Source organism: Capra hircus, assembly GCF_001704415.2.
Source record: "Capra hircus breed San Clemente chromosome X unlocalized genomic scaffold, ASM170441v1, whole genome shotgun sequence".
NCBI classification, from domain to species: domain Eukaryota; kingdom Metazoa; phylum Chordata; class Mammalia; order Artiodactyla; family Bovidae; genus Capra; species Capra hircus.
The window spans coordinates 60,170,571-60,242,659 of record NW_017189516.1 but is presented as its reverse complement, the minus strand read 5'-3'; positions in this window follow the sequence as shown (position 1 = coordinate 60,242,659).

The window sequence follows — 72,089 nt, the reverse complement described above, 5'->3', positions numbered from 1 at the left end:
CCGTGTTCTGGAGCTGAGAGAGTCTGTGTGCCACACAGAAGATACACAGTTGCAACAAAGATGCCCCAGTGATGACTCCTGTGTCCATGGGATGCTCCAGGCAAGAACACTGCAGCGGGTTGCCACGCCCTCCTCCAGGGGATCTTCCCGACCCAGGGATGCCTTTAAGATGGCTTCACCACATCTCCTGCAGTATAGGTGGGTTCTTTCCAGTGGTGTGAGCCACCAGAGAAAGCCTTAAGACCCAAAGCCCCCAAATAAACAATTTTTTTTTAAAAAAGAAGCAAAATGAGAGAGAACTCAAGGACACAGCACCCAGAGTACCGGCAAATATCCGGCAATCTAGAGATCACATCACTCAGTACATGCAGCGCTAACCCCTGGAGCACATGTGACTTAAAAAAGATGTTTGAAAACAGACAGCCTGTTGAAGTCAAGAGTAATTCTCCAAGCGCAGCAAACCATGAGAAAATGGCTCATTTGTATTTGATATTGTGATGTCAAAACATCATGCCTGTCGGATCTGGCCAAAAGTTAACACTCTTCCCCTGGAAAAAAATAAATAAAAATTATCAAGAAGACTGTATGGTTTTATGTCCAGGTTTGATAACGATAGATGTTTCCCTATGTACGTATTTGTGTCGTGAGATATTCCCGACTGATGTTACTATCTTCTGATCTTTGTTAATGTGTAGTTTACATCTGAACATATCCATTTTAACGTTTTAGTTTGAGATTTGACAAACGCTTACAACCCTGTAATCAATACAGTATTGTTCTTTCACCCTCGAAATGTCCTCTCTTGTCCCTTTGTGGTCAACGCCTCCCGCATCCCAGCTTCTGGCAACCACCTATCTTATCTCTGTCCACAGTGTGGCCTCTTCCAAAATCTCATGTAAAATAAATCATACAGAAGGAGGCTTCGGGATCTGGCTTCTTTCCCTTGGCTTAAGATCTCAGAGGGTCGTCCAACTGGTTGAGAGCATCAGTAGTGCTTGTTTTCCATTGCTGAATTTGTCGCTTGTATGGGTTTACGTACTGGAGTTTGCTTATCCACCCATCAGGAGAGGGGCATTGGGTGATTTCCAGGCTTGAGTGACTCTGAATAAGGTCACTGCACACATTTGCACCCATGACTTGGCGTGTACACGGGATTTCATTTCCCTTGTAACCCAGGATTGTGACTGCGGCCTTGTGTGTGTTCCACTGTTTAAAAAGTCCGCCAAAGTGTTTTTCAAAGTTGCGGTGCTGTTTTATTTTCCTACCAGCAATGCATGAGAGGCCCCATTGCTCCACATCCTTGAGAGTACTGGGTATGATCAGTTAAAAAATTATTCATTTAATGGTTCAGTTCAGTTCAGTCGCTCAGTCATGTGCGACTCTTTGCGACCCCGTGAACCGCAGCATGCCAGGCCTCCCTGTCCATCACCAACTCATGGTATTTCATTGTTATTTTAATTTGGACTTTCCTACTGCCTAAAATGGCAGCCCACTCCAGTACTCTTGCCTGGAAAATCCCATGGGCAGAGGAGCCTGGTAGGCTGCAGACAGGACTGAGAGACTTCACTTTCACTTTTCCCTTTCATGCATTGGAGAAGGAAATGGCAACCCACTCCAGCGTTCTTGCCTGGAGAGTCCCAGGGATGGGGGAGCCTGTTGGGCTGCTGTCTATGGGGTTGCACAGAGTTGGACACGACTGAAGCAACTTAGCAGCAACTGCCTAAAGACCCTGATGCTGGGGAAGACTGAGGGCAAGAGGAGAAGGGGATGACAGAGGATGAGATGGTTGGATGGCATCACTGACTCGGTGGACATGAGTCTGAGCAAGCTCTGGGAGATAGTGAAGGACAGTTGGCTTGCTGCAGTTCATGGTGTCGCAAAGCGTCAGGCATGACTTAGTAATCGAACAAGAACAGGCATGACTAAAGATGCTGAACGTTGTCTCTTGTGATTATATGCCATTCTTATCTGTTCTTGAGTGAAGTGCACTTGTACTTGTTGAGTGACTATATTTATACTTGTAGAATGACATGTGTGTTGATAGGAATTTTTTAGTGTGAAGTGAAATAATCATGTGAATTTTTTCCTTTTTTTTTTTTAAAGCCCATGCCTGATAGATTAGCTATTCCTCAGCTACAGCTGTGCTTGCTTGTTTGTTTTAAAAAAAATGAATGATGGGACTTCCTTGGTGGTCCAGTGGCTAAGGCTCCAAACTCCCAATGCAGGAGGCTGGGGTTTGATCCCTGGTCAGGGGAAAATATCCCACACGCCACAGCTAAAGTTTCTGCATGCTGCCACTAAAAACTCCCCATTCTACAATGAAGGTAGGAGAGCCTGCTTGCTGCAGCCAAAGAAAGAGATAAATATTAACAAAATGAAATAAACGGCTGGTTACTGGACCAAGAGCGACTTAGGGGTTATGAGAACATGACCAACTGAAGGAAGCTCTTGTCTCGGTTTTTCCTGAAGGTGGACCTGGAGCCCCAGGTCCAAAGATCTGGGGGAGATGGGAAGGGGGGGTGATGAAACCTTGAATATGGAAATGGCTGGCCGGAGAATGTTCCAAAGAGGTGAGCAATTTTGCCACACAAAGAAATCAGCCTGTAGCTTGTGGGGAACGAGGAGTCACCGAGGGAGTGCAGGTGAGAATCTATACATTGTTAGATCTGAATTTCAGAAATGCATATTGGACAGGAAACGGGGGGTTCGCTCCCAGCGTCAGGAAGATTCCCCTGGAGGAGGGCACGGCAACCCACTCCAGTCTTCTTGCCTGGAGAATCCCATGGACAGAGGAGCCTCGGGGGGGGCTATGGTCCATGGGGTCGCAAAGAGTTGGACACGACTGAAGCGACTCAGCATTCACTTCCATTTAACCTGTTTTCCCCGAAAGCTTTGAGAAGTGTCCATATAAGCAGCCTGCTGTCAAGTCAAGACAGCTGTCATCTCAAAACCTACAGAGAATGAGGAGTCCACTCTGTAGACTGCTACAAAAATGATCATCACTCCGGGCACAGTCACCTCTACGGGGCTGATGAAACTCCATGCAGAAGACCCACATATCTTCTGCATGAACGCAGCCAAAGACCTGAGAATCCCACCATGTGTCCTTGACACCCGACCTTGATCATCTTCGCTTTCTTGCCCATCATTCTGTTAGATGGGTGTTGCTTGGTCAGTCGTGTCCGACTCTTTCCGACCCCGTGGACTGTAGCCCACCGGGCTCCTCTGTTCACGGGATTCCATAGGGAATAACATATGATCTCAATTGTTTTCGTAGGCTCTTTATTTCTTCTATTTCCCTTTTTATTTTGGCAACTCTAACTCTCATAATTCCTCATGGGGGCATAAATATAGCTGGTTACAAGCCAATACTGCTAAAAAAAAAAATCTGTGCACTAAAAATGGAAAGTCTCAACACATTTAACACATATTGTGGAATTACTCTTGATTCAACACATATTGATGGAGCACCTATTGCCAGGAATTCCCAGGCACTGCACTTACATTTGGGAGAATAAATGCATCAGTGTATGGAAACATACACAGACACCCAAGGATCACAGGTCTGTATGCCAGTGGAGGGAGGGAGACCGTGCAAGATCGTGACAGATGACAGCATGATACGCTGTGTCTAAGACTCTAAGCGCTCTGCAAAGCTCTTTAAAACGCTTCTGTGGAGGCTGGGAGGAGTTGTTGCTGTTCAGTTGCCAAGTCGTGTCCAACTCTTTGCGACCTCATGGGCTGCAGCATGCCAGCCTCCTCTGTCTTCCGCTTTTTCCCAGAGTTTGCCCAAACTCATGCCCACTGATGCAATGATTCCATACAACCATCTCGTTCTCGGTCGTCCCCTTCTCCTCCTGCTCTCAATCTTTCCCAGCATCAGGGTCTTTTCTGATGAGTTGGCTCTTTGCCTCAGGTGGCCAAAGCACTGGAGCTTCAGCATCAGTCCTTCCAATGAATATTCAGGACTAATTTTCATTAGGTTTGACTGGTTGGATCTCCTTGCAGTCCAAGGGACTCTCAAGAGTCTTCTCCAACACCACAGTTTGGAAGCATCGATTCTTCAGTGCTGAGCCTACATTATGGTCCAACTCTCATGTGCATACATGACTACTGGAAATACCATAAGTTTCACTAGATGGACCTTTGTGAGCAAAGTGATGACGTTTTTACCCTTGATAAACCTCTGGCGTGCTCTTCCGTGGCCAGGCCCATTGATACCACAGCTGGGTTTTGGTCCTTACGGGATGGAGCAGAGAGCTGTGAAGCTGTAGTGTTGAGAAAGCATCAGAGGCACGAAGCCAGGGATAGGCATGAAGATAGAGAGCTTGGGAACCGTCTGCTACAGGATGTCAGAGATAGGACAGCGCCATTGTCAATAGGAGAAGGAGCCCCCTGCCTTCTGCTGGGAAAGCTACTTGTGTTTTCCTGATTTCAGGTTAATTTCACACCGCAGTTTCTGGGGGATGGGAGCAAGGCATGGGGAAGACAAAACAGAGCTCTCAGACGTAAATACTGTCCGTCATGAAGTCTGATTGCTGTGGCTGTGAGCACCGATTGATACCTTCCACAACAGAAGAACTGAAATGGCCCCAGACGAACCTCAGGCATATGTCGGTCTTTTTGTTGTGTTGCTTTTAATTCCACCTACAGATGAGAGTTTCCTGACATGTTGCTTTTGGATCTTTCACTGTTCAGTTTGATTATGCAGAATATTCTTCTGCTTTTCCTCTCTTTTTTGGTGATAAAACATGCCTGGCTGTTTTCTCAGGGATAGCAGTACCTCCGTCCTGCTGCTATGTAACTTGGGCTCTGAATATTATTGAACAGAGAGGGCTCGCTTGGCAGACAGTCATCACGACCTGGGTGGAAAAAGGACTGCTCCCCCACAGGCAGGCTGGGTCATATACTTTTCATCCGACACATAAAACACACCAACAAAAAAATTCCTTTTTCTCTTTTACAAGCAGGATAGAATCTTGTAATGCCATAAGCCATCATCAGACACTTGTGCTTTCAAAGTTTGAAATGCAACGCCTTTATCTCTTGAAGCTAACGATTTTAGTAGGATGAAGGTTTTCTGCGTGTAATGGATTTCTTTGCTCTTCTGCAGAGTTTGAGTGGTGTGTAATTGAGCCTTTAGGTAATTCGCTTCAGTTCAGTCACTCAGTTGTGTCTGACTCTCTGCAACCCCATGAACTACAGTACCTCCAGGCTTTCCTGTCCATCACCAACTCCCAGAGTTTACCCAAACTCATGTCCATTGAGTTGGTGATGCCATCCAACCATTTCATCCTCTGTCGTCCCCTTCTCCTCCCACCTTTAGTCTTTCCCAGCATCAGGGTCTTTTGTACTGAGTCAGTTCTTTGTACCAGGTGGCCGAAGTACTGGAGCTTCAGCTTCAGCTTCAGCAATGAAAATTCAGGACTGATGTCCTTTAGGATGGACTGGTTGGATCTCCTTGCAGTCCAAGGGATTCTCAAGAGTCTTCTCCAATGCCACAGTTCAAAAGCATCAATTGAGCCGTGGCTGACAGGCTAGGTGCTTTGAGGATCAGATGCAATTCTGCCCCCCTCATTAATATTGTGTGCACTGGCCCATAGGCAGGCGTTTGCCAGCCTTTGGGGAAGATGATGATGTCAGTTAGAAGCCAGAACTTCAGGATCAGATACACCTGGGTTTGTGTCCCCATCTTTCCCCCATAATTTTTTCTCTGGTCTTGGGCAGGGAATTAGCCTTTTTCCCTCTGTTTCTTTGTGTCTGGTCTTAGTTGTGGCACATGGCCTTCTTGCTCTAGCTGTTGGCAGACTGGGCTCAGTAGTTGTGAACCGTGAGCTTAGTTGTCCCACAGCATGTGGGATCTTAGTCCCCGGACCAGGGATTGAACCTGCGTCCCCTGCATTGAAAGGCAGATACTTAACCAGTGGCTGCCAGGAAAGTCCTGATTTTTTTGCACTTCACTTTTGGGTTCACTCATCTTTTAAGACAGGAAGAACCTGATTCCACCAGGTTCTGTAAGGATTAATTATAATATACATAAAGCGTTCATCCCGGTTCCTGGCATATTATAAATGATCTCGTTGGTAGAAAATAATTATGTTCGATTATTTAGAGCTTTATATTTTAAACGGGCTTCAGGTGGCTCAGCGGTAAAGAATCTGCAAAAACCATAGAAGATGCATGTTCGATCCTTGGGTTAGGAAGATCCCCTGGAGGAGGGCAGGGCAAGTCTCTCCAGTACTCTTGCCTGGAGGATCCCATGGACAGAGGAGCCTGGTGGGCTACAGTCCATAGGCTCACAAAGAGTCAGACATGACTCAGTAACTTAGCACACGCATGCATGCCTGCAGACAGTTATAAAAGTCCACAGCTGAGTCTGTGCTGTGCTTTACTTTCAGAAGCATCACAAGACACAGCTTTGCGAAGTTTTGTTGTGTCAATTGGAATCTTGGTGTTATTCACAAATGGAAATATTTTCTCCCAGATCCTATGTTAGTCCTAATTTTTCCAGAAAAAAACGTAGAAACTTCAGCCTTTGTCTCAGACTGTAGCTCTTTCATTGGTATGCGTCTGTTCCACTCGTGTTTAAGAAAAGCAGTTCATTTCAAATATGTAGCTGACAAAAACAGAGTGTAAACCCTTCTGTCCAATACACCATTGACGTCTCAAAATAAAAAACAGAAAAAAGACCTCAAGAGCAGCAGAGCAAATGGTTAACTAGTTTTTATTTATTTAACTATTTTAACTAATTTTTAATTTAATTATTAAATTAAAATAATTAATATTTTAACTAATATTTGTTTAACTATTAATATTTATAATATTTATAAAATTTATTTATATAAAACATACAAATATATATTATTTATATAAATATATTTATATAAATTACATATATTATATATTATATATCATGCATATATTATATATATGCATATATAATACATCATATATTATAATATTACAATGTAATATGTAAGTTTATATTATATAAATTTATAATAAATTTATAATATTTATTAATATTTATTTAGCTATTATTAATATTAACTATTAATTAATAGCTATTAATTAACATCAACTGTTATTAACTATTAGTAGTTGAGTAATATTAAGTATTATTAATAGCACCACACTGCAGTTGCTGAGCCCTTATCATGGACAGAAATTGCTTTCTCTCTCATAGAGTATGTCTTTGAAGCTTCCATCAGAACTGTCATTGTCTCTGGTGGCAACCATATGAAAGGATTCCTTTATCATGATGCAGTAATCTGTGAAACGTCTTGTTTAATACTCTAAGGGCTCGTGAAGAATCTTGCTTTAAAGGGACCTAAAAGGCTAAACAATTGACCACATGTCAGATGAGGTGCCGGGTGGGCACTGTTTTCCCTGAGAATGGCTGTGCTCCAGGGCCTGGGTGGGAATGACAAGCATGCGTGCTGAGGTGCCTGGGTCGTGTCCAACTCTTTGCCACCCCAGGGACCGAATCCTGCCAGGCTCCTGTGTCCATGGGATTCTCCAGGCAAGAATACTGGAGTGGGTTGCCATACCCTCCCCCAGGGGATCTTCCTGACCCAGGGATCAAACCCGCATCTCCTGTGTCTCCTGCTTTGCAGGCAGATTCTTTACCCGCTGAGCCACCAGGGAAGCCCAAGAAGACTGGAGTGGGTAGCATATCCCTTCTCCAGGGGGTCTTTCCAAGCCGGGAATCGAACGTGGGTCGCCTGCATTGCAGGCGACTTCTTTCCCAGCCGAGCCACAAGCTGAGCCATGGGGGAAATTCCCAATGATGGGCATCTCTCCCCATCTCCACATTGCCCAGGGAGCTCACCTCTCCACCATAAGTTTCCTTGTCAGTTATTGCCTCTCTTTTAGGACAGTCCCAACCCAGGAGCTTTTCATATGAAAAATTTGACCTCCTGGAAGGTTTGTGGTGGCGGGGCTGGGGGTATCCTCAGCGCTCTTGCAGTCATCGTCGGAGAGTCCTCTTAGCAGCTCCTTGCTGGCCAGCAGACTGTGTTAAGGTCACTTTCCCCGTTTGGCTAAGATCAAGTGTATTATGATGGGACCTTTCCAGGTGGCACAGTGGTAAAGAACCCACCTGCCAGTGCACGAGACACAAGAGACGTGGCTTCAATTCCCTGGGTCGGAAAGATCACCCGGAGGAGGAGATGGCAACCTACTCAAGTATTCTTGCCTGGAGAATCCCATGGACAGAGGCGCCTGGAGGATTATAGTCCATTGGGTTGCAAAGAGCTGGATATGGCTTAGCAACTAAAGCGCCATCAATAATGGGCAGTTAGTCTTCATGTTACAAAGACTGTACCCACACACGCACACATCTCAAAAGAACACTGGAAGAACATATGTCTAACATTTTCCTATAACTTTAGTTAAAGCAGTCATCAGGAAGAAACTGTTTATGGCGTCAGATGCAGATGACTTATTTTTAGAACAAACACCTTGCACTTTCAATAGGAAAAAAATAAATGATTCTATGCGTTGGAGGTGTGACATAAAATTAACATGAGGCGGACAGGAACAATGCAGATTGTGTGGGTAGGAATTTATTTCCTGTTTGGCTTCCAAGAATCAATGCTATCAGACTAAAAATTGGTCCTCTTCAAGAGACGAGGTTTCCTGCCAGCTTTGTTTTATTATTATTCTTCATGCTATTATTTTTGGCTTGCACACAAGCCACCTTTCTGCAGCAAGGATTGGAAAACAGTTCTCCACGTCTGACATAAATGTAGAGTCTGTCCGTTCCTGAGCCTGCATGTTTTGCAAAAATATTATGCACCAGCATCTTCGTTCTAGTTTGGAACAGATTCAGGAAAAATGTCCTTGGCTCCAGAATGGCTTTAAACACGGTCTGGACGCTCTGGGGGGCTGGGCTGGGTTTCAGCACGTTTCCCTTCGCCCCTTGCAGTAAGGCTGCAACACCCGGGGGCATCACTGAGACCGGGGCCTAGAAATAGACACAGCTCCGTTTCTCCTAGTTACCTGGCCCCTGGCACATTTTACACAGAGATGCATCATCTGAAAGGAACATAAGACAGTCACACTCGAAAGGCCAGGAAAAACAGAGCGAGAAAGAAATGCCTAACTGAGAACTCCTCGCTCACCTCGCCAAGGTTTACAGCCTGTGCGCGCCTGATTCAGGTTGCCCTGGGTTTCAGGAACCTGTGCACGCCAGAGATAAGAACAGGAGGCTGGCTTCCCGTGGGGTTTTGCAAGTTCCTCTGCCGTCCTGAAGGCTGTTAGCTGAGTCTTCCAGTGGTGATAGGCGTGTGGACCCCAAGGGTGACGTCTGTGGCATCCAACGGCCTATTTGACCCGGAGCCCCGGGGGTGCCGACTCCCTCTCTTCAACTGCCGTCTCCCTGTGTTTCGATGTGCAAGTAGGGGACAGTTCTCTGGGTTCCTCCAGCCTGCCTCGTTCAGTCCCGTGCTGGGGCATTTGCACAGGCAGCAATCTTGATTTGCAGCCCTTTCCCCCAGCGGGGGCGCTAGCGGCAAAGAACCCGCCTGGCTACGCAGGAGACAAGAGACGCAGGTTCAATCCCTGAGTTGGGAAGATCCCCTGGAGGAGGGCACTGCATCCTACTCCAGTATCCTTGCCTGGACAATCCCCATGGACAGAGGAGCCTGGGGAGCTATGGTCCATGGCGTTGCAAAGGGTCAGAAACGACTGAAGTCATTGAGCGCGCGTGCGTGTGCGTGCGTGTGCGCACACACACACACACAAATATGTACATAACTCTTCATTTCCCCAAGAGGCCTTTTGTGACCATTCATGCTCAGGTACCCCTCCAACCCCTAAATCTTTCGCTGCTTACTATGCTAGAGTATATAAATGATATGTTGAGTAAATAAATTCATCCATTAATGTGTTTCTAATATAGGAGATTTGATTTGGGTGGTGTATCGTACATTACCTGACTTCAGTCCCAGAGTCAGGAAGATCCCCTTGGAGAAGGGCACGGCAACCTACTCCACCCAGTATTCTTGGACAGAGGAGCCTGGTGGGCTACGGTCTGTGGGGTCACAAGAGTCAGACATGACTTAGCGACTAAACCTCCACCAACATCATATGTTTGTTGCATATCAATCTACTCAAGAATTTTATCTGACTTTTCTAGCAATGATATACACGCATAAATCCTCAAGGTGATCTATCTGTCTTTCATGGATTCATCCATCCATCCAGTCATCTACCTATCCACCATTCTACTAGACTACTAGTCTAGTTTCTAACCCGTATCTGTCTATCTGTGTATCTATCTGTCTGTGTATCCTCCTGAAGTAGGGTCTGCACTCACCTGGGTAGGGTGACTCTGGTTTTCCATGGATAGTATTAGCTAAGAGGTTAGAGTTGAGATGACCTCAGTTGCCCTGCAGTACGTGGGATCTTCCAGGACCAGGGACTGAACCCATGTCTGCTGTGTTTGCAGGATTCTTAACCAACGGACGACCACAGACGTCCCATGGGCTCTTCTGTTTGTTCAGCACTACGTTTAATTCACGTTGGTGTGCTCTGATACAGGCACAGTAAGGATCAAAAACTTGATCTTCTTCTGTTATCCTGCAGCAAGATTGACGTAGGAGAACAGCTTGCAGGTTGTTATAGCTTTGTGCTCCTGGCTTTGCAGGAGATTACATCTTGCGAAAAAGACATACTCCGTAAGAGATTAAAAAAAAAAAAACAACTGGATCAAACTCAGGGTTTTTACATGGAAACCAACTTGAAAGAGAATTCTGCCAAACAACTTGAAAACAAGTCACGGCCAATTGGTTTAAAATAATATTTGTGCACTTGATCTGTTTCTATACATAACTTGGAGTAGAATCTATGAAATTCTACTGAAATGTGTGTTCCATGAAGCAAGGATGTTGGTCACTTTATCACCATATAATCACCTAGAACAAGGGTTTTCCAGGTGGCTCAGACAGTAAAGAATCCGCCTGAAATGCGGGAGACCTGGGTTCAATCCCTGGGTCGGGAAGATCCCCTTGGGAAGGGAAAACTATCCACTCCAGTATTCTCGCCTGGAGAATCTCCATGGACAGAGGAGCCTGGCAGGTTACCGTTCATGTGGTTGCAAACTGTTGGATATGGCTGAGAGACTAGAACATAGTTAATGATGTTGTCACAGGCGGTTTTATATTTTTTATTCTCAACCCTGCTGAACAGAAACAAGCCAAAGCCCAAGATTCTGCTTTGTATTTTATTATTTTTTAAAATGAATTTCTTTTAATTGGAGAACAATGACTTTACAATATTGTGAGTTCTTTTTTCTATACATCAACATGAATCAGCCACAGGTATACATATTTTTAAAAGTCTAGACAGGATTTTATTAAAAAAAGTAAAAATTAAAAAAATTTTGCTTTGTATAGAAATGTAGCCAATTAGCATTGTTGTGATAGTTTCAAGTGAACAGCAAAGGGGACTCAGCCATATACACACATGTATTCATTTTCCCCCAAACTCCCCTCCCATATATATGTATGTAAATATATAATATATATTATATATAATAAGGGCTTCCCTGGTGGCTCAGCTGGTAAAGAATCCGCCTGCAATGTGGGAGACCTGGGTTTGATCCCTGGGTTGGGAAGATCCCCTGGAGAAGGGAAAGGCTACCCACTCCAGTATACTGGCCTGGGTAATTCCATGGACTGTATAGTAATTTTCAAAAATTAATTATTTACTATATATGTAATAAATATATTTATTTATGTTATATAACATGAACATTTACGGTATTCCTCTTTCTCTGTCTGATGTACTTCACTCAGCATGACAATCTCTAGGTCCAAGACCGTGAGAAAGAAAAAACCGCCAAGATTCTTATTCGTCTTTTAAACTCTTCTCTTTGGTAGCCAGAATCACTTGCTGAAGGAGATTCCATAGCTCAGTGGGGATCATCTCCTACAGGCAATTTAAACTAATTAGGGGAGAAATGTCCTAATTTACAAGGGAAAAGACAGTTGTCTTGAGTGAAATTAATTTCTGCCATGAAAAATGCATATATTAGGATGTTACCTTCAAGAATTAATTAGTTTGCCTTTGACTATGTCTTTTCCAGAGTGCTGCTTACTTCAGAATGTAATTAAAATATTTAACACGTAACAAATCAAAAATCATCGCCGTTGCTGTTTCAAAGCCAGCATGCAAGAAAGGAAATTCTGGTTTGTAAACGAACTGCACGTCTCATCTGAATTTCTCTGGACAAAGACGTCGGGCCTATGTTCTGAGATAATGTCTGCTTCCATGCTAAATTTTGGGATTGAACAGCCTTGTGCCTTTCCTGTGGGTAGATAAAGAAACAGTAAGTGACTTTTCCTGCTCCTGTGGCTGACTGGTGTGTACTGAGCACTGGATGAAGCTTCTGTCTCTTTGGATGGCCCCACAATCATCTGCAAGTGCTTGTGTTTCCAAGACACTCAGTAGAATGTCAGGGACAGCCACCCTGTTAAGTTGACAAAGTGGAGACCGTGGATTCTAGCAAACTCGCTGATCCCGTATGCTCTTCTAGAAACTTGCTGTTCTTTTTTTTTTTTTTTTTCTCTTTTTAAATTAATTATTTTGATCGCACTGGATCTTTTTTGCTGGCTTCTCTAGTTGCAGAGCGTGGGGCTACTCTTCGTGGCTTCTTGTGTTGCAGAGCACAAGTTCTAAGATGCGAGGCCTTCAATAGTTGCAGGTACACAGGCTCAATTAGTTACGGCTCTAGGGCGCGGGCTCGGGAGTTGGGCCCAGGCTTAGTTGCTCCGAAGCGTGTGGATCTTCCCAGATCGGGGACCAGACCCATGTCCCCTTCATCAGCGGGTGGATTCTTATCCACTGTGCCACCCGGGAAGTCCAACTCGCGGTTCTTTATCAGAAAAACAGTGAAAGTTGCTCAGTTGTGTCAGACTCTTTGCGACCCCATGGAATTCTCCAGGCCAGAATACTGGAGTGGGTAGCCATTTCCCTTCTCCAAGGGGATCTTCCCAACCCAGGGATCGAACCCAGGTCTCCTGCATTGCAGGCGGATTCTTTACCAGGAAAATCCTCTTTTATCAAGAGGTAGACTTGATTTCCTTTCTCCTTAAACCTGAGTGGGGCTCTATGACCACCAGAAAAGGTGGAATGTGGTGGAAGTATGGTTCCTAGGCGAGGTCATACAATTCAGCATATTTCCACCTCATTTCCCGAATATTCACACTCTCGGAATCCCACCATGGTGTGAGGAATCCCAGGGCACTTGAAGAGGCCCTGTGTAGGCTGCTCAACCAATAGCTCCTGCTGCGATAAGACAGCCAGCGTCAGCTTCCAAACATGTGAATGTGTAATGCTGGGGCTTCCCTGGTGGCTTGGATGGTAAAGTGTCTGCCGGCAATGTGGGAGACCAGGGTTCGATCCCTGGGTTGGGAAGATCCCCTGGAGAGAGGAATGGCAACCCACTCCAGTATTCTTGCCTGGAAAATTCCATGGATGGAGGAAGCTGGTGGGCTACAGTCCCCTGGGTTGCAGAGAGTGGACACAACTGAGTAACTTCACTTCCTTTTCTTTCTTCTAAAATCATCTCTTCAGATGATTCCAGCCGCAGCCTTTGAGATGCCGCCATGAAGACCAACAGGGGCAGAAATGAGGCGCCTCCACAATGCCTACCCCCAGCAGACTGTGAACAAAATCTGAGATAACTTGCTGTGCTACAGTAGCAACCAGAGTGCAAAATAAGACTTAACGAACTGTGTAATTTTTGAGGAAAATTCATTTGTAGCATCCATGTCTGTGGGGGGAAAAAAACTTCTTCTGAAATAAAGATAAATTAGTGTACAGCAGAATAAGTTTCAATGGCTTCCCCTCCCGCCCACATCACATGTGAGTGAGTGAAAGTTGCTCAGTTGTGTCCGAGTGTTTGCAATCCCGTGGACTGTAGCCCACCAGGCTTTTCTGTCCATGAGATTCTTCAGGCAAGAGTTCTGGAGTGAGTTGCCATTCCCTTCTCCAGGGCATCTTCCTGACCCAGGGACTGAACTCCTGTCTCTTGCATTGCAGGCAAATGTTCTACCACGTGAGCCACCAGGAAGACCCCTCATCTGAGTTTATATCAACCTTACGCTCTGCCTCTGGCTATAATGCAGTGCCCTTTAACCTTCTTAGATTACTGATGGCTCTTGTCTAGACCCAATGAACACAGGGAAATCTTGATTTTTGCCTTCTTTCTCACAAGCGTTTTTCTTCAAAGGCATCAAGCATGTTTGTGATTTTCCCCCTTGCCTTGCTTTCGAGGTATACTGGGGCCAGGTCTTCAGAAACTGCCAGCCTGCTCACTCACCCTTCTTCTGGGGACTATAAAATGCCATCTGTGTGACTTGAATTCTCACGAATCCAAAGAATGAGGAGAGGAGCATTGAATGGAAAAGTTTTCAGTTCTAGCTCCCCTCCTTCCATCACTAGAGAATGGCACTGTGGCAACTCTGTGACTTCAAAAATAGAACACACGTCAACCCTTTACACCCTCACAGGCTTTAGAGAGCCGTAAAACAGGGAAAATAACAATTTTCCTCCCACCCACCTCACAGCAGAATTATGAGCTCGTGCTTGTAAAGTGCTTTGCCATGTGAGGGGCAAGGCTGTGTAGAGCATCCTGCTGACAGTGTCAGCTAATTTGGAAATGCAGCCAGAGTTTCCCACCCAAATGGGTGCTTCAACCTTTGTGTCAATTCAGAAAAGTTCCCCTGATGCGAAAGCACTCCTCTCTCTCAAGCAACAGGAATGGCCTTCGGAATTGTGTGGAAGCAGTGGGCAGTGCAGGGTTCCTTCCTGACCGCTTCCATCGTTAGCGTTAGGAATCTCATTTGTACCATAGTCAGTGGCTCTCACTGATGGGAACGTATGTTAACTCTGGGGATGGCCCTGTGCCTCTCAGTTCAGTTCAGTTCAGTTGCTCAGTCGTGTCTGACTCTGTGTGACCCCATGAACCGCAGCACGTCAGGCCTCCCTGTCCATCGCCAACTCCCGGAGTCCATCCAAACTCATGTCCATTGAGTCGGTGATGCCATCCAACCACTTTTCCAATGAGAATGGAACCCCTGTCTTCTGCACTGGCAGGCTGTTTCTTTACTACTGAGCCACCAGGGAAGCCCGTTTGGCCTTTCCTAAAGTGCCACCTGATGTGAAGAGCTGACTCACTGGAAAAGTCCCTGATGCTGGCAAAGCTTGAAGGCGGGAGGAGAAGGGGGCGAGAGAGGATGAGATGGTTGGATGGCATCACCGACTCGATGGACATGAGTTTGAGTAAGCTCCGGGAGTTGATGATGGACAAGGAGGCCTGGTGTGCTGCAGTCCATGAGATCGCAAAGAATCAGACACGACTGAGCAACTGAGCTTAACTGAATGTGCCACATAAAAGGAAGGATATTGAAGAAGGCTTTCGTATCTGGCTTCTTTCACTTTGCGTAATGGTTTTGAGGTTCCTCCACATAGTTGCATGTGTTTGCGATCCTTCCCTTTTGATCCCTGAAGAACTTTCAGTTTTATGGATGAGTCATCCTTTGTTTATCTGCCTGTTGAATGATGTTTGTCCTGTTTCCACTGGTTTGGGATCGTGAACAAAGTGACTGGGATGATTCCCATTCAGGTCTTTGTGGGAACGTATGTTTTCCCTTCCCTTAAGGAGATGCCGAGGAGGGGAATGGTTGGGTGATACGGTAAGTGAGTGTTTACCTTTGTGGGAACCATTGTGCAGTTCCCCCAGTAACGTATGAGGGCCCCACCAGCTCTGTATTTTTATCTGCTTGCTATCCTAGGTCTCTTTAACTTCAGCAGTACGAGTAGGTGTGCAGGAATTTTTAATTTGGCTTTCCCTGATGACTAATGATTTTGAGCAACTTTTTCGTATGCATACCGACTCTTTATCTCTTCTCTTTCGAGGTGTCCATTCCAGACTTCTGGCAATTAAAAAATCGAGTTGTGTCTTCATGACTGACTATTGTCGGTGTGCCCGTGCAGATAGTCCGGGATGATCTGCAACCCCACGGACTGTAGCCCTCCAGGCTCCTCGGTCCATGGGACTTGACAGGCAAGAATACTGGAGTGGGTAGCCATTTCCTTCTTCAGGGGATTTTCCTGACCAAGAGATTGAACTCGGGTCTCCTGCCTTGGCAGGCAGATTCTTTACCTCTGAGCCACCGAGGAAGCCCATTGATTCTAAGAGTTACCTGTATATTCTGGAAATGAGCCCTCTGTCAGCTGTGCTTTGCAAGAATTTCCCAGATTGTGGATTTCCTTTGGGATTCCTTTACTGTCTTTTGAAGAGGAAATATTCTGAATCCTGATGATGTTGATTTTCATCAAATTAGAAAAACAATGGTTGTGTACCCCAGTTCTTGGTGATGGACAGGGAAGGCTGGCATGCCGCAGTCCATGGGATCACAAAGAGTCGGATACAACTGAGCGACTGAACTGAAATGAACTTCCAGAACTCTAAGAGAAGGAACTGGTGTTGCTTTAGGTCACTCCATTGGTGGTAATTTGTTACAGAAGCAAGAGGACACGCATACAGTATCATCTGGAAACTGTGTTATTTCTGAGTACTTAACAATTGCTACTTATGGCCTCTATCTGCAGCTGCTGAAACAGGGGAAAGAAACAGTAAACTGTTAATGTCCAAGAGTCAGCCATCATGGGCACTAACAACATTGAAAAGGTGAACAAAGAAATTGTAGGTCAAGTTATAACCACAGTTCCAAAATCCTCCACCAATGGGCTGCATAGGGTGTTTACAAGGAATGATCCTGCAGCATCTTGACGTTTAATGGAAAATTCCATCTCCTTCTGTGTCCACTAGGAAAAAAAAAAAAAAAAGCCCAACCTAAAACTTGAGTGTTGTGTTTTATTTGGCAGATATTCTTAGGACTTCAAGCCTGGGAGACAGCATCTCAGATAACGCTGAGAAAACTGTTCCAAAGAGGCATGTCAGAGAGCCAGGATATATAGTTTTCTTTTTTTTTAAACAAAAGTCCAGGTAGTCTAAACATTAAAAGATGACAGTTAATAAAAGAAACCAGACATCTTGAGTTAAGGAATTTAGCGCTTTTTCTGTGTATTGGAAGAAAGCAGGAGTCTGGGCTCACTGATGTCATCCCTTGGTTATGCACCCCAGCTACCTGGAACCAGTATCCTCTGTTTTCTCACATCCGGAGCTTTCTCTGGGTGCACTGTCAGGGTGGTTCTAGTGGCTGACTGCTAGATGGACTTGGCAGTTCCCTTGGTCTGCATCTTGAGTCCTTCCAGGGCTCACTGGCTGGAGGCTGTAACGTGATGGCTTGATGTCTGAGGCATCCTTTCTTACGTGACAAGGTGCTATTGTGCGTCTCATCTCACTGGAAATGAACAGCACATCGTAATAGGAAAGCTGTGTTTGTTGTGGTTTTGCTGGTGGGGTTGCCATGTTCATCGAGGCAGTGAAACTCAATGAGGTATAAAAAATATATTTTAAATTTATTTAATTTTTATTTTACATTGGAGCACAGTTGGCTGGCAGTGTTGTGTTAGTTTTAGGGGTAACAGCAAGGTGAGTCACTTACACGTATACATATACTCATTCTTTCCAGAGTCTTTTCCCATCGAGTTTACTACAGGATACAGGGTAGCGTTCCCTGTGCTATGCAGTAGTGGGTCCTTGGTGATTATCTGTTCTATAGATAGCAGTGTGTATATGCTAATCTCAACCTCCCACGTTATCCCTCTCCCCTCGCCTCCTGCCGGGAGCCGCCACGGGAGATCCCCCCCATGACAAGGTCGTGTGGAAGAGAACTGTTAAGCAAGGCTTCAGGACTCAACGGGCTCCCTAGGCTTTCTCGGGCATCTGCCCCCAAACCAGAATCTGTCTGTTTTACTATATCATGACTTTCACCGACTCCTCTGACATTAACAGGGGGTCTATTCCTGACCACCTTTCTCTGGAGAAAATCAACTTAGGGCTCTAGCTAATAAGTCTCTTGGACATGAGAGGAATATTTCAAATCAAACCCCCTCTGTTAGCATTCTAGCTTGCTTGGCAGGTATATGCAGACTCTTACAGCTACGCATATGATTATTTACAGCCTCCCAACTGTGAGAGGCATGAGAAGCCTAAAACATAGAGCCTTTGAAAGAGTTAAGTTAGTAGAGTAGTGCTGGTGTAGGATTTCATTATTGGGCCAATGTTTGTTGCTAAGTTCCCGTATCTCTTATCCACTGTGCACCTGGGAGTGTATTAGTTAACATAGTTGAAAAGCAAGAAAAATAAGTGTAGCCTTAAAATTAACCACATCAGACTTTTGAGCTAATTGGTTCTTTCTTGTAACTCACTGCACCTTTGCTCCATGAGAAGTGTAACTTGCTTAATACTTTCTGAGGCCGAGTTGATTAGGAATATAAAGAAAAAAACATTTCAAGGGAAAATAAGTTTTCTGGTTGAGAAGCCTTTATCAAAAGAGCGTCATAAAATGTCCACAGGCCTCCAAGGCCAGAAGATAGTGTACACAACATTGTCTATGGGAAAGGTTTGCAGAAAAAATCCTGGTTTCGATAAAGACAAAACAGATGTAATGTTTGGGCTGACTCTGTATGACTTTGCATCTTTCATTTCCCTCTATGTATAAGACAAGGTATAAAAGTACCTTTTAAAATAAAGCTATTGGGCCTTGCTCGAAGAAACTTGGTCACCCTGTGTTTTTCTTTTTTCTCTTTTTTTCTCTTACTTTCTTTTTCAGGCTGATCCCTTGGACACCAAGTCTCCCTGTGTTCACTTTCCTGGGCTTCTAAGACTTTATTAGCTTTCTATGTAAACCAAGGAATATCAGCCTCTCTCTTCTATTTTCTTATCTACAATATTCTTTCCTTATCTCTCTCTAAATCATCTGCTGACGCTGTTTTTCCTTCAGGTTCCCCTGGATCCTGCGGGGGCTGGACCCCTTGCACCCTTCCCCTTTGGTAACCATAAGTTTGCTTTCAAAGCCTGTGACTCTGTTTTATAAATAAGTTTATTTGTATCATTATTTTTTACATTCCACATTTAAGTGAGAACATGATATTTGCCTTTCCCTGTGTGACTTACTTCACATAGTATGATAATCTCCAGGCTGCTGCAAATGGCATCATTTCATTCTTTTCCATGGCTCAGTAATATTCCATTGTATATACGTACCACGCCTTCTTTATCCATCCCCCTATACGTGGACATTTAGGTTGCTGCATGTCTCAGCTATTCTAAATTGCGCTGCAGTGAACACTGGGGTACATGCACCTTTTGGATTATGGTTTTATCCAGATATATATGCCCAGGAGTGGGACTGCAGGATCATATGGTATTTCTAGTTTTTGTTTCTTAGGAAACTTCCATGCTGTTTTCCACAGTGATTGTGCCAATTTACTTTCCCGCCAGCAGTGCAAGAGGTTCTCTTTTCCCCACACCCTCTCTAGCATTTATTGTTTGTACCTTCTTGATGATGGCCAGTCTGACCGGTGTGAGGTGATACCTCATGGTAGTTTTGATTTGCCTTTCTCTAGTAATGTGTGATACTGAGCATGTTTTCATGTGTATTTTCACCATCTCTATGTCTTCTTTGCGGAGAAGGCAATGGTAACCCACTCCAGTACTCTTGTCTGGAAAATCCCATGGACGGAGGAGCCTGGTGGGCTGCTGTCTTGGTGGGCTGCAGTCCATGGGGTCGCTAAGAGTCGGACACGACTGAGCGACTTCCCTTTCACTTTTCACTTTCATGCATTGGAGAAGGAAATGGCAACCCACTCCAGTGTTCTTGCCTAGAGAATCCCAGGGACTGGGTAGCCTGGTGGGCTGCCGTCTAGGGGGGTTGTACAGAGTCGGACATGACTGAAGAGACTTAGCAGCAGCAGCATGTCTTCTTTGGAGAAATGTCTGTTTAGATTTTCTGCCCCTTTTCTGATTGGGTTGTTTATTTTTATGAGGTAGCTGCATGGGCTGTTTGAATATCTCAGGGATTAATCCCGTGTTGCTTGCTTTGGTTGCAACTATTTTCTCCCATTCCATGGGCTATCTTTTCCTTCTGTTTACTGCTTCCTTTGCTGTGCAAAAGCTTTTAAGTTTAACTAGTTCCTATTTGTTTATTTTTGTTTTCATTTTCATTACTCTTGGAGGTTGTTCTAAAAAGATGTTGCTGTGATTTATGTCAAAGAGTGTTCAGCATATGTTTTCTTCTAAGAGTTTTATAGTGTCCAGCCTTAAATTTAGGTAGTTAATCCATTTTGAATTTACTTTTGCGTACGCTGTTAGAGAATGTTCTAATTTCATTCTTTTACATATAGCTGTCCAGTTTTCCCAGTGCCACTCATTGAAGACACTTCAGTGTCTTCTCTCCGTTGTATATTATTGCCTCCTTTTTTGTAGATAAATTGACCATAGTTGTGTGGGTTTATTTTGGGGCATTCTATCCTGTTCCACTGATCTATGTTTCTATTTTTGGCCAGTAACCATACTGTTTTGATCACTATTGCTTTGTAGTACAGTCTGAAGTCAGGTAGCCTGATTCTTCCAGCTCCATTTTCCTTTCTCGGAATCCTGAAATATTTCTGGGTATTTTTTTATTTTTGAAGAAAACAATTCAGTCATGCAAGTGAAACTTGGTACATGGAATCTGGTACCAATTCCAGTGTGTGTGTGGGGTGACCTGCACAAACACCAAGCAATTTTTGGATACCAGCAGGGTGTCCTTTCAATTCTGACACTGTATGTGGAGATAGCATCAGATTGCACAGATTATCCATCCTACTTGACGGCAGGCCGTCCCCTGCCCTTTCAGACACTGCATTGCAAGTCCAGGTACTTCTGATCAACTGGCTATCCATCGAAGGTTCCTACGACCTCCTTGTTGGGTCCAATGCATTTGCTAGAGTGGCTCACAGAACTCAGAGAAACATGTCGCTTACCAGACTGCCAGTTTGGTGTAAAAGGGTGTGATTCAGGAAGGAGTAGAATGAAAGAGATGGGCCAGGGTGTGGGCAAAGGACGCAGGGTGTCCGTGCCCTCCTCAGGAAGGAGTCGAATGAAAGAGATGGGCCAGGGTGTGGGCAAAGGACGCAGGGTGTCTGTGCCCTCCTCAGGAAGGAGTCGAATGAAAGAGATGGGCCAGGGTGTGGGCAAAGGACACAGGGTGTCCGTGCCCTCCTCAGGAAGGAGTCAAATGAAAGAGATGGGCCAGGGTGTGGGCAAAGGACGCAGGGTGTCCGTGCCCTCCTCAGGAAGGAGTCAAATGAAAGAGATGGGCCAGGGTGTGGGCAAAGGACGCAGGGTGTCCGTGCCCTCCTCAGGAAGGAGTCAAATGAAAGAGATGGGCCAGGGTGTGGGCAAAGGACGCAGGGTGTCCGTGCCCTCCCCAGCCAGTGCTGCTATCCCCAGTCATGACATACACACCACACCAGACATGCTCCAAACCCTATCTTCTTGGTTTTAATGGGACTTCATTACACAAGTGAAATTGATTAAATCATTGACCATGGGGGTGGTTTAGTTGCTAAGTCACGTTCGACTCTTGTAGCCCTGTGAACTTCAGCCCACCAGGCTCCTCTGTCCACAGGATTTCTAAGGCAAGAATACTGGAGCGGGTTGCCATTTTCCTTCTCTGGTGGGAGGCGGGGGGAGGGTGGTGTCTTCCCAACCCAGAGGATTGAACCTACATCTCCTACGTCTCCTGCGCTGGCAAGCAGGGTCTTGACTACTAAGCCACCAGAGAAGTCAAATCATTGACCACAGGTGATTTTTTTTCATCTTTAAAAAAAATTGGGATATGGTTGCTTACAAGTTTGTGTTAGTTTCTGCTGTGCAACAGAGTGAATCTGCTATATGTTTACATATATCTCCTCCCTCTTGGATCTACCTCTAACCCCCTCCCTTGTCCCACCTCTCTGGAGTCTTCTCCAACACCACAGTTCAAAAGCATCAATTCTTCGGTGCTCAGCATTCTTTATAGTTCAACTCTCACATCCATACATGACCACTGGAAAAACCATAGCCTTGACTAGACTGACCTTTGTTGGTAAAGTAATGTCTCTGCTTTTCAATATGCTGAGCTTCCTACTAGCTCTCTGTTTTACACATGCCCATGTATATATGTATACACACATGAGAGTGTATATACGTCTACACACATGGTCATGCATATGTATGAGTAAGTAAGTGAAGTTGCACAGTCGTGTCTGACTCTTTGTGACCCTGTGGACTGTAGCCCACCTGGCTTCTCCATCCATGGGATTCTCCAGGCAAGAACACTGGAGTGGGTTGCCATTTCCTACACACATGGTAGTATGCTGCTGCTGCTGCTAAGTTGCTTCAGTCGTGTCTGACTCTGTGTGACCCCAGAGACGGCAGCCCACTAGGCTCCCCTGTCCCTGGGATTCTCCAGGCAAGAACACTGGAGTGGGTTGCCATTCCCTACACACATGGCAGTGTATGTACATATATACCCATGATAGTCTATACATGTATCTGCATAGGGTAGTGTATATATGCATAAACATCAACCCCAATCTCCCTTCACTTCTACCTTCCCCACCACCCCGAGTCCAGAAGAACATCCTCTACAGATGCATCTAAACCTATTCCTGCCCTGCAAATATGTTCAACAATGTACTATTACTCGGCCATAAGAAGGCATGAAATTGGGTCATTTGTAGAGACATGAATGGACCTAGTCATAAGGGATTTGATTTAGGTCATACCTGAACGGTCTCCACTTTCTTCAATTTCAGTCTGAATTTGGCAATAAGGAGTTCATGATCTGAGCCACAGTCAGCTCCCGGTCTTGTTTTTGCTGATTGTATAGAGCTTCTCCATCTATGGCTGCAAAGAATACAATCAATCTGATTTCGGTGTTGACCATCTGGTGATGTCCATGTGTAGCCTCTTCTCTTTTGTTGTTGGAAGAGGGTGTTTGCTATGACCAGTGCATTCTCTTGGCAGAACTCTATTAGCCTTTGCCCTGCTTCATTCTGTACTCCAAGGCCAAATTTGCCTGTTACTTCAGGTGTTTCTTGACTTCCTACATTTGCATTCCAGTCCCCTTCCAGTGGTCATGTACGGATGTGAGAGTTGGACTATAAAGAAAGCTGAGCACCGAAGAATTGATGCTTTGGAACTGTGGTGTTGGAGAAGACTCTTGAGAGTCCCTTGGAGTGCAAGGAGATCCAACCCAGTCCATCCTAAGGAGATCAGTCCTGAATATTCATTGGAAGGACTGATGCTGAAGCTGAAACTCTAATCCTTTGGCCACCTGATGCAAAGAGCTGACTCATTGGAAATGACCCTGATGCTGGGAAAGATTGAGGGCAGGAGGAGAAGGGGACGACAGAGAATGAGATGGTTGGATGGCATCACTGACTCAACGGACATGAGTTTGAGTGGACTCCAGGAGTTGGTGATGGACAGGGAGGCCTGGCATGCTGTGTGTGGTTCATGGGGTCGCAAAGAGTTGGACACAACTGAGCTACTGAACTGAACTAACTGAATGAACCTAGAGTGTGTCATACGTAGTGAAGTCAGTCAGAAAGAGACAAACAAATATCGTACTAGAGCATATATGTGGAATCTAGAAAAATGACTCTCCTTGCTCCTCTGTTCCCTTACTTTTCTCAGCAGGAAAATGCTTTGGGCACTGTGTTCCCATCAGATGAATACCAGTCACGTTTAAGCAAGCGATAAATCCTTTCCAATGAATGTAATCACCCCTTGAGGCTTTTTTTTTTTTTCACATAATTTCACTTTTTTTCTTTTTAGATTTTGTACTTCACTATGGATTGAAAAATGAAATCTTCCACAATTTTTTTCCCTGCTACCAAAGGTGCAGGTAAGCAGAGTCCTGTGCCCACAGCACCAGCGTCTGTTACTGAGCAGGGCTATTTCTAATGGGGAGAATCAAGCAAAACTTTCATTTTGCAGAGAAGGATAGAATTCCCCAGGGCTTTCCCTCCACTGGTCCATTGGTGATGTGTGTACCTGAACTCTCAGAGAAATTCAATTAAATTCCCTGGATTCGGGGGGTTTTAATACACCTCAAAGTGAGCCACATAAAACTGCCTGGAAATAAATAACATCAAGGACCATCATGAAACATTTACTGAGTCCCTGTGGGCTGCGCACAAAATCCTGCTGAGTTTATGATGTCTCATCTTCTCCAGGGCAGAATACCCACTTATTTCACCTCCTGGAAGACAGTATTATAGGTACCTTCATAACATTCAGCAAGGAATTCTTGGCGTAGGAGCCCCAGTGCCTCGGGCCTGTGAAAATGGTTTGTTTTCTTTTGAAATCAAGAGAAAAGGCACGATGTCAATCCAGCCTGGATTAGATGCATCTTTACACAAAGGGTCGTAAAAACATGAAAATCTTCACATTTAAATTAAGGTAAACACGTGACTTCCCTGGTGGTTCAGACAGTAAAAGTGTCTGCCTACAAATACAGGAGACCTGGGTTCTATCCCTGGGTCGGGAAGATTCCCTGGAGAAGGAAATGGCAACCCACTCCAGTATTCTTTCCTGGATAACCCAATGGATGGAGGAGCCTGATGGGTTACAATCTAGGGGGTGGCAAAGAGTCAGACACGACTGAATGACTTCACTTTCTTTCTTTCTTTCTAAACATATAAACTTTTATAGAATTGCACATAAATTCCCTCAAATAATTTATGCACTAAATCCCCGACCTAAGAGCCTTCAAGTTGCAGACTTTCAAAGGTGTGAATGTGGGTTCTGTCCAGATCAGGCATGAGTGACATTGCAGCTTGCCCTCTGTGCCCTGTAGCTCTACCATCTCCCACCTCCTGTGCCTTCCGTAGGCAGCAGTGCAGTCGTCTTGCCCTTTCGATCAATGCCAGCGCCTGGATGCCAGCTGTTTAGTACTCCCGTAGTTTTCAAGGTCCTCTCCTGTAAGATTTAAGATGCTTTCTTTATTTCTTGTGTTTGTTTCTCATGCATTGAATTTGTGTGAGAGGTATCATAAACGTGTTACAGTGCCGTATGATACAGTGGTCTGTGTTAGTCGAGCAGCTAGGCTGACTTTGTCGGGGTGCATGCCAAGTCACTTGGGTCATGCCCAACTCTTTGTGACCCTATGGACCGTAGCCCGACAGGCTGCACTGTCCACAGGACTTAGGAACAATGTGGACTTGCAAATGCACTCTCAGAAGGGAACTCGTTTGTATGTGGGACTTATTGTATATTAAAATATAAATAGCGCTCGCTTTGGCAGCACATATACTAAAATTGGAATGATACAGAGAAGATTAACATGGCCCCTGCACAAGGATGATACGCAAATTCGTGAAGCGTTCCATATTTTTTCAAAACTATTCTTAAAAATACTAAAGCAGGTAACTTTTTCTTCCATTATTTTTTCCTCTTCCCACTGAGTTGTATAATGTATTCCTTGTGTACACAGGCAATAAAAGTAAAGGACAGTTTGTAAAATATATATATATATATATATATATATAAATAGGCATGAATTTTAGATATAAATTTATATACATCATGAGAAACGCTGGGCTGGAAGAAGCACAAGCTGGAATCAAGATTGCCGGGAGAAATATCAATAGCCTCAGATATGCAGATGACACCACCCTTATGGCAGAAAGTGAAGAGGAACTAAAAAGCCTCTTGATGAAAGTGAAAGAGGAGAGTGAAAACGTTGGCTTAAAGCTCAACATTCAGAAAATGAGGATCATGGCATCCGGTCCCATCACTTCATGGGAAAGACATGGGGAAACAGTGGAAACAGCGTCAGACTTAATTTTTGGGGGGGCTCCAAAATCACTGCAGATGGTGACTCCAGCCATGAAATTAAAAGACGCTTACTCGAACCCGGGTCTCTTATATCTCACTGCATTGGCCGGGCAGGTTCTTTACCGCGAGTGCCACCGGGGAAGCCCAGAAGAATACAGTCGACCTGAAAAGCACTGCCAAACTGATTCACCATAATCAGGACCAAAGGCACCTTCTGCTGCTGCTGCGGCTGCTGCGGCTGCTGCTGTTAAGTCGCTTCAGTCGTGTCCCACTCTATGCGACCCCATAGACGGCCTCCTACCAGGCTCCCCCGTCCCTGGGATTCTCCAGGCAAGAACACTGGAGTGGGTTGCCATTTCCTTCTCCAATGCATGAAAGTGAGAAGTGAAAGGGAAGTCGCTTAGTCGTGTCCGACTCTTAGCAACCCCATGGACTGCAGCCCACCAGGCTCCTCCGTCCATGGGATTTTCCAGGCAAGAGCACTGGAGTGGGGTGCCATTGCCTTCTCCAATGCACCTTCTAGTGGACAGTAATTTCCTCCAGAGGCGTCTTACTGGCGGGAAGCTGGGAGGCCCTGCGTGTTCCCAGCCGGATTTCAGCACCACAGCTCCCTGCCTCCCCCACAGAAGCCACGGGCTAGGTTCACGGCCTGGCTCTTAGCACTGCTGTTTAAGACTGTGTTCCACGCTGCTCCCCAGGCATTTCTCTCACTGAGAAATACCCACCAAGTTAGCAGATCAGCTGCCAGGATTGCCCGTCACAAGCCCGAGACGATGGGGCACTCAGCAAGCTTTTCCCCCCACCACAGGACAGGCTGTGAAAATGGCAAAGGACAGGGTCCCTGTCTCACTCATCCATACATGGAGCACCTCTCCCCTCTCGCTGTAGAGACCCCTCTGCTCCCCTTCTTTCTCCTCCTACACAGCTGTCAGCAAAGCTAAAAGGGCCTGCTGCGTATCTCAAAGAGAAGACGCACTCATGGCAGACGCTAGAACGGATGCTCCAAAGAGTAATAAACCTACCAGGACAGCCTTTTCTCTCAAGCCCCACGTGCTGCGGAACCCTAGGAGTTGGGAGGGGGGTGATCTCAGCTCCAGAATCATAAAACCTCTACTTCCTCCCCTTTCTGGTTCGAGAATCCCTCGGGGAGATTTGTTACAAGTGGCTCAGTGGTAAAGAATCTGCCTGCCCGAAGCAGGAGCCGCAGGAGACGCAGGTTCGATACCCAAGTTGGGAAGATCGCCTCTGAGGAGGAAATGGCAATCCCACTCCAGTATTCTTGCCTGGAGGATCCCAAGGACAGAGGATCCTGGCAGGCTACAGTCGATGGGGTTGCAAAGAGTTGGACATGACTGAGTACACACACACACACACACACCCCCCACCTGGATTCAGCAGGTCTGGGATAACACCCAGAAATCCCACCAGCATAACCAGCTCCCTGGGTTTTCTTGTGACTGGTGGTCCTGCTTCCTTGAGCCACTGAGACACACTGTCCTAAACAAATCTGGATCTTCGGCCAGCTTCTCCAGGCAACCTGGGATTGCCCTCTTTATTTAATTTAAACTTGCTCTTTTCTATTGCGGTATAGTCAATTAACAATGTTGTGATAACTTCAGGTGGACAGTGAAGGGACTCAGCCACACATAGACATGTATCCATTCTCTCCCAAACTCCCCTCCCATCCAGCCTGCCACATGACGTCCAGAAGAGTTCCCTGTGCTGTCCAGCAGGTCCTTGTTCATTCTCCATGTTAAACACAGCAGTGTGTCCATGTCTATCCCAGACTCCCTGACTATCCCTTCCCCCATCCTTCCCCCTGGGAACCATAAGGTTATTACAGAGGATTGAGCAGAGTTCCCTGTGCTGGACAGCAGGTCCTTGTTGGTTCTCCATGTTAAATATAGCAGTGTGCCTATGTCCAGGGGATTGCCCTCTTCAAGAGAAAAAAAAGGCAGCCCATCTCCAATCATAAAAATGAAGAAAACTGATTTGTTAGGCAAAGAGAAGGAATAGCATGATGTTACAAATGTCTGTGTCCCAGGTTTATTTTGTGCTCAGGTAGACAAAACCACCTCAGGTGGTGCCATTCCAGATAATTGAAGAGGAGGACGTATTCGAAAAGTGTTATTTCCTGAATGTGGCATTGTTTCTCCCGGGACCATGCAAACCCTTTTTTTTTTTATTAAACGCCGAAACTTGGCAGCCACCTCTCTGAGGTCTGCCCAGCACGTCCCTCACGGTCTTCGTCCAAATAATTAAAGAGACAGACGGCACTCTAGGGGCCCTACCCACAATGAAGCACTTGTCCATGGCTCTCACGGGTTGCTTTGGGGACATGTCTTCCAGTCTCGGAAATGTGATGAGAGGCAGAGGTAATTTCTTCCTTTTTCTTGTTCTCTGAAGTCCTAGTGTAGGGTCAGCAGGATGGTCTGTGTGCCAGAGCAGGGACTAGTTTTGCGTTTCACTGCTGATGCTTAAAAAAAAAACAAAAAAAACTTCCCGGGCTTGTTAATGAAACCACATAGTGTTTCAGAACCGAGTTGCGAAATCATGGTGATAGGTGAGAGGCTGAAGGGATTCACAAACAGTACCTGGTGGCAGGGAGTGCGAAGGAAAGGGAAAATAGAAGGATGCCATTGGGAAAGGTAGGTGTATCTGCTGAGGAAAGGGCTCGCTTAAGTGACGGAGATCATGGATGCTGGAGCAGCGAGGCAGTGGTCCTGCTTTAAGCTGGGTGGGCAGACAGAGTACCCCCCCCCAACCACCTTTGAGAGTCAGGAGGGGCAGCAAATGAACCAGCTAAGCAAGCAGAGCCAGAGTACAGACTAGAGCATCCTGACCCAATTGTCTTAACCTGTGTGCACCTCGCTTCTCCTCTCTATAGTGGAGTGATATTGTGAATGTTTCAGGAAATCTTTGCCAAGTATTTATTTGGGGGGTGGGGTGGGGAAGTGCTTCCCAGGTATGGAGAAGGCAATGGCACCCCACTCCAGCACTCTTGCCTGGAAAATCCCATGGACAGAGGAGCCTGGTGGGCTGCAGTCCATGGGGTCGCGAAGAGTCGGACACGACTAAGCAACTTCCCTTTCACTTCTCACTTTCATGCATTGGAGAAGGAAATGGCAACCCACTCCAGTGTTCTTGCCTGGAAAATCCCAGGGACAGGGGAAGCTGGTGGGCTGCCGTCTATGGGGTCTCACAGAGTCGGACACGACTGAAGCGACTTAGCAGCAGCAGCAGCAGCTTCCCAGGTGGCCCCAGTGGTGAAGAATCCACCTGCCAGTTCAGGAGATGCGGGTTTGATCCCTGGGTCAGGAAGAGCCCCTGGAGTAGGAAATAGAAGTGAAGTGAAGTGAAAGCCGCTCAGTCGTGTCCAACTGTTTGCTACCCCATGGACTTGTCCATGGAATTCTCCAGACCACAGTACTGGAGTAGGTAGCCTTTCCCTTCTCCAGGGGATCTTCCCAACCCAGGGATCGAACCCAGGTCTCCTGCATTGCAGGTGGATTCTTTACTGTCTGAGCCGCCAGGGAAGCCCAAGAATGCTGGAGTGGGTAGCCTATCCCTTCTCCAGGGGATCTTCCCCACCCAGGGATCGAACCCAGGTCTCCTGCATTGCAGGTGGATTCTTTACTGTCTGAGCCGCCAGGGAAGCCCAAGAATACTGGAGTGAGTAGCCTATCCCTTCTCCAGGGGATCTTCCCAACCCAAGAATCAAACCGGAGTCCCCCATATTGCAGGCCGATTCTTTACCAACTGAGCTGTCAAGGAAGAGACATAAACCCGCTCCAGGATTCTTGCCTGGGAAATCCCATGGACAAGGGAGCCGGAGGGTGTCAGTTCATGGGGTCACAAAGAGTCAGCCAGGACTGAGCAGATAAACAACAGTGACAACATGTATATTAAAACAAGAGCTCCCGTTTATGGTACCTCCTTATCAAGAAGTGAATTTCAGATTCTCGTGGGTCTACCGCAGACACGCCTCCCTCCAGTGACCCGGCTCCTCCAGGTGTGGTCTATGGGCAGCCTCTTCGTCAGGGCAGACACTTTAGCCCTGCCCATGTCTGCAGAGTCAGAGCCTGCGTGATAGGAATGCTCCCGGGGGAGGTGGGGGGAGGGTGTTGGTGTGCTTGTTAAAATGCATCACAGTTGCAATGAGCTCTCAGCGTGGTGAAACATCTATATGTGAACTCCGTGTTTACGTTTAGGAAACGCTTGCTGGTCACGCGTCTGGAACGCGCTGGGTTATTGTGTCTTATCAAGAATAGTCCCCCACCTTCCAACTGTTATATTTGGTTGTTTGCGTTCCATGACATTGACCTTTTGGCAGGTCAGCCCAGTTTTCTTGTATTGGTGGCTCTTAAACAGGTGGAAGGCATGAGTGAGGGATGCAGATAAGTCCCCAGCTTCCCCCTCCCCCTTCTTTCCCACCCCAGGGGACACTTGTCAGTGTCTGGAGACATTTTCGGTTGTCACACCTGAGGGTGCTGTTCACCTCTGTTTGGCATAGCTCATTTGCTAAAGAATCCGCCTGCAATTCCGGAGACCCTGGTGCAATTCCTGGGTTGGGAAGCTCCCCTGGAGAAAGGATAGGCTAGCCACTCCAGTGTTCTTGGGTTTCCCTGATAGCTCAGCTGGTAAAGAGTCCACCTGCAATGGGTTCAATCCCTGGGTTGGGAAAATCCCCTGGAGAAGGGAATGGCTACCTACTCCAGTATTCTAGCTGGGAGAATCTGGCCTGTATAGTCCATGGGGTCACCAAGAGTCGGACATGACTGAGTGACTTTCACTTTATCAATTTGGCAGAGGCCAAGGATGATCAAGTCTGACAAGGCACAGACCCGTCCCCTCCCTGCTGCAACAGCAATAATAGGATCTTTTGGCTTTTACAGATATTTGCAATAAATGCCCCTGTATAACCTTTTTTATTCTGTTTCTCTGTGCTGTCTCTAGTCGAAAAGTAGATGTTGGCTCCACCACTATCATGATGATCAGATTCATTCGATTGCTTGCTAATCTAAGCCAAATGCTCTGTCTGCATTTTCCCTACTAACTTAGTACACCACAATGTCATGAACCTCCATCCATAGTTCTTCACACATTCTGTCTACCAGATCTAATCCCTTGAATCTATTCATCACTTCCACTGTATAATCATATCACCAATCAGGTTATATCTGAATGGCCTGGTGGTTTTCCCTACTTTCTTCAACTTAAGTCTGAATTTTGCAATAAGGAGCAGTAGTCATGTACAGATGGGAGAGTTGGACCATAAAGATGGCTGAGCACTGAGGAATTGATGGTTTTGAACTGTGGTGTTGGAGAAGACTCTTGAGAGTCCCTTGGATGGAAAGGAGAGCCAACCAGCCCATCCTAAAGGAAATCAACTCTGAATATTCACTGGAAGAAGTGATGCTCAAGCTGAAGCTCCAATACTTTGGCCACCTGATGTGAAGAACTGACTCATTGGAAAAGACTCTGATGCTGGGAAAGATTGAAGGTGGGAGGAGAAGGGGACAGCAGAGGGTGAGATGGTTGGATGGCATCACCGACTCGATGGACATGAGTTTGAGTGAGCTCTGGGAGTTGGTGACGCAAGGAGGCCTGGTGTGCTGCAGTCCACGGGGTCTCAAACAGTGGGACACAATTTATCATCTGAACAACAACGAACAACTTCGTACGCAGAGGTGCAGTACCCTTCCCACTGCTTTCTGTTAAGGCCCATGAGGTGCTCAGGAGTGGACGCTAGTGGGTGACTGGTGATGCCGACCTCTGCCGCTTGTTTAGGGCAGTGCTGGCTGGCCAGGCGGTCTCTGCTGTAGTTACCGTTTGCTTTCGACTTCCACACTCTGTCTTTGGACTCAAGGCACTCCGTCCAGGGTGACCATTACTTTTACAGGCTTCTTTCGGCTGCATACACAGCCCTGAGTGAGCACCTGTAAATTACAATTCTGGTGCAGTATGCTTACAGCTCATAGCCACCACTTTAATGATGAAATAGCGTTTATAGAAGAAAAGAGGCATTTAAAAATAGTAAAAGAAATCTTTAAAAACATACAAGCAGCTCATGCAGCTCAATATATTAAAAAAAAAAAGTCAGAAAGTGGGCAGAAGAGCTAAACAGACGTTTCTCCAAAGAAGACATGCAGATGCCAACAAACACATGAAAAGAAGCTCAACTTCGCTCGTTATTAGAGAAACGCAGATCAAAGCTACTGAGGTATCACCTGGCACCGGTCAGAAGGGCCGTCTTCAAAAATCTAGAAACAGTGAATGCTGGAGAGGGTGTGGAGAAAAGGGACCCCTCCCACAGCATTGCCAGGAATGTAAATTGAATAACCATTATGGAAAACAGTAAGGAAAAGTGAAAGTGAAAATTGCTCAGTCATATCCAACTCTTTGAGACCCTCCCCCTGCCGTTGACTCCACAGTCCAGCGAATTCTCCAGGCCAGAATACTGGAGTGGGTAGCCGTTCCATTTTCCAGGGAATCTTCCCAACACAGGGATCGAACCCAGGTCTCCTGCACTGCAGGCAGATTCTTCACCAACTCAGCCACCAGGGAAGCCCAAGAAGACTGGAGTGGGTAGCCTATCCCTTCTCCAGGAGATCTTCCTGACCCAGGAATGGAAGTGGAATCTCCTGCATTGCAGGTGGATTCTTTACCAACTCAGCTCTCAGGCAAGCCTATTTCTTTAAAAAAACTAAAAATATACTACTATATGACCCAGCAATCCCACTCCTGGGCACGTACCCTGAGAAATTCATAGAAGGGCACGGGTACCGCACTGCTCACTGCAGCATGCTACGCAATAGTCAGGACACAGAAGCAGCCGGAAGGTCCATTGACAGAATGAGGAAAGAAGATGTGGTCTATATACACAATGGACAACAGTCACGTGTATATGGTCCGTATATACAGTATAGACCTACAGTACGTGGTCCGCATATACAGTGTGGACCGCCAGCATGTGGTCCGCATATACATTGTACAAGTCGCAAAAGGAACTAAACTGGGTCATTCGTAGTGATGTGAACGAACCTAGGGTCTGTCATACAGAGCTAAGTGAGTCAGAAAGAGGAAAACAAATGCGATATATGAATGCATATTTATGGAATCTTGAAAAATGGTGCTGACGCACCCACACAGGGCAAGAACGGAGACGGAGACAGAGGTAGAGAACAGACGTGTGGGCACAGGGGAAGGAGAGGGTGGGACGGATTTAGAGAGCGCTGACCTGTGCACACCACCCTGTGTAAAACAGCCAGCTAGCGGGAAAGCCACTGTATAGCCCAGGGAGCTCCGGTTGGTGCTCTGTGATGACCTCGAGGGGTAGGATGGATGCTTGGGGGGGAGGCTCACCAAGGAGGGGATATGTATATGCTTACGGCCGATTCACACTGTTGTACCCAGAAACTAGCACAATACTGTCAACCGGTTATACTCTAATTTAAAAAAAAAACAACAACAGAAGAGCATTTTCCTTAGTAGTTCAGATATTGACATTTGCTTTGAGCTGGGATCAAATCCTTACATGTGTTCAGTAAGATGTGACTCGGTAGGGGGAAATGTAGATGAGTTTTTTGTCTTTGAATAGAATGAAGGCAGCTCTCTGTAATATGCTGTCCAAGCCATACTACAAGGTGTTGTTTCCATTTCACAGGTAAGGAAACTGAGGCTTGCAGAAGTTAGGTAGTTTGTGTCACATAGATGCTGAGCAATAGAAGTGGGCTTTATAAATAGGCCACTCAGCTCCATGCCCTCATTCCGTCCACTGTATCTTACACTCTTCATGGAAGAAGGAAGGGTAAATAGCATAGGATGCTTTGAAATAACCCTTCATTCCCCTCGAACCCATTTGCAATCGAGCTAATTATGGACATTCCAGGAAACCAACTTCCATGTGACTTCTGCATCCCTGACCTTTCAGCCTTTGCACATGCTGGGTCCCGTGTGTTTGGAATGTACTTTCATTTCTGTGCAAAACCAGATTCTTGCTCACTACACTGTATACTTGTAACTTATACAATACTGTACACCATCTGTATTTCAGTAATTATTTTTTACAAAAGCAACATAGGTTCTTTGTCTCCTGCAAATTGGTGCTCAAGACTCCTCCTTGTCTAATTTTAGATAAGCCCCACCTTTCCTTATCTAATGCTGGGGCTTTGGGACTAGGTGATCCCAAACCTAGTCTAATCTGTCCCACAGATGCCAAAGCTTGGTTGGGTCTGTGGGGCTGGGTGCCCATCTTACACACAAGCACACGCCCACACCTGCAGGTTGTGTGTGAATGCGTTCATGCCACACGCAGTTACTCTTAGGGGCTTATTTTGTGCAATGCAGTCAGGTCAGCTGTGTGGAAATTTGGAGTGGAATGAGGCCCAGGCTTCACCCTAAAGGAGGAAAACAGGCAAATAAACACCAGATCCCAGATACTGAAGCCGAGGCAAGAGAATGCAAAGGCAGGGAGCCTTCGGGCTGACTTTTTGGAAAAAAAAAAAAAAAAAAGGTGGAGTCTGAAGTCATCTAAGAAAGCTGAGAGAGCACTTTGCCCATTTGGAGAGGGCCAGAGGTCCACGTGGTGCTCCCAGTAAAGAACCCACCTGACAATACAGGAGACTTAAGAGACACCGGTTCAAGCCCTGGGTTGGGAAGATCCCTTGGAGGAGGAAATGAGAACCCACTCCAGTGTCCTTGCCTGGAGCATCCCACTGACAGAGGAGCCTGGCGGGCTACGGTCCGTAGGGTTGCAAAGAGTCGGAAACAACTGAAGCAACTCGGCAGGTATGCACACACACAAAGGCAGTGCCTAGAAGCGAGATGGTGGCAGGCAGAGGTGGAGGGGAATCTCCGGGAGTTGGAGAAGAAATAGAGGTCTTGGAGACAAAGGGTTTGTGTATGTTGGGAGAGTCTTCCAGAACAAGTATGGTGGACATGCAGTTGGGACAGGTGAAAGAAGGCTGAGAATTCATGGACAAACGCAATTTTATTCTGTAGCCAGTAGGGGATCCATTGCTTACTCCTGAGAAGTATGGCTTCCATTTCAGAAGATCTCCTTAGGACTTCCCTGGTGGTCCAGGGATTAAGATTTTGCCTTCCAGCGCAGGGGGAGCAGGTTCGATTTCTGGTCTGGGAGCTAAGGTCTCCCATGTCTTGCTGCCAAAGAGCCAGAATGTAAAACCAGTGTTGTTGTAGCAAACTCGACAAAGAATTTAAAAATTATCTGCATTGAGAAAAACACTTTAAAAAGTGAGATTCAATTAGAAGATCTCCTTGGCAAGTGTTACGACGGATGCAGAAGATGAGAGGAGGTCTGTGTGGTGCGTATTCTTATGCAATTTATTTGCACTTTTCCTCTGTTTACAATGAAGCCGCTGAAGGCCGGCCTTGCAATTCCTCTGTCTTTGCTGGTGGCACCTGCCCCCCTGCCCTCCACAGGGCATTCATTTTACCCATTGCCCTCCAGAGAAACGATGCTGTGTACCTGTTCTAAGTCTGACAGTTGTCCTAGACTAGAACCACAAAGCTTCCCCGCACGCCGGGAGCCAGAGTGAGGAATCCCGCCCGTGGCAAAGGTCATGAGGAAGGAAGCCTGACAAAACGCAAAGGTAGGGATCAGGCTGCAGGGGTTCCCCCTGGAATTTCCTGAGCATCTAACCCCCAAATCAGGGTCTGCCTGCTTTACTATATTATGCTTTTCACCTACTCTTCTGACATAACAGGGGGCTGTCCCCCCACCACCGATGGCTCTCTAGCTTGCCTTACCCGGACTTTTACAACTACGCATGTGATTGTTTACAGCCCCTCAACTGTGAGAGGCATGGGACATAAAGCCTTTCAAAGAGTTAAAAGTTACTAGAGTAGCGCTGGTGTAAGATTTTACTGTTGAGCCAATGCTTGTTGCTAAGTTCCCATATCTCTTATCCACTGTGCACCTGGGAGCACATTCATTAACACAGAATGTAAGAAAACACAAGTATAGCCTGGAAACTGACCACCTCAGACTTTTGAGCTAATTGGTTCTTTCTTTGTTGTAACTTACTGCACCTCTGCTTTGTGAAAATGTAACTTTGATACTTTCTGAGGCTGACAGAGATTAGAAATATAAAGAAAAAACACTTCAAGGGAAAATAAGTTTTCTGGTTGAACAGGCTTTATCAAAAGAGGGTCTTAAAATGTTTCACAGGCCTCCAAGTCCAGAAGATAATGTACACATCATTTGTGGGAAAGGTATAAAAGTCCTTTTAAAAAATAGTTATTGGGGTCTCACTCACTGAAGCAGCTTGGTCTCCCCGTGTCTTCTTCATTTTCTGGCTGAATCCCTATCTGGGGCATGGAGGCTCGCCATGTCTACTTACTTGCCCTGGCTTCTAAGACCCACGCGAGAGGGAGCCCAAGGCGGGGCACCCTCCACTATTCAGACGGGCGCCGGTGGCCTAACGTAGATGGCGCAAACCTCTTGTCTCGAGGTTTTATTAGTTCTCCATGTAAACCAAGTTATTCAGCCTCTTTCCTCCACTAATTTTCCTACTACACTATTCTTTCCTAATCTAATCTTATGTTTCTAATTAAATAAATGTCTCCTCGCCGACTCCGCCCACCCTTTGAATTCCCTGGATCCACTGGGGCTGGACTCCGGCCCCCCGCGCCATGCAAGCGACTTAAAAGCATCCCAGGAGAGGGATGAACCACCCCAAGTGTTACAGACCAGGTTTGCCAGGTAACTTCTTGGCTTCTTTGCTGAGAACTATTACATCATGGGCTTCCTGGTGGCTCAGGCAGTAAAGAATCCACCTGCCCTGTGAGAGACCTGGGTTCGATCCCTGGGTGGGGAAGATCTCCTGGAGGAGGGGATGGCCGCCCATTCCAGTATTCTTGGAGAATCCCATGGACAGGGGAGCCTGGCGGGCTACAGTCCATGGGGTTGCAGAGAGTCGGATACGACTGAGCAGCTAAGCACATTACAGCGTGATGACGACCTCCTCCCCTTTCCAAAGTGCTTATCTTCCAGCAAGGGGTCTGGAGGAGGATGCCTTCATGTACACCCTGCCTCCCTTCATCCAAGGTTCACCTGCTTTTGAAACTCCCAGTGATTGTATCTGTGAAAAGGCTTCATCTCAGCCTGACCTTCTAGCATCTACTTGAGTGAGAGTGAGCAAGAAGCCACCCCCCTCTACAGACCTGGCTCATCGCATCTCTGAGTTGCAGCAACCCATGATATTGAAGAGGTAAAAAGCTCACTCACTCAGAAGTGGAACGAACGCATTCTTGTGTGTGTGTAGGGGTTGCCACAGCAACTGGAGTCAGCGTCCTCCCCCTCACTTCCCAGCCTCACCTAAAATCTGCTCCAGCACGCTGTACCGGGAAAAGACGGAGCTGAGAAAACGGTATCCTTCGCCTTGCCAAGAAGGTCATGATCTTTGATCAGCATGAGCACAGCCCCGAAATGAGATGCAAAGAGAGTTCGTTGCTTTTAAGAAATATTACTGCAGAGAGGAATGAAAAGATTCAGAATGGAGTTCTCATCCAGCCAAAGCCAAAGTAACCAGCCCCTGCCCACTGCCCACCACCACCCCTCCCCCCACCACCTTGCTTGTGTGGGAAGAAATGAAAGTGAGTACTGGCTGACCCTGGGAATGTATGTCCTGGACGCCCTGGTACCCCCACCAGAGGTGGTTGAGTGCTATGCTTGTATCTCACTGCCTTCAGCCCTGGTGTGCAAAAACAAGGGGTGAAGACTGATCATTTGTTGCTGATCTCTTTGAGCTGGAGTCTCTGCTGCATCTCATTGAGCCCAGACAGTTTGCAGAGAAGGCCAAACAGGTCATGCAAGAGGCTTGGCCAAGCGCAAGGCCACACACTCAAGGCGCAGTCGCCGAGTCACCCTGTTACCGTGGACACAGTGATGGATGGGAAGCGTCAGAATTCTTGGGTGGAGAAGCCACAGAGGAACCTGAAGATCCATCTCTCTATTCCGAGAGAGATGTGCTAAACACGGCTGTGGTGAATCCAGCTGAACTTGGGCCCCATCTTAACCTCACTGGTCCCCTGTGGCAGAGATGTCGCCTGTATGGTCGAGAATTTATGGATTCCTGGAATCTCAGAACTGGAGAGGGGGCCTTAGTGTTTATCTTGCCCAAAACTCTTGGGCATAAGGAAAATACGCCTGAGAGAAGCTGAGCATTAGGGTCATGGAGGATGTTCCCTTGAAGGCCTCCTGACTCTGCCTAGTTTTGCATGACACTATGCTTTGGAACTGTGGTGTTCGGGAAGACTACCGAGAGTCCCTTGCACTGCAAAGAGATCCAACCAGTCCGTCCTAAAGGAAATCAGTCCTGAATATTCATTGGAGGCACTGATGCTGAAGCTGAAACTCCAATACTTTGGCCACCTGATGCTGGGAAAGATTGAAGGCGGTGATGGAGGATGAGATGGTTGGATGGCATCACCGATTCAGTGGACATGAACTTGAGCAAACTCCTGGAGATGTTGAGGGACCTGTCATACTGCAGTCCATGGGGTCAAGAAGAGTCAGACACGACTTGGTGACTGAACATCAACAACATGTTCAGAAGGAAATTCTGCCCTGAATGTTTCTGGGTTTCAGCTCAGTTCAGTTGCTCAGTCGTGTCTGACTCTGCGACCCCATGGACTGCATCAGACCAGGCTTCCCTGTCCATTACCAACTTCCAGAGTTTGCTCAAACTCATGTCCATTGAGTCCTTGATGCCATCCAACCGTCTCATCCTCTGTCATCCCCTTCTTCTCCTGCCCTCAATCTTTCCCAACATCAGAGTCTTTTCCAATGAGTCAGGTCTTCTCACCAGGTGGACAGAGTATTGGAGCTTCAGCTTCAGCATCCATCCTTCTGATAAATGTTTCTGGGTTTAGCTGCCTTTGGTCTTCTCACCAGGTGGACAGAGTATTGGAGCTTCAGCTTCAGCATCCGTCCTTCTGATAAATGTTTCTGGGTTTAGCTGCCTTAAGTTTTGGGAAATGCTTGCTCTGAAAATTCTCCAGGTGGTGTCTCAAACTCACCTGCTTTTGCATCCATGTTGGAGAAAAGTGGCCCAAGGTGTCACCAGCCATCCTTTGGAACCTCCCAAGGAACTATGGAAGGACCTCAAAGCAACAGTTAACAACCAGTGTAACCTCCCGTCTCCAAGGAGTCACAGAGCAGCGCAGGCTGTTGCCCCTGGCACTGATGTTCATGCCTGGCTGCCGTTCTAGTCATCCTGAGTCATTTTCTGTTTTCTTGGTTGAGACATATGGGTGCACCTCCGGGGGAAGCAAAGAAGGCAGGGTGGGATGGCAAAGAAGAGTCATCTCACCTTTCTGCTCTGCTCTTGACTCTGTGGCCCTGAGCGCATCTGGACATCTGATTTAGTTTTCATTGCCACCTGCTGGAGCCCCCGACATATACCTCCCCCGACCCCCTCGCCTCTGCCCTTCCTCCCCCAACCTCCTCACCTCTGCCCTTCCTCCCCCGACCCCCTCACCTCTGCCCTTCCTCACCTGACCCCCTCATCTCTGCCCTTCCTCCCCCGACCTCCTCACCTCCGCTTCCTCAGTGGATTTCTTTCCTCCTCTGTCATTCTGTCTCTTCACCCGGCTGTCAGAAGGTGTGGAGATGCGAGGCAGCATACATACCACCCTTCTTCATGAACCGCAGCCTGGTCCTAGAGAAGGAACTTGTGTAATTCCATAAAGCCATGAGCCATTGCCATGCGGCACCACCCAAGACAGACGGGTCGTAGTGAAGGGTTCTGACAAAATGTGGTCCCCTGGAGGAGGAAATGGCAACCCACACCAGTCTTCATGCCTGTGGTGGTGGTGGTTTAGTCACTCAGTCCTGTCCGACTCCTGGGACCCCATGGATTGTAGCCCCGCCAGCTCCTCTGTCCATGGGATTTTCCAGGCAAGGATACTGGAGTGGGTTGCCATGTCCTTCTCCAATTCTTGCCTGTCAGTTCAGTTCAGTCGCTCAGTCATGTCTGACTCTTTGCATCCCCGTGAATCACAGCACGCCAAGCCTCTCTGTCCATCACCAACTCCTGGAGGTCACTCAAAGTCACGTCCATCGAGTCAGTGATGCCATCCAGCCATCTCATCCTCGGTCATCCCTTCTCCTCCTGCCCCCAATCCCTCCCAGTATCAGAGTCTTTTCCAATGAGTCAACTCTTCGCATGAGGTGGCCAAAGTACTGGGGTTTCAGTTTTCGCATCATTCCTTCCAAAGAACACCCAGGGCCTATCTCCTTCAGAATGGACTGGTTGGATCTCCTTGCAGTCCAAGGGACTCTCAAGAGTCTTCTCCAACATCACAGTTCAAAAGCATCAATTCTTCAGCGCTCAGCCTTCTTCACAGTCCAACTCTCACATCCTTACATGACTGCTGGAAAAACCATAGCCTTGACTAGACGGACCTTTGTTGGCAAAGTAACGTCTCTGCTTTTGAATATGCTGCCTAGGTTGCTCATAACTTTTCTTCCAAGGAGTAAGTGTCTTTTAATTTCATGGCTGCAGTCACCATATGCAGTGATTTCGGAGCCCCCCAAAAATAAAGTCTGACACTATTTCCACTGTTTCCCCTTCTATTTCCCATGAAGTGATGGGACCAGATAAAGAGTATGGGAACAGGGAAGCCTGGTGTGCTGTAGTCCCTGGGGTTGCAGAGTTGGACATGGCTTAGTGACCAAACAACAACACCGAAAATACTTAGTACCAGCCCCAGCATCCTCACCAAGCCTCCCGTTTCCATTGTCTTCAGTGACGCCTGGGCTTACTCACCTACCCCACTATTCTTTAAAAATGCTTGTCATGCCTTAGACTCGTTTTCACTCCTGAGTTCATCTGGGAGTGGAGACTTGTGTCCTTTGAGGCTTTTGATTTAGAAATTAATGTTCTTGGAGATCCACAAAACCGGTACCAGTGTTTCTCACCCCATGCCAAAAGAGGATATGGACTGCTGGAAAGAGGTCACCTTGCTTCCAGTAAAGAAGTGTTGTCTTGCTTGAGTTTTCCCATTGATGCCGCAGAAAGAAGGAGGTAGTTTAGATGTGAAAATTGTCTTGATAACTGGCCGTATTTTGCAGCCACTTCCTCCGAGCAAAGCTATAATTTGATAATTTAATATCAAGATGGTTTCTATAGAAAATCAGTTCGGTTCAGTCACTAAGTCTTGTCTGACTCTTTGTTACCCCATGGACTGCAGCATGCCAGGCCTCGCTGTCCATCACCATCCCAGAGCTTGCTCAAACTCATGTCCATCGAGTCAGTGATGCCATTCAACCATCTCATCCTCTGTCATCCCCTTCTCCTCCTGCCTTCAATCTTTCCCAGCATCAGGGTCTTTTCCAATGAGTCAGCTCTTTGCATCAGGTGGCCAAAGTACTGGAGTTTCAGCTTCAGCATCAGTCCTTCCAATGAATATTTCGGACTGATTTCCTTCAGGATTGACTGGTTGGATCCCCTTGTAGTCCAAGGGACTCTCAAGAGTCTTCTCCAACACCACAGTTTTCTCTTTTTAATTTTCGCTTTTTATTTTGGACAAACATATATGTATAATATAGGGTTTCCCAGCTGGCGCTAGTGGTAAAGAACCCACCTGCCAATGCAGGAGGCATAGGAGACGTGGGTTCTATCCGTGAGTCAGTACGTTCCCCTGATGAAGGGCGTGGTGACCCACTCCAGTATTCTTGCCTGGAGAATCCCATGCACAGAGAAGCCTGGCGGGCTACAGTCCACGGGGTCGCAAACAGCAGCAGTCGCTGTGTCCCCAGCATTTCCCATGTCAGTATATATTCCCCACAACTATGGTGACTAATGGCACTGTCCCTTTCCAATTCAAGGGTGTACTGCTTTGTTCAGAACTCCACTGACTGCCATCTAGGCGACTTCTAAATTTCGTCACAGCATGTTAAGAACATTAAAAGAACACTTGATTTGCTCAGTGACTATTTAAGCAAAACTTGGGGGTGGTGGTTCTTTTCTTAACTGCTGACTTGACTCCAGCTTTCAGAAACCACCGACTGACAGCCTGACGTGTGCTTGGCATGGGCGTCGGGGCTCGCTGACAAGCGTTCTACCTCCAGCGGCCTGACGCTGGAGGTAGTGCAGGCCCAGGCCCCGCAAGATGGCTGCTCTCTTGTTCTCTGTACGCCCCCTGCTGGACCAGGGCCTGCTTCACTTATGCCTACTCATGTGACTGACTTTCCTGCATACGTGCCCCTGCTCCTGGTGGTGAGTGTTCTTTTCTCTATTATGATTATTTTTTGTAACGTTAAATTCTGAATTGGAATATAATGGCTACTCACTCCAGTATTCTTGCCTGGGAAATCCCACAGACAGAGGAAACTGGCTACCGTCCACGGGGTCATAAAGAGTTGGACACGACTGAGAGACTAAATCACCACCACCAGCATGAATTTTGAGGGGATGCAGACATCCAGTCTGTAGCAGGAGGTGTGACCTCATGTCTCCGTGCCCCAGTTTGCTCGTGTGTACAATCAGAGAAGAAATGATGGTGGGGCCTTCTCAGCCGTCTGTGGCACTCTTATATTCTGGAAGGCGGGAAGGCGTCCTGAGAATCCTTCAGGGGATCATGTCGTCAGGGTCTTCCTCTAGCTCAGTAGTTCTCAACAGTGTGTCCTGTGCCCAGCAGCATAAACAGCTCCTGGGGGCTTGTTAGAAGGCAGCTTCTCAGGCCCCATCCCGGACCTACTGACTGAGTAACTCCCTCTGAAGGCTGTATTGTGATGAACCCTCCTGAGGCTTCTGTTGTTGTTGGTGTTGAGTTGCCAAGTTGTGGATGACTCTTTGTGACCCCGTGGACTGCAGCAGGCCAGGCCTCCCTGTCCATCACCATCTCCCCGAATTTACTCCAACTCATGTCCATCAAGTCAGTGATGCCATCCAACCATCTCATCCTCTGTTGTTCCCTTCTCCTCTCACCTTCAATCTTTCCCAGCATCAGGGTCTTTTCCAATAAGTCAGCTCTTTGCATGAGGTGGCCAAAGTATAGGAGCTTCAGCTTCAGGATCAGTCCTTCCAATGAATACTCAACATTGATTTCCTTTAGGATGGACTGGTTGGATCTCCTTGCAGTCCAAGGGACTTTCAAGAGTCTTTCTTCTCTGACATCACAGTTCAAAAGCATCAGTCCTTCAGTGCTCAGCTTTCTTTATGGTCCAACTCTCACATGCATACCTGACTACTGAAAAGATGCAATACCTTTGACTCTATGGATCTTCTTTGGCAAACTGATGTCTCTGCTCTTTAATACACCGTCATTGAATTCAGGGGTGACCCCGAAATCCAGGATGATATCGAGATACTTAATAACATCTGTAAAGACTATTTTTTTTCCCAAATAAAGTCATACTCACAGGTTCTAGGTGGACATATCTTTTGGTATCCATGATGCCTGTGAGGGAGAAATACAGGGTGAAGGAGAGAGACAGAGGATGGAGCAGAAGGCAGGGAGAGCCTGTAGAGAGTGATGCAGACCTGTCCCTCGTGTAAAGAGAGAAAGGAGGATTGTGGTGGAAGGGCTTCACCCTACACTGCAGATCTAAAGTCTCCAAAAGCTGTAGCCAGACTGGTGGGGTGCCTCTCAAAATTCCTGTGTCCACGCTAATCCACAGTGTGAGGGTGGGAGGAAGTGTGGTCTTTGGGAAGGTGATTAGTTTATGAGGGTGGAACGCTCTTCAATCAGATTAGGGCCCTCCTAACAGAGGCCTCAGAGAGCTACTTTCTTCTTTCCACCTGACCTGGACACAGAGAGAACCAGGAAGGCCCTCATCAGAAACCGGCTCTGCAAATACCTTGATCTTGGACTTCTCAGCCTGAGAACTCTGATAGAGAGAAATGTTTCCAGTGGCCCTGTGGTAAAGACCCCACCTGTATTCCAGGAGACGCAGGAGACGTGGGTTCAATCCTGGGGTCGGGAAGATCCCCTGGAGAAGGAAATGGCAACCCACTCCAGTGTTCTTGCCTGGAGAATCCCATGGACAGAGGAGCCTGGAGGGGATATGGTCCATGGGGTTATAAAGAATTAGACAGGATGGAGTGACTGAGCAAGCATGGTATTTTGTAGAATAGGTGTAGGATGATTATTTTGTTCAGTGGAAATCTGTATGTTAGAACCATGCTTAAGATCTGTGTTTCAGGGCTTAGAGCTAAGAGACATTACTTTTGAGAAGTCTGAAGGAATACATGCCACTGTTAAAGCTCCTGAGACACACCTGGGCCTGGTTAACCCTTGGAAAAGTCCGCCTTAGACACGCCACTTCATTTCATTAGTGTCTGCTCAAATTATTTGACCCAGGATCCCTTTATCCTGTGTGTTAACACCCTGCCGCACGCATGCATTTTGGGAATCTTGGCTGTGGATCGAAGGATGAACCGATTGAAACTTGGGCTAATGAGCCCGTCAGGCCAGCAGCCCCAGGAGGAAGGCGGCTGCCTCTGCAGCATTTTGGGGACCCACAGAAGGCCTTGCTGATGCAGACATGCCTGCAGGAAGAGGGTGTCTGTCCATTAAGTTTTCCTTGCCTGGGTCCGAGCCGTTTATCTTTGGTGAAACATGAGGACTCGCGGGTGGAGAGGAAATTCTGTTCTAATTTCACGAGCATTCTCCGAGCATCTTCCTATGTGCGAAAACCTCTTCTGAGCACTTAACAGATCCTGTTGCTTTAATACGTAAGGTGCATACGCGACACATTCCGGCAAATACTTAACCGGCTGTTTAGAGCTCCCCGCGAATGCATTTTTCAAATCCTTTCCTGTGGAGAGATGAGGTTGCAGTCGGGAAAGAAGGAAGCCTGAGGGATGGGGAGTCCTGAGGGCCCTGGCAGGGTGGGTCCCAGGAAAGAAGGGAAGGGCCAGAAGAGGGGGCAGAAAGATAAGCTCTGCTTGCTTCTCCTATGTGCCCAAGGGCAGATTTGGCACACACATTTCCATGCAGAGAAAGCTATTGTGTTCATAAACTGGCACAGGAGAGATGCCTTGTGATTTCTAGATTACACAGGGTCTTCCACCTCCCCCTAAACACACTGAGTGCTTGTGTGCTCAGCCGTGTCCGACTCTTCGCGACCCCATGGACTGTAGCCGGCCAGCCCGTGGAATTATCCAGGCAAGAATACTGGAGTGGGTTGCCACGTCCTCTTCCAGGCCAAATACACTGAAGTATGACTTAACGGGGTTGTGGAGGGTTTAGGTGGTGAGGTGTGTGAATTGCCCTATACTGAGGTTCTTTTTTACCATTCATAGTCAGCACTTTTTGTGGGATTCCTGAAGTCTTTGCAAACAATTTGAATTTTTGCTCAAAAATCATATTTTAGGACGTGTTACAAAAAAGGGGAGGGGACCTTAGATACAACACGCAAATACCTGAAGTATTTGCAAATAATTTGAAATTTTGCTCAAAAATCATATTTTAGGACGTGTTACAAAAAAGGGGACCTCAGATACAACACACAAATATATACCACTCACACACACATGCTATTAATGCAACTTGTGACGTAGTTCTTATATATATAGTGTATATTCATAATATGAATTGCACTGATGATACATATTTGGAGAAGGAAATGGCAACCCACTCCAGCCTTCTTGCCTAGAGAATCCTCTGGCCGGAGGAGCCTGGTGGGCTGCTGTCCATAGGGTCGCACAGAGTCGGACACGACTGAAGCAACTTAGCATGCGTGCATGCAACGATAGCTATTATGCTGTTTTTCAATCGCTCAGTTGGACACAGACATGACTGAGACCGAACAACAACATAATATGTATCATATAAAGGATTCCTGGGAACACACACACACACACACACACACCCCATTAGTGCAACTTGTTATGCAGTACATGTGTATAACGGATCTTCATAATATGAATTGCAGTAATGATACATGGTATATTGTTGTTCAGCCACCTGGGACTGAGCAACTGAACAACAAATATACTATGTATCATGTAAAGGATTCCTGGGGACACAAACACACACGCGCACACCATTAGTGCAACTTGTGATATGTGTTAGTCGCTCAATCATGTCCGACTCTTTGCGATCCCATGGACTGTAGCCCTCCAGGCTCCTCTGTCCATGGGATTCTTCAGGCAAGAATACTGGAGTGGGTTGCCATTTCCTTCTCCAGGGGATCTTCCTGACCCAGGGATCGAACCTGGGTCTCCTGAATTGTAGGTAGGTTCATTACTGTCTGAGCCACTGGGGTGGTCAATGCATGTAATGTATATTCATAACACGTGTCATATGGAAGATTCTTGGGAACACACAGAGTACCGCATGTCACCATGAGTGTGCCCCAGGCTATAAGAGGAAGCGCAGACAGAGCGCCATGATGTCCATTCCTGAAGCTCTTCACAGTTTACAGAAAGGAGGTTACTTGTGCAGCGCAGCCCAGTCGCAGCTTGGGTGGGACCCTACAATCCTCACCCTACACTTCTGTAAGCGTAGTGGGAGGAGGGGACTCTCATTATTGGGAGCAAACGGCTGAGACCACGAGCAGTTGGAAAGCATAACAGCTTCCGCAGCCCTTCTGCAAATGCTCCTGCTAAGTCACTCCAAAGTTTGGCCACGTGATGCGAAGAACTGACTCGTTGGAAAAGACCCTGATGCTGGGAAAGATGGAAGGCGGGAGGAGAAGGGGATGACAGAGGATGAGGTGGTTGGATGGCATCACTGACTCGATGGACATGGGTTTGAGCAAACTCTGGGAGTTGGTGACAGACAGGGAGGCCTGACGTGCTGCAGTCTCTGGGGTTGCAGAGAGTCGGACATGACTGAGCGACTGAAATGAACTCACTAAAAGCAGGGAGGAAATGAGCTTCTCAAGCCCTGTGAGTTTCTTTCTCTTCTCTGCAGGCTTCCAAGAAGATTCTGAGTCTCCTGAAGTTCATAGACTTCCGTTAGTAACTCTGGGGGTTTTATGTAGGTCAGTGTCCTTTCAGGCTCATGCTGGCTTGTCACCCAAGCGATGCACGTTGGTTTGAATCTGTCAGGCACACACATCTTTCCTCGCTGGTTTCCGTGGAAGTCAGCATTTCTAGCTTGTTCCAGAATAGCTTACCTGATAGAATCAGAGCCTATGACTCAGCAGCCTGTGGCAAGCATTCGTTTCTGCCACGTTGAAGGAAAAATCTCAGTTTTGTTGATAATAGATATAAATCGGAATTGAATTTTATTAACCGAAGCACTAGCACCTTGCAGAAATTTCCAAAAGTGGATCTTGTTGGTTGTTGTTCAGTGAAAATTAACCAAGAATTTACAAGAAAAAGATTTAACTATTTGCTCTGAGTTTCAGAGACAATAGAATCTTTGTATAGAAGCCAAAAAAACAAAAAAACAAAAAACACCAACCCACTCAGGACAATGGATTCATCTAGGATTTCAGAATTTAACTATTTTGGGGAACAGTTCATACATCTTGTAGGGCTTCTCTGGAGGCTTAGATGGTAAAGAATCTGCCTGCAATGTGGGAGAACTGGTTTGATCCCTCGGTTGGGAAGATCCCCTGGGGAAGGAAATGGGTCCCCACTCCAGTGTTCTTGCCTGGAGAATCCCATGGACAGAAGAGCCTGATGGGCTACAGTCCATGGGGTTGCAAAGAGCTGGATACGACTTAGCGACTTTCACTTCACTCACACGTCTTATGGAAGCGAGTGTGATAATAAAGATCCTGCAATAGGTTTTTAAATACTGAGAACAAAACCCAGACTCCAACCAAGCAGTGAGGACTTTCTTTCCGGGCTCCAGTATAATGCTGCGGCTTTCCGTGACCACGTTTGTTGCATATAGGAAGCAAGGGGCTGGACTTTTGGGTTTTCATAGATGACAGCATGTATATAGATCAAAACCCACTTAAAATTTTTTTTTTCTAGTTTACACCCCTTGAGCAGTACTTGGAATAAAAATAGAAAAGGCTGAATGAGAGACCAAGTCATGATGACTTTGTTCCTTGCAGTAAGAGAATACACAGGGGCTGCCCTGGCGGCTGAGTTTAAAGAATCAGCCTGCCAACGCAAGACACAGGTTCCTCATACGGAAACGGAGTAGACCCCCACTCACCACAGCTAGAGGATGCCCGTACAGCCACAAAAATAAAATAAATAAATGTAATTGCTTTTTTTTTTTTAAAAAAAGAGAGAATATAGGAATTGTTATAAAGACAAAGCAATACAGAAACTGACAAAGGATGAAATAAAGTCCTACCCAGAATCCCCACCAACTAGAACTAGGCATCATCCACCTTCCCCATCAGCTGCAAGTAGGTATCAGCTAGAAGCAGCCATCACACTGACCATCTTGGAGAGTCCCGCTCCAGAAGGAAGGATGGGAGGCAGACATACGATGACACCAACATACATCTGCATGTTGGTGTGTGGTATTTTTCCAATTTTGCATATTATAATTAATTCATAATTAAGTATTATCATTAACTTCATAGCATTTCACAGGGAGAAATGAAACTGATTTGGAACTGAGAGAAAGGCTAAACTTCAAACAGATGACTTTTTTTTTTTTTTTTCCTCAAGAGATACTAGCTCTTCAAGGTCTGACCCGAGGTCAAGAAAGTAGATTATGAATAACATTAAGAAGTTGAGGACAGTATGTATCTTTGAATTACAGCTTTCAATTTTAGATGATACTGATTGACTTCCTGCTACGAAGTTTCAGGGCGTTAGCAATTTCATGTTTCTTTCCATTTGCACTTCTAACTTTCTTCATTATTGTATATTATTTTCTTGCTGTGATAATTTGTATAATGGTCACATTGCACTTTGTAACGATACCGCTCACAATTGGTTAATATTAGTTCTGTTTAAGGGCTTCCCTCATAGCTCAGTTGCTAAAGAATCTGCCTGCAATGCAAGACATCCTGGTTCAATTCCTGGGTCAGGAAGATCCCCTGGAGAAGGGATAGGCTACCCACTCCTGTATTCTTGGGCTTCCCTGGTGGCTCAGCTGGTAAAGAATCCGCCTGCAAGGCAGGAGACCCTGGTTCGATCCCTGGGTTGGGAAGATCTCCTGGAGAAGGGAAAGGCTACCCACTCCAGTATTCTGGCCTGGAGAATTACATGGACTCTATAGTTCATGGGGTCACAAAGAGTCAGACATGACTGACTGACTTTCACTTTGCTTAGTTCTGTTTAAATGGATTCTCTGCCCATTGCCCTTTGTATGGTCAAAAAGTTTCCATTTATGAGGCTTCAGTTTTGTCTTCCCTGAGGGCTCAGATGGTAAAGAATTTTCTTGTAATGCAGGAGACCCCGGTTTGACCTCTGGGTCAGGAAAATCCCCTGGAGAAAGGAATGGCAACCCACTCCAGTATTCTTGCCTGGAGAGTCCCCATGAACAGAGGAGCCTGGTGGGCTTGCAGTCCATGGGGTCACAAAGAATTGAACACAACTGGACTGATGCTAAAGCTGAAATGCCAGTACTTTGGCCACCTCATGCGAAGAGCTGACTCATTGGAAAAGACTCTGATGCTGGGAGGGATTGGGGGCAGGAGGAGAAGGCGACGACAGAGGATGAGATGGCTGGATGGCATCACCGACTCAATGGACGTGAGTCTGAGTGAACTCCGGGAGTTGGTGATGGACAGGGAGGCCTGGCGTGCTGCGATTCATGGGGTCGCAAAGAGTCGGACACGACTGAGCGACTGAACTGAACTGAAATGAAGCGACTGATGCTTCACTTCTCATTTGTCTGGATTTCATCTTCGACTAGCTTTATCAAGAGGGCTCATGGGGTCTGTGTTCTCTGAGCTCTTTCATGCTAGAGAATATCTGTATGTTGCCTCTTTTCTTGAGCAACATCTTGACTGGGTTCCGTGTGGGTCTCAAGTTCTTTCTTCAAGATGCTAGTCATTGCTCCCTTACTGACTGCTTTCAGTGTTGCTGCAGAGAAGTATAATTTTTTCCCCTATTTTTCAGTGGTTTGCCTTTGCCTCCTGAGTGTCTGAAGTATGTTTTCTTTATCCTTGAAGTCTTGATGGTGTCAAGTCTTGAGGCACTCTTAATTAAAAATCCAGTGTTATTGCTACTGATCCCAGGGAGAGAGAAGGAGAGATAGAGAGTGGTAATCAGTGTATATGAGTTCAGAACTCACTGTTTGTTTTTCCTTGTGAAACTCCCAGAATAACCACAACAGCTCCCATTTATGCCAAACTCAGTATCATTATATAAACCTTTGGAGCAGGAGCTATCATCCCCATTTTGTTGGTGAGAAAACTGAGCTTATGATAATAAGTAACTTGCCAAGGGTTGCATAGCTACTAAGTAAAGTTCAGGTGAAAAGAGATAATTTCCTTTTTGCTTTATCTGTGTTCTGTTTTTGATATGGTGTTAGTTGCTCAGTTGGGTCTGACTCTTTGTGACCCCCATGGTCTGTAACTTGCCAGGCTCCTCTGTCGGTGGAATTCTCCAGGCAAGAATACTGGAGTGGGTTGCGATTCCATCCTCCAGGGGGTCTTCCCGACCCAGGGATTGAACCCAGGTCTTCTGCATTGGGGGCAGATTCTTTACTGTCTAAGCCACCAGGGAAGCCTTTTAATATTTCACTACAGTTATATATAAGATGTCTCCATCAAGTAGCTGAAATGTACACAAGACTCTATGAACTATTTTGCAACTTCCTGTGATTATATAATCGAGTCAAAATAAAAAGTTAAAAGGGAAAAGAGAACAGGACCTGACCTAGCTAGTCACTGACGCTGGTCTAGTAGGATAATGAGAGTCACAGCCGAAGTAGAGAGAGAGCAGAGCAGGTGTCTCTCAGGGCTGCTGTCTCCTGAAGGCTGGACCAGGGCTGAGAAACCTGTTTCCAGGATGGCCGACTCACAACTTGGAGCTGATGAGTTGGCTCCTTTCTCTGTAGGCTGTCTTAGGGATGCTTGAGAGTGCTCATGACATGGTGATAGGCTACACCCAGAAAAAAAGCGATCTAAGAGGTCAAAGTGAAAGCCGACCTGGTCATGGAGCACTTCTGTAGCATGGAACTGAAAATCAACAAAGGTCCATTTAGTCAAGGCTATGGTTTTTCCAGTGGTCATGTACGGATGCGAGAGTTGGACTATAAAGAAAGCTGAGCACCAAAGAATTGATGCTTTTAAACTGTGGTGTTGGAGAAGACTCTTGAGAGTCCCTTGGACTGCAAGGAGATCCAACCAGTCCATCCTAAAGGAAATCAATCCTGAATATTCATTGGAAGGACTAATGTTGAAGCTGAAACTCCAATACTTGATGCAAAGAGCTGACTCATTGGAAAAGACCCCGATGCTGGGAAAGATTGAAGGCAGGAGGAGACGGGGACGACGGAGGATGAGATGGTTGGATGGCATCATCGACTCAATGGACATGAGTTTGAGTGAAGTCTGGGAGTTGGCGATGGACAGGGAGGCCTGGCGTGCTGCAGTCCATGGGGTCACAAAGAGTCGGACACGACTGAGCAACTGAACCGAACTGATTTTTTTTTTTAAAAAAGAAAAAAAGTTGTTTATTTTTGGCTGCGCTGGGTGTTTGATACTGCACACAGTCTTTCTCTAGTTGTGGAGCACAGGCTTTACAGTGCTCAGACTTCAGTAATTGTGGCCCATGGGCAGCGGTTTACTGGCATGTGGTAACCTTTGGGGACAGAGATCAAACCCATGCCCCCTGCTTTGGCAGGAGAATTTCTAACCAGTGGGCCTCCTGGGAGGTCTAGTGTTAGTCACTCAGTCATGTCGGACTCTTTATGAGTCCATGGACTATAGCCAGCCAAGCTCGTTTGTCCATGGAATTCTCCAGGGAAGAATCCTGGAAAAGGATGCCATTTCCTCCTCTATGGGAGGTCTAAGTAAGCCCTTATTTAATGTGGGATATGGTTATACTGTGGTATGAATAAAGAAAAGAAAATGAAGTCACTCAGTCATGTCCAGCTTTTTGCAAGGGATTGAAAAGGGATGGAACTGAAAATCAACAAAGGTCCGTCTAGTCAAGGCTATGGTTTTTCCAGTGGTCATGTACGGATGTAAGAGTTGGACTATAAAGAAAGCTGAGCAAAGAAGAATTGATGGTTTTGAACTTGGATCCTCTGTCCAAGGGATTTTCCAGGCAAGAGTACTGGAGTGGGTTGCCATTTCCTTCTCCAGGGGATCTTCCTGACTCAGGGATCGAACCAGGGTCTCCCGCATTGCAGGCAGACGCTTTACCGTCTTAGCCACCAGGGAAACCAATATGAATTGAATACCAGGAGGCAAGACCATTGGGGGCCATCTTGGAGACTTCCATAATCCTGGAAACCCTTCATGGAAAAAGGTCCACAGGACTCTGACTGTTTGTCAGTATGGCAGAGGAAGAGGAGTGCTTGCTGTTGTTCAATTGTGTCCGACTCTTCCCGACTGCATGGACTGCGGCACACCAGGTTTACCTGTCCCTCACCATCTCTTGGAGTCTGCCCAGGTTCATTTCAGTTGAAGCGGTGATGCCATCCAGCCATCTCATCCATCGTCCTCCTTGTGCCCTCAATCTTTCCCAGCATCAGGGTCTTTTCCTATGAGTCAGCTCTTCGTATCAGGTGGCCAAAGTATCAGAGCTTCAGCTTCAAGCATCAGTCCTTCCAAGGAGGAGTGAGTGTACCACGCATAATTGTAGCTTTTGCAGCCTGGTGATCACAAGGATAGAGGTGCACCACACTGGGAGGGAGCTGGTTTTGAGACAGTGGGGTTTTTTTTTAAATTATTTTTTAATGGCTGCACTGGGTCTTCATTGCTTTGCGAGCTTTCTCCAGCTGTGTTGAGCAGGGGCTGCTCTGTAGTTGGGTGTGAAGGTTCCTCATTGCAGTGGCTTTTCTTGTTGCACTGCGTGTGCTCAGTAGTTGGGGCACACGGGCTTGGCTGCTCCATAGCACGTGGGATCTTGCTGGACCAGGGATGGAACCCCTACATTGGTAAGCGAATTCTTAACCACTGGACCCCCAGGGAAGTCCGAGGTTGTTGTTTTCAACATACTGACTTTGAGACGACATGTGGGCCAGCCTTTCTAGACTGACCTCTGACTCATCCAGGGTGTTCAGCCCCATAGCTGCTACCTGATCTCTGGCACCTGTACCTGAGGTTTTCTGGGGTTGACTTCTTCTGTCCTCTGCTCAGCTGGGTCCTGGGCATTCAGTGAACATACTCTGCCTTGCTAATTGTTCACATCTGCTTTCTAGGTTCAACACCTTTCGTTGGACACTCTTGTCTGCTGTCATCTCCTCACTGTTTATTTACTTATTTGGCCACATCGGGTCTTAGTTTTGGCACTTGGGATCTGTGTTGCTTCACATAGGATCTCCCCTGGTGAGACACAGACTCTCATTGTAGCATATGGGCTCCAGATCGCGGGTTCAGTAATTGTGGTGTGGTCGTTTAGTTGCTCTGAGGCTTGTGGGATCTTAATCAACCAGCCAGGGATCTGACCCATGTTCCCCTGAGTTGCAAGGCAGATTCTAAACCACTGGACCTCCAGGGAGATGCCTCCTCTATTTTTTAAATTCTTCTATCTTTTTGTTGCTTTCCTCTCATTTTACTAAGCTCTGGGACAGATTAGAGATTAATGCATGGGTTACATTTGCAAGATTTAACCGGAAATCAAGTCATTTAAAAAAGTGGACTGAGTTTATATGGTGCAGAGATTTTGTTTACTCAGTCAGATAAACGGTTGAAATGTTATCTTTCGGTTTCAAAGTAGGGAAAACAACTTCAAACCTCATTTTTCCTTGCATGCGTATTGTCTCCTTAGAGATCATTGAGTATTTATTGGTCTTTTCACTCGTTTTGTGAAGCTCAGAGAGCAAGCACTTCAACTTGTATGAGAAATTGTATAATAAACAGCAGGTGTGTATCGTAAGACGTTTCTTTCCTCTACAAATTTCTCTTGGGGGTATAAGATGAAGTGTTAAATCAAACCAAAGAGGTATTATGTGTCTCATGAAATAAAGCTAAGCATACCAAGCAGAACTCTTACGTAATTAAAGTGTCTTTCGGGAATTTTAGGAGTTTCCTGAATACTTTTAAGAGATTACAATCACTATTTTGTTCTACATGTAAAGCATTCTCTGAAACTCTTTGATAGAGACTGAAAACCATTAACAGGGCCAACCAGATAAACATTTCTAAGAGGAAAATTCACTATTCATTCCAGGCAAGTAGTGACCACACAAAGACCTAGCATCCTGATACTGTGTAGTTAGCTTTCCAAAGACTTCATTAGCCCCCAGTTGGATCGCTCTTTCTAGCCTTTCAAAGTGTGGCCTGTGGGATAAGGCTGGCCACTTGGCCTCTGAAAGGGAGCCGCTCTGTGGTGATCCCCTCTGTGTTTAGCCTGATTCGTTTGGCTCCAGAGATACCTGAGACGCCTCTTCCGGGAATGCACAGCTAAGATGGTGGCCACAGAAAAGCTGGAGTGCAAGTATTTCAGAGCTCCGGTGTCATCTCATCTGCTCTCCAGAAAGCAGAGACCATCAGCAGTCCTGTGGAGGCTCCCTGAGTGGTCCCTCTCACCTCACCCCTGTCCCTCCCCCCACCTCACCCCCTGCCCCCACCCCCCACCTCACCCCTGTCCTGCTCCCCCACTGCACCCCCTGCCCCCCTGTCCCACCCCCACCTCACCCCAAAACTGGAGGCCCTCTGTGGTTTTCCTGGGAATGCATTTCGGTCCTTGACCTCACAGCAGTGAGGGAAGTATATAACCTCTCATTATTTAAAGAAAAGACAAGCATAATGATTATTTTACTAGAGCTTGACTATTGAGTAATTATTGAGGAATTTATTGAAAGACATAGCCTCCATCATGTATTTCATCTCTTTACCTCTACTTTGTACTTTTATTTTTATATATATATATATTTTTCTTTGAACTGTGGTGTTGGAGAAGACTCTTGAGAGTCCCTTGGACTGCAAGGAGATCCAACCTGTCCATTCTGAAGGAGATAAGCCCTGGGATTTCTTTGGAAGGGATGATGCTAAAGCTGAAACTCCAGTACTTTGGCCACCTCATGCAAACAGTTGACTCATTAGAAAAGACTCTGATGCTGGGAGGGATTGGGGGCAGGAGAAGAAGGGGACGACCGAGGATGAGATGGCTGGATGGCATCACGGACTCGATGGACGTGAGTGAGTCTGAGTGAACTCCGGGAGATGGTGATGAACAGGGAGGCCTGGCGTGCTGCAATTCATGGGGTCGCAAAGAGTCGGACACGACTGAGCGACTGAACTGAACTGATATATTTTTCATTTAAAATTTTTATTAGGATATAGTTGATTTACAGTGTCGCGTCAGTTTCGGGTGTACAGCAAAGTGAATCGGTAGTGCATAAACATACATCCGCTTTTTAAAATATTTTTTCCCCGTATAGGCCATTGCAGAGAATTAAGTAGAGTGCCCTGTGCTGGACAGAAGGTCCTTATTAGTTATGTATTCTATGTATGGGCTTCCCAGGTGGGGCTAGTGGTAAAGAACCCACCTGCCTATGCAAGAGACGTAAGAGATGTGGGTTTGATCCCTGGGTCAGGAAGATTCCCCTGGAGGAGGGCATAGCAACCCACTCCAGTATTCTTGCCTGGAGAATTCCACGGACAGAGGCACCTGCCTTGCTACAGTCCATGGGGTTGCAGAGAGTCGGACACAACTGAAGTGACTCAGCACGCACATTATATATACAGTAGCACGTACATGTCAATCCCAGTCTCCCAATTTATCCCTCCCCTCTTCTAATATAATCGTAAGTTTATTTCCTACATCTTTACTTTTTAAAAACTGTGATAAAATACACATAGTTTTATAGTTTGGCAGTATGCAAGTTTCTCAAAAAGTTGAAAATAGAATTACCATATGACCTAACAGTTCTACTCCTGGGTTCTTATCGGAAAGAAAAAAAAACAAAACACTAATTTGAAAAGAAACATGCTCCTCAGTATTCGTAACACATAGAATTTAAGGAATCTTTCACTCAACTAAAAAAAAAAAAATTACATTTTTAGCCTTTTTTTAAGTTTAAAAAATTTAATTTTTATTTTTAGCCATTTTTAAGTGCATAGTTCAGTGGCATTAAGCGCAGTCACATTGGTGTGAAAATGTCCTCTCTTTCCACGTCCAGAATTTTTTCATGCTTTCAGGCAGAAACTCTACTTTTTTGGGACTCCAGAATCACTGCAGATGGTGACTGCAGCCAGCTTTGCTCCTTGAAAGAAAAGCTATGACCAGCCTAGATAGCTTATTAAAAAGCAGAGACGTGACTTTGCCGACAAAGGTCCATCTAGTCAAAGCTATGGTTTTTCTAGTAGTCATGTGTGGATGTGAGAGCTGGACCATAAAGAAAGCTGAGCGCTGAAGAACTGAAGCTTTTGAACTGTGGTGTTGGTGGTGACTCTTGGGAGTCCCTTGGATAGCAAGGAAATCGAACAGGTCTAGCCTAAAGGAAATCAGTCCTGAATATTCATTGGAAGGCTGAAGCTCCAATCCTTTGGCCACCTGATGCAAAGAGCTGACTCATTGGAAAAGACCACGATGCTGGGAAAGATTGAAGGCAGGAGGAGAAGGGGAAGGCAGAGGATGAGATGGTTGGATGGCATCACCGACTCAATGGACATGAGTTTGAGCAAGCTCTGGGAGATGGTGATGGACAGGCAAGTCTGGTATGCTGAATTCCATAGGGTCACAAAAAGTTGGACATGACTGAGCGATGGAGCTGAACTGAACTGAAGCAGAAACTCTGTCCCTTTTAAATGAGAACTCCCCAGTCCCCTTCCCCCAGCCCCTGGCACCTGCTATTTTACCTTTGGTCTTTATGTGTTTGACTACGGAATAATATACTATTTGTTTTCTTGTGACTGCTTATTTCACTTGATATAATGTCCTTAAGTTTCATTCAGGTCACTCCATTGTACCTGTGTATCTCATTTTGTTCATCTGTTCAGCTATCAAATGAGACCTGAGTTGCTTCCACCTTTTAGCTGTTGAGAGTAAGGCTGCTGTGAATGTGATTTTACAGATACATAGTTAGGACACTGAGTTCAGTTCCTTTGGGTATATGCTGTTTTGCCAAAGCTTTTCACTTTCGTCTCAGATTCAAGGATTTGTTAACAAAAAAAGCCACTTGTTATATACAAATAAATAATACAGATATTTATCAGAGAATTATCTAGCTTACTCTCAATATACTAACATTAAAAGAAAAGACTTTGCCAACAAAAATTAGTCAAGGCTATGGTTTTTCCAATAGTCGTGTATGGATGTGGGAGTTGGACCATAAAGAAAGCTGAGCACAGAAGAATTGGTGCTTTTGAACTGTGGTGTTGGAGAAGACTCTTGAGGGTCCCTTGGACTGCAAGGAGATCCAACCAGTCCATCCTAAAGGAAATCAATCCTGAATATTCATTGGAAGGACTGATCTTGAAGCTGGAACTCCAATCCTTTGGCCACCTGATGCAAAGAGCTGACTCATTGGAAAAGATCCTGATGCTGGGAAAGGTTGAGGGCAGGAGGAGAAGGGGACGACAGAGGATGAGATGGTTGGATGGCATCACTGACTCGATGGGCACAAGTTTGAGTAAGCTCTGGGAGTTGGTGATGGACAGGGAAACTTGGCGTGCTGCAGTCCATGGGGTCATAAAGAGTCGGACATCACTGAGCGACTGAACTGAACTGAAAAGAAAAGAGAAAAGAAAGAGCAGAGAATACATCACCAAATTGGGTTTAGACCAACATCCAGACTTAATCATCTCTGAGAAGTCCCGTGTCGTATCAGAGAAGCATAGCTGGAGTTCCAGGCAGCTGGGAAAAGGGTCCACTCTGTGGGTGAGACTTCAAAGATTGCAGTTCGGGTTCCATTTCTATCCCAGGATGGTCAACTGGTATCACCAGCAATCCTTGAGCAAATTGCAGCTCTGATTTCATGTTAATTCTCTTTGTTTTGTCTTGTAAAAGTGAGGGTGTGACTAAGCCTGGGGCTTGGTTGGCCAGGCCCTCCTCCAGGGGCTCAACAATCTCAAGATTTCTCCCTCTTCTTATCTCTGGTGCTGCAAGTCTTGAACTCACAGCAGGTCCTCACTCGCAGTCACTCCCAGTCAGGGCAGTATCCAGGCAGGTTAGAAGCAAGGTCGGAAGCCTGCTCTGCTTAGTCTCTGAAGCCTAAAGAGCACTATTCATTTAATTTCCCTGACATATGCCTGGAAGTGAAATTTCTGGATCATGTGACAATACAAGCTTTAATTTTAAAATTACCACACTGGTCCGCTTCCGTGCTGACTTTCATAGTGGCCGCATCATTTCTTCACACTGCCGCCAGTCTCGTTACTGTGTTGATGGCTTTTATCCATTGTCTGTGTGCTGGGGACCCTGATAAGGTCTTCTGTGAATTTTTCTAGTTTTCAAAATCGAGCTACAATTTACATATCAGAAGCTTTGCTTCTTTTAAGTGTATAATTCAGTGGCTTTTAATACATTCCCAAGGTCTTGCAAAAATTCTGCTATCTAGTTCCAGAATATTTCCCATGAGATTTGATTGACTTTTCCGTTCCTCTCTTCTCCGAGCTTCTGGTAATTACTAATCTACCTTCTGTCTCTTGGGGAAGGGAATGGCAACCCACTCCAGTATTCTTGCCTGGAAATATCCATGGATAGAGGAGCCTGGTGGGCTAGAGTCCACAGGGTCACAAAGAGTCGGACACGACTGAGCCACTAAGCACGCTTTCTGTCTGTATGGGTGAGCCTGTTCCGGACATTCGATGAAAGGGAATCATATCGTTTGTGGTCTTTGGTGACTGACTTCCCTTAGTTTGTTTTCAGGGTTCACCTATGGGGTAGTAAGGATTAGTACTATATTATTATTATTTTTTTTTTATAGCTGAGTTATATTCCATTGTATGAAGGGACCTCTTTTTGTTTATCCTCTCATCAGCTAACAGATATTTGGGTTGTTTCCATGTTTTGGCTGTTAGGAATAGTGCTTTTATGAATGTCTCTATATAAATTTTGTGTTGGTATATATTTTCCATTCTCTTGCATTTATATGGGGGTCATGTGGTAATTCTGTTTAACCTTGAGTGGAACTGCCAAACTGTTTGTACATAGTGCTTTCGCATCCCCCGTGTATGCGGATTCCAGCTTTGGCACATTCTTACCGACACTTGTTATTGCCTGTAGTTTAGTTTAGCCATCCTGCTCGAGCTTGGCCATCCCACTAGACATGAAGCACTGTCTCGTTGTGGTTTTGGTTTCTATCTTCCTGATGGCTAATGATGTTGAGCATCTCTTCATGTCCTTGTTGAGCGTTTGTATGTCTTCTTTGGAGAAGTGGCGTGTTTGACTCCTTTGTTCAGTTCCAGTTGGGTTGTCTTCTTCTTATTGCTGAATGGTGTCTGCATTATTTGGCCGTCACGAGAGAAAGATGGCAGTACCACTGGCTCCTTCGTGTAGATGAGACGATCTGGGACATGGAAGGTCGACTGGTGGGAGAGCTAGAGTTCCCCTGCAGGCTTGTGAGAGCCCGCACCTCAACTCCTAACCCCCAGCTACGGTGTTTCTGTCCTGAGCTTCACCCTGAGATGTAGTCACACGCCTGGTGTGAGTCACAGGAGTCCTAGCAGCACGTTTCCCTGGTGAGCAGAGAGCTTATATGTCTTCAGGCCACCCTCCTGCACAAGTCATCAGGGGCATTGCTGAACTTCCCTTTTTAAAGTCATCGGATCGACCCAAAGTTTCCACTATCCATTGGCTTTGCTAATGCCAACACAGCAGAGCTTAAATACGGCTTCTGGGAGAGCAACTTTTAAAAAGAATGATTCAAGTTTTTAGAAATTAATTGGGCTGTGTTGTGTCTGAGTTACGGCACATGGTATCTTTGTTGCATCATGTGGGATCTTTCAGTGAGGCACATGGATTCTCCAGTGAGGTGTGATGTCCAGAGTGCTCGGGCTTGAGCTTCAGTAGTACTTGCAGCACTCACGGTCAATAGTTACGGTGCATGGCGTTAGTTTCTCTGTGGCATGTGGGACCTTGGGTCCCTGACCCAGGGGTCAAACCCACGTGCCCTGCATTGCGAGGTGGATTCTTTACCACTGCACCACCAAGGAAGCCCTGACTTGAGAGCTTCTTGATGATGGTACACGAGATACCCCTTTGATGTGCCTGAGAAGGCTCAGCTGCTGAAAAGGCTAAAGAATAGCCATCTCTGGGGTCTGATCATATTTCTGGAGACACTCTAGCTCAGCAGGGATAGGCTGAAGGCCCGAGAATGTATGTTTCTTACAAGTTCCCAGGTGGTGCTGTAGGTCAGCCTATAGACCCCACTTTGAAGAGCACAGAGCTGAGGCTGAAGGCCCGAGAATGTATGTTTCTTACAAGCTCCCAGGTGGTGCTGTAGGTCAGCCTATAGACCCCACTTTGAAGAGCACAGAGCTGAGGCTCACTGGACTCATCCAATATCCTGCCTGGCTTCAAGTTTATCCACTGCTTTTATCCAGTCTCTGTCCTCCTTATTCATAATTTCCTCTTAACTGAGAATACGCATTGAACAGTTCTCTGAACAGAAATGGACTCATGCCTGTCCCTGCTGTTTGCCCTTGCGTTCCCCTCGTCTGGGCCCACCATGTGTGGGAGGCAGAATTCTAAGATGTCTCTCAGGGTTCTGCTCCATGGTGGGCACCCCTGTGTGATTCCCCTCCCCTTGGGTGCGAGTTGACCCTGTGACTAGAAGGCAGCATCATTGCTATAACTTAGCTGCTGACCCACTGATACTGAGTCAGTCTTGAGGAAGAGCTATGACCAATCTAGACAGCATATTACAAAGCAGAGACATGACTTTGCCAACAAAGGTCCGTCTACTCAAAGCTATGGTTTTTCTAGTAGTCACATATGGATGTGAGAGTTGGACCATAAAGAAGGCTGAGTGCTGCAGAATTGATACTTTTGAACTGTGGTGTTGGAGAAGACTCTTGAGAGTCCCTTGGACTGCAAGGAGATCCAACCAATCCATCCTAAAGGAGATCAATCCTGAATATTCATTGGAAAGATTGATGCTGAAGCTGAAACTCCAATCCTTTGGCCACCTGATGTGAACAGCTGACTCACTGGAAAAGATTCTGAAGCTGGGAAAGATTGAGGGAAGAAAGAAAAGGGGGGGTGACAGAAGGTGAGATGGTTGGATGGCATCACCAACTCAGTGGACATGACTTTGAGTGAACTCTGGGAGACGGTGAAGGACACAGAAGCCTGACATGCTGCAGTCCATGGGGTTGCCAAGAGTCAGACACACCTTAGCGACTGAATGACAACAATGACTTAAAAATGCTTTTGAGATTCAGTGATTTTTTGACCCAGGGAAATATCTGCGATGTGATAACTGGTGGCCAAGAGACTTCAAAGGAAGGCAAACAACTCCCAGAGGCGATTTTCTCCTTATGTTCGAGTTGATGAGGACTTGCTTATCCTGCACACAGAAGGCTTACGCCACTTGAAACAGCGGGGCTGATAACAAAAGAGAAAGATTTCCATTTAAAACAGAGCTCACTGGGGACTGAAATTTCACCCATTCAGAGCTGAATAGAGGGGAGCGGTTCTTCAAAGCTTTTAAACATGGTGTTGGTCCCACTTAGAGGTCTATTTCATTAGCTCTTCTCAAAGCAGCAGAAGAAAGTTGTTTACATTATCCAGATAATTAGCATCTAACTCTAGAGTGCATCTCTCTTGATTAGAATCTGCACTGTTTTTGTCCAGTCCATTGAAATTATTGGTGATTCTGCAGGAGCAAACAGAAAACCGAAGGAAATTACTGCCCCACCCCTTGATTAGCTCTTTTGTTTAAGATAAACTGCAGTGGCTTGCAAGCAGCCCTGTGTGGAAGTAGAAAATCTGAATTCCGTGTAAAATACGCCCTGGTTCCTGGGGGACCTTGCAACCTGAGCTGGCCCAATACCTCTTGTGGCCTCAGTCTACTTTCTTGGGAAGTTGAGGGTTTCAGTTATTCAAGTGTATCCTCTCTGTAACATTCTGGGAAACTCCACACAGACTACATGGAGACCCGTGAGGTCACCCACCCCAATTTGTCATCTTGGCTATCATTTCTTTATTGTAGCACTGATCAAAGCATTCTGATAAAGGGCGATACTGAATATTTTCAGCTCTGTCTTGGCTATTCAACTCTGCAATGCAATGAACGGGCAACTTCCAATACAGCTTTATTACTGCCCCCCCCCCTTTTTTTAAAAATGAAAGTTGGCAATGATAGGATTTAGCCCACAGGCTGCAGTGTAATGACCCCTGTTCCATGGGTTTCTTTCTGAGGTCCTGAGTTTGGACAAAATTAAAGAACAGTAACCTAGAGTGATAGTCTGTGCCTCTTTTAAATCAGATGCTACAAGGCTGAGCTGTATTTTGATGCTAGACCTCCTACTTAAATATGAGACTAGACCTCTCTGCAGGTCCAGTGGTTGAGAATCCATAGGGCAATGCAGGACACAGAGGTTCCATCTCTGGCTGGAGAACTAAGATCCCACATGTCCAGAGCAACCACCGCGTGTTGCAACTGTTGAGCCTGAGCAACACCAGTGGAGAGTCTGTCTGCTGTCGCTTCAGTCGCGTCTTGACTCTTTGCGACACCGTGGACTGTAGCCCGCCAGGCTCCTTTGTCCATGGGCTTCTCCAGGCAAGAATACTGGAGTGGGTTGCCATGCTCTCCTCCAGGGCATCTTTCCAACCCAGGGACCGAACCCAGGTCTCTTATGTCTCCTGCATTGGCAGGTGGGTCCTTTACCACTAGTAACACCTGGGAGTCTGTGCTGCAGGGAAAGATTCCACATGACACAGCAAAGATCCCTCGCGTTGCCACTGGGACCAAAGGCAGCCAAAAGAAATCAATATTTTTTTTTTAAAAAAAGTGTGAACTTGGGCCATTGAGTCCTTTCACTTTGAGTGTCTTATTCTCCCCCAAACAAGGATAACTAAAGCGCCCTTTCCTGGGCACTCCACCACCAAAAGCCTTCAGCATCTCACTGCAGCATCACAAGGCAGCCGGTCTCTCCAGCTTTGTTGCCAGTCTGCAAGTCAGAATTCCCTGGGGGGCTTGTGGCTGTTCCAGTGTCTAGATCCCACCCCTCACCATTACATCAGAACCCCAGAGAGAGGATGGGCCTCTTACTGGTACGCCGGCCGAGTACGGATGCTGTGGGCAGCCACGTATGAGAGCCAGTGTCATCTGGTAACTATTCTTGTTACCTCTGTTGTGCAAAGATCCCAGAGGTAGGATTACCAAAGGATACACATCAAGAAAGGCTATGGCAAATATAGATGGCATATGAAAGAGCAGAGACATTACTTTGCCGACAAAGGTCCGTCCAGTCAAGGCTATGTTTTTTCCCCAGTGGTCACATATGGATGTGAGTTGGACCATAAAAAATGCCGAGTGCCGTAGAATTGATGCTTTTGAACTGTGGTGTTGGAGAAGACTTTTGAGAGTCCCTTGGACTGCAAGGAGATCCAACCAGTCCATCCTAAGGGAAATCAGTCCTGAATATTCATTAGAAGAACTGATGCTGAGGCTGAAACTCCAATCCTTTGGCCACCTGATGCTAAGAGCTGACTCACCGGAAAAGACCCTGGTGCTGGGGAAGACTGGAGGCAGGAGGAGAAGGGGACGACAGAGGATGAGATGGCTGGATGGCATCACTGGCTTGATGGACATGAGTTTGAGTAGACTCCAGGAGTTGGTGATGGACAGGGAGACCTGGCGTTCTGTGGTCCATGAGGTAGGTAACTGTTGGATATGACTGAGCTACTGAACCAAACTGAACTGATCAGGGCACTCGGGAATCTTAGTTCCTCGACCAGGGATCGACCTCCCCACCCCATCCCCTGCAGTGGAAGTGCAGAGTCCAAACCTCTGAACTGCCAGGGAAGTCCCTTCGGTTAGTGTTTTTATGTGGTGATGGTGTATAGCTGTTAACTCTCCAGCACCTAAGAGGAGAAAGCCGTGGACACGTGATGCCCACGTCCAGGCTCCTGCAGCGACTTCGGTCCCTGGGCTTGAAGAGAAGTTTATTGCGGCCCTGTGCGCGTAGGGGATGGAGACTGAGTGAAGGGTACGGAAAGCGCCTTTCCAAGATGAAGAAGCACTGCAAGGACTCCTTTTATCTTAGGCTAGAGGTTGGCAATGGAGAAGGCGATGGCAGCCCACTGCAGCACTCTTGCCTGGAACATCCCATGCACGGAGGAGCCTGGTGGGCTGCAGTCCATGGGGTGGCTTAAGAGTCAGATATGACTGAGCGACTTCACTTTCACTTTTCACTTTCATGCATTGGAGAAGGAAATGCCAGCCCACTCCAGTGTTCTTGCCTAGAGAATCCCAGGGACGGGGGAGCCTGGCGGGCTGCCGTCTATGTGATTGCACAGAGTTGGACACGACTGAAACGACTTAGCAGCAGCAGCAGCAGAGATTGGCAAACAATATCCCTGTGTGGCCCACAGGGGAATGGATTTGCTATTAAAAGTTTTTTTTTTTTAATCAAAAGATAGTATTGCCTGAAATGTGAACCCTTGATAAAAGCCAGACTCCAGCACCTCCAAGTCAGTGTCCTGGAGCCCAGCCACACCCACATGTGTGCATACTGTGCACGGCTCACACACTGCGCGTGGTGCGTTGGAGTTCCAGGGGCTCCCACAGTCGCTGTCTGCCCCTCTGCAGAAGCAGCTTGCCAAGCCCTGCCTGAGGTCACGGGGTAAAAGCAAGTGGAACAAAAACATACGCTTCTTGTAACATAAGTAAGAACAGCGCATTCTGCCAGTCTGTAAAATCAGTGGAACCAAAACACACCACTGTGAGCCTGGCTTTCGAAGGCTGATCGGTAGCTGGTTATAAAAGGATGGGCATCCGTATGTCTTCTTTGGAGAAATGTCTATTTAGTTCTTTGGCCCATTTTTTGATTGGGTCGTTTATTTTTCTGGAATTGAGCTGCAGAAGTTGCTTGTATATTTTTGAGATTAGTTGTTTGTCAGTTGTTTCATTTGCTATTATTTTCTCCCATTCAAGAAGACATACGGATGGCTAACAAACACATGAAAAGATGCTCAACATCACTCATTATTAGAGAAATGCAAATCAAAACCACAATGAGGTACCACTTCACACCAGTCAGAATGGCTGCGATCCAAAAATCTGCAAGCAATAAATGCTGGAGAGGGTGTGGAGAAAAGGGAACCCTCCTACACTGTTGGTGGGAATGCAAACTAGTACAGCCACTATGGAGAACAGTGTGGAGATTCCTTAAAAAATTGCAAATAGAACTACCTTATGACCCAGCAATCCCACTGCTGGGCATACACACCGAGGAAACCAGAATTGAAAGAGACACATGTACCCCAATGTTCATCGCAGCACTGTTTATAATAGCCAGGACATGGAAACAACCTAGATGTCCATCAGCAGATGAATGGATAAGAAAGCTGTGGTACATATACACAATGGAGTATTACTCAGCCGTTAAAAAGAATTCATTTGAATCAGTTCTGATGAGATGGATGAAACTGGAGCCAATTATACAGAGTGAAGTAAGCCAGAAAGAAAAACACCAATACAGTATACTAACACATATATATGGAATTTAGGAAGATGGGAATGACGACCCTGTATGCAAGACAGGAAAAAAGACACAGATGTGTATAACGGACTTTTGGACTCAGAGGGAGAGGGAGAGGGTGGGACGATTTGGGAGAATGGGAATTCTAACATGTATACTGTCATGTAAGAATTGAATCGCCAGTCCATGTCTGACGTAGGGTGCAGCTTGCTTGGGGCAGGTGCATGGGGATGACCCAGAGAGATGTTGTGGGGAGGGAGGTGGGAGGGGGGTTCATGTTTGGGAACGCATGTAAGAATTTAAGATTTTAAAATTTAAAAAAAAAAATAAATTAAAAAAATAAATAAATAAATAAATAAATAAATAAAAAATAAAAAAAAAAAATAAAAGGATGGGCAGGAGCCTGGGAAATACAAGTCCATGGAAAACAAGATCCATTTCAACGTTTACGTCTGCTGATGCCAGTTCAAATATGGAGAAGAAAATGAACAAAACCATAATGTTCCTCATTGTGACAAGAATTCAGGGTATTTGGGGACCGTCAGCCGTATTCTCTCATTGCATACAAGCCGGCTTCTTCTGGAAAGTTCTCACGGCGATGACTAACGAATGGTCTGAACTTTGAAAGGAAGGGGGAGTCTCCCTCTCACCCTGAAAACAAACTGATCTGCATGCTGAGCCTTTTGAACATTGTCAAGAACTCTTTCTCTCCCCTTTTCCTCTTATTGTTCTCCTTGTTCAGTCGCTAAATTGTGTCTGACTATTGGTGACTCCGCAGACTACAGCATGCCAGGCTTCCCTGTTCTTCAGTATCTCTCGGAGTCTGCTCAAACTCACGTCCACCTCACGTCCATTGAGATGCCATCCAACCGTCTCATCCTCTGTCGTCCCCTTCTCCTCTTGCCCTCAGTCTTTCCCAGCATCAGAATCTTTTCCCTTAAGTCTGCTCTCCGCATCAGGAGGCCAAAGTATTGGAGTTTCAGTTTTAGCGTCAGTCCTTCCAGTGAATATTCAGGGTTGATTTCCTTTAGGATGGACTGGTTATATCTCCTTGCAGTCCAGGGGACTCTCAAGAATCTTCTCCAACACCACAGTTCAAAAGCAAAAATTCTTTGGTGCTCAGCCTTCTTTACAGTCCAACACTCTCATCTGTCCATGAACCTGCCAAATGAGATTTAGATGGATTTAAATAAGCGGGTTCACTAAATAACTCTGAAACTCTGCAAAACTAAGTTTTCTGAGATATTTGTTAATTTGTTTTGTACGGAGTGGAACATTCCATCATCATGTTAAAGTGATAGATCCAATTAAGCTAAGTCACTTCAGTCGTGTCCGACCCTGTGCGACCCCATAGACGGCAGCCCACCAGGCTCCCCCGTCCCTGGGATCCTCCAGGCAAGAACACTGGAGTGGGTTGCCATTTCCTTCTCCAATTAAGTAGATCAAATTAACTTTGTCTAACTCAAATCAACTTTCTAACTCAAATTAACTTTCTAACTCAAATCAACTTTCTGAGTGTATAAAGCTGAAATTCATTGCTTAGAATCATTTTGAATATATGAAATGTATGTCAATGTGCACACACCTCCAAATAAATAAAAGAAAATATAAAAAATACAAAATATAAGCTAAATGGGAAAAGAACTTTAAAAAGGATAGGTGCATATAGATTTATAACTGAATCACTTCACTGGACACCTGACACAGTAACACAACATTGTTAATTAACTACAGTCCAATATAAAATAAAATTTTAAAAAAATAAACTGAGAAGAAAAAAATAAATATTAAAACATGCAAAATATAAAAAACCAACTTATTATATGTATATTTGAAAAAGTAGTGTAAGTTCTAGTTGTAAAGTCATGTCCCACTCTCTGTGACCCCAGGGACTGTAGCCCTCCAGGCTCCTCTGTCCATGGGAGTCTCCAGGCAAGGATACTGGAGTGGGTTGCCATTCCCACCTCCAGGGGTTCTTCATGACTCAGGCATTGAACCTGTGTCTCCTGCATTGCAGGCAGATTCTTCACTGTCTGAGCCACCAGGGAAGCCCCATATGAATATCTGAACATAATCTTATATGTGATTACATGTACCTGTTACCCTGCTGCTGCTGCTAAGTTGCTTCAGTCGTGTGCAACTCTGTGCGACCTCATAGACGGCAGCCCACCAAGCTCCCTCGTCCCTGAGATTCTCCAGGCAAGACCACTGGAGTGGGTTGCCACTTCCTTCTCCAATGCATGAAAGTGAAAAGTGAAAGTGAAGTTGCTCAGTCGTGTCTGACTCTTAGCGACCCCATGGACTGCAGCCCACCAGGCTCCTCCGCCCATGGGATTTTCCAGGCGACAGTACTGGAGTGGGTTGCCATTGCCTTCTCCTATATGTTACCCAGTTATGTCCATATAACTGGATAACTTATTTTTGATATATCTGTAATCAACTTCATACATAGAAATAGTATATACAGTGTATAGGTGTATCAGAATATCCTCATTAGGTAAAGGGCAGTGGAGGAGATACATAATGAGGATATATTTATCTGGAATATCTCCCTCACTTGTTTTGGGAAGGTTTTGTTTTTAAAAGCTGAGTGGGGAACTGGAGTTTAATTTACTTCTGGAAAACAGTTGATGTAATTTGAATAAAAAATAAACAGATTTTCCCATTGCGTTTGCTATGTAATTAATAATGTAAATTTTGGGAAACATGATTATTTGTCTTTTCTGGGAACCTAAACAACATTTAGAGGGGCGCTCTGCTCTCTTTGGAGAATTAATAGAGGTAACATACTCATTTTGTTGTGGCCACACGTTCCAGGAAACAAACTTGCTCAGAAGGACAATGCAGATAGTGGAGCGCAGTTTATTACACCGGCGGGCCCAAGGCAGAGTCTCCTCTTAGCCAAGGACCCTGACCAGCATTTGTGAAAATCTTTTATACCCCATGTGCACGTGTCTGAACCCACCACTCCAAATTCCTTGAGACTTACGTAAACCAAGGAAAACACAATCCCAGTAAGCCCATCAGTCACGTGCTGTGTGCTCACGCACTCAAACAGTCAAACAATTAGCCAATAATCAATAAACCTGAGGTTACACTCCGATAGATACAGAAAAATTTATGGCCTGTCTGGAGGAAGGGGTGATTAGTGTATGTTTTCTCTTAGGCGAAGAGTAGCCTAGATACAATCTTCAAGGTTCCCCTGTCTGGAGGGGGTCTTATCCTTCTGTTGCTGTTTTCATAGGCACTAAACACAGAGTTCAGAGTCCATTGGAAAGGTGGCTGAGCATGATTAGCATGAACAGACCTAAGACGGAGTCCAGGCCCTGTGAATTCCTTCTTCATTCCCCCCTTTGGATGCTCTTAACTCATATTATGAGCATCATTCATAGGGATATATTGCACCCTGGCTCTCCGACCGCCAGTTTGGGAGAATGACATCAACCTTCGGGTTACAGAGTTCATAATACATTGTAAAATTCAAGGTCCACAGAGCAGAACCATCAAGGCAACTACAACAGCGGTAAATACAGTTTTCCACCCATCGCCCTTCACCCAAGATGGGACCGAAGTCCAGAAAGGAAGGTTTTCATTTGACATTGCTTTTACGTGGTTTTTCATGTCATCGAACGCAGTCGATACATTGCCAAATAAGTCGGGAATGTATGCACAACACTCAACCTTAATTATGGCACAGGTCCCTCCTTGAGCAGCTGTGAGCATGTCCAAAGCCATTCTATTATGAATTACCGCTTTCTCATTTGGATTTGCTCTTCATTTAAAGCCTGGATGGCTTTTGTTCTAACTACGAGGGGCTGTTTTGTGAAATTAGTCAAGGCCTCTACTTTAATCATGATATCTGTTGTCCCTATAGAGAGTACAAATAAGGAAGCAATATACTCATACCACTGAAACACGGATCTTGTCCACCTGGCATGTAAATAAGGTCGATTTATCGGGGCTACCGGGGCAGATTTTCAACAAGTAGGTGAGGCTTTTGTTACGCTGGCATTTGTATCAAATGTAACCCCATGACCCGTAGGCGTTGGGGTAGGTCTTACACCAAGAGAGCAAGGAAAGGTTATGATTGACAAGAGAGAGGAAAGTCTCTTTGTGTCATCCCAGCAAATAGCAGAGTGGTTTAAAATCTCCTTGGCAGAGCGGTGACACCCACCAAGGATGTCCCTCCATCACTGACGGAGGCATAGCCCTACACACCCAGCAGCTGGAAGTGTTGCGGAAGTCTGCGTAGGAATGCGCCCATGAGATGAAAACATTGCCCTGAGCTGAAACGAAAGTTAAATTCAAAATCACGTTGATGAGGCCAAGCAGCAGGAGTTGACTGTGCGGCTTCATCCTGAATGGGCTTGTCTGGGATCTTCTTTCCCTTCTTCTTAAGGATGGTCTTAGTCTCTCGAGGGTCAGCGGGGTTCCTCTGTGCAGTCCACTCAGCGTTTTTTGGGTCTTCGTGGTATGTTCTCTTCACCCTCGTAGGATGGATCCAAGGGACAATACCTGCAACTTTAACTGCAGTAGGGGTAGTTAGAATAACATGAGGGCCCTTTCACCAAGGGGCTAGCAAATCACGTTTCCAATCTTTGACCCATACTTGGTCACCAAGCGTAAGCTCATGAATCTGTTCCCCAAGGGGAACAACACCCTTTTCCTGTACAAACTTAGTTACCCGATTTATTACCTTACCCAGTTCCATCTGCTGTGAAATCGTATTCCCCCTTACCTGAGGCAAATTTGTTGACACCTGTTTTATTATGGGAGGGGGCCTCCCATTCACAATTTCGTATGGAGAATAGCCTTGGGACTGTGGGGTCATCCTGAGTCTGAGCAGAGCCCTCGGAAGCAAGTCCACCCAGGAGCAGTCAGTCTCTATGACCCACTTGGGGAGTCTCTTTAATGTCTGGTTGGTTCACTCCACCATCTCAGAACTCTGGGCCTATATGCAGTGTGCAGCTTCCATTTGATATTTAAAGTTTTGCTCACTTGTTGTACTAAATCAGCTACAAAAGCCAGGTCATTGTCTGAGCCAGTGCTGGTAGGAAGTCCAAATCTGGGAACTATTTCCCTAAGCAGGCACTGGGCTGCTTCTGATGCTCTTTCAGTCCAGGTAGGAAAAGCTTCTACCCATCCCGAGAACGTACATGCCAAGATCAGCAGGTAACAGTAGTGTCGATGAGGTTTCATTTCAGTGAAGTCCACTCCCAGGTGTTCAAAGGGCAGCGTGCCTTTCAGCTGAATACCCGGAGGTTTTTGTCTGAATACCCGAGAGGCAGCATTAACCTGTGAGCAGGCAGCACGGCCTAGGCGGGTAGCTTGGTGTGCTTGGCTTACCAGATTGTGTGCCAGGTCCTCCGGTACCAATAATTTGCCATTTGGCAATTCCCACCATCCCTTTTCAGTCTTGATGGCCCCTTCCGCTTTGGGTAACCTGACAGCCGTTGTCCTTGTTTTATCAGGCTGGTGCCATCAGTGTATAGGACGCAACTAGGGTCTGGACCCTTGTGTCCTTCTTTAAAACAAACCCCAGACACCGTACCTCCTCCTTGCAGGTCTGTGCCTTCTTCTTCAACACCTGGTGACCTGCTTCCCTCAGCAGCTGGAGCAGTGTTTCTGTCCTTTCCCAGCATTTTTCCTTGGTCTCGGGGGCCAGCAGCAGGCCATCCACGTATTGTAGGGGCCAACATCCGTACTGTTCCGGATGGAATGAGTTCAGGTCAGAAGCCACGGCTTCCCCAAAGATGGCTGGGGAGTTCTTACACCCTTGTGGGGGAGTCCAGATGAGCTGTTGCTTGGTGCCCCCGACTGGATCTTCCCATTCAAAGGCAAAGATGGGCTGTGACGCTGGGGCGAGACGTACGCAGAAGGCATCCTTGAAATCTAGGCGAGTATAAACTTTAGTCCTCGGCGGGAGGAGGCTAAGTAAGGTATAGGGGTTTGGAACTGTGGGGTGTAAAGTCACAGTAGCCTGGTTGACTAGCCTGAGATCCTGTAGAGGCCTAGAGTCCTGTCCTCCTTCCTTTTTGACTGGCAGGACTGGCGTATTCCAAGCCGAGTGGCACTCTACTAGAATGCCCGCTTGTTTCAATCTATTGATGTGGGGCAGTATGCCTGCCCAGGCCTCTATCAGTAGCGGGTACTGGTGCTGTCTAACTGGGATGGTGCCTGGTTTGAGTTCTGTTATCACTGGGGCTTGATGTTTAGCCAGCCTGGGAGGGAGGGGGGTTTGTCTTTCACCCAGATCTCAGGGAATAATTGAGTTAGCCCTCTCTCATGCTCTTCCGGCCCACCTGGTTCTTCCTTCGTAGGCTCATGCAACCTCCACTCACCTTGGGGTGGTATTGAGAGAGAGAGCAAATAAGTCAGTGTCCATCCGGAAGGTGGGCCTCCCCTCAGGGGAGAAAGTCACTTGTGCTCCTGGTTTGGAGAGCAAGTCTCTTCCCAGCAGGGGTCCTGGGCACTCAGAAATGCAGAGGAATTCATGAGTCACTTGGTGCCCCCCCATCTGACATTTTCGGGGCTGGCAAAATGATATAATTATCTCTTCTCCCGATACCCCAGTTACAGCGGTGTCTTTTTGGACAGTGGTGCCACGGGCTTTGTTACTACCGACAGGTCTGCTCCTGTATCCACCATGAAGTCACTGTTTTGGTCCCCCACTTTGAAGGT